General features: G+C 45.2%; 1 protein-coding gene across 4 annotated transcripts; it reads left to right on the forward strand.

The window, feature by feature from the left end:
* Nucleotides 1-8,042: 8,042 nt before the first annotated feature.
* LOC119972811 (solute carrier family 66 member 2) lies at nucleotides 8,043-50,995 on the forward strand. 4 transcript variants are annotated; one of them, XM_038810239.1, is made up of 6 exons: nucleotides 8,043-8,131; nucleotides 16,642-17,063; nucleotides 22,682-22,815; nucleotides 27,109-27,153; nucleotides 39,559-39,775; nucleotides 47,513-50,995. In XM_038810239.1, exons 2-6 carry the CDS (start codon nucleotides 16,855-16,857, stop codon nucleotides 47,718-47,720), a joined length of 813 nt encoding a protein of 270 aa, XP_038666167.1. In that variant the 5' UTR covers nucleotides 8,043-8,131; nucleotides 16,642-16,854; the 3' UTR covers nucleotides 47,721-50,995. The 4 variants fall into 4 exon arrangements, with proteins under 4 accessions (XP_038666167.1, XP_038666170.1, XP_038666169.1 ...); XM_038810241.1 differs by lacking the exon at nucleotides 8,043-8,131 and adding an exon at nucleotides 16,063-16,082; XM_038810240.1 differs by lacking the exon at nucleotides 8,043-8,131 and adding an exon at nucleotides 16,418-16,515.
* Nucleotides 50,996-72,089: the final 21,094 nt, after the last annotated feature.

Consider the following 72,089-nt stretch of genomic DNA (forward strand, 5'->3'; position numbering starts at 1 on the left):
GGTGGCAACCATTCATCAACTTCTTTGCGGGGGACTAATCGTCGGGGGGGGGGTAGAATAGTGTAGAGTAGGAGGGAAGAATAGGCGGGTCTATTTGCGAGAGTGGTACTGTTATTTGCACTATGTTTTTTGTAATTGGTATCTGCACACTAATGCATATTATTACTGTTTACAATGCCAAAAGTAACTCAATAAAATTGTCTGTTTAAAAAAAAAGGTTGGTGGAACTCCAGATAGCAATGAGGACTGTCGGAGGATACAGCAGGATTTAGATTGTTTGGAGACTTGGGCGGAGGGATGGCAGATGGAGTTTAATCCGGACAAATGTGAGGTAATGCATTTTGAAAGGTCTAATGCAGGTAGGGAATATACAGTGAATGGTAGAACCCTCAAGAGTATTGAAAGTCAGAGAGATCTAGGTGTACAGGTCCACAGGTCACTGAAAGGGGCAACACAGGTGGAGAAGGTAGTCAAGAAGGCATATGGCATGCTTGCCTTCATTGACCAGGGCATTTGAGTATAAGAATTGGCAAGTCATGTTGCAGCTGTATAGAACCTTAGTTAGGCCACACGTGGAGTATAGTGTTCAATTCTGGTCGCCACACTACCAGAAAGATGTGGAGGCTTTAGAGAGTGTGCAGAAGAGATTTACCAGGATGTTGCCTGGTATGGAGGGCATTAGCTATGAGAAGCGGTTGAATAAACTCGGTTTGTTCTCCCTGGAACGGCGGAGGTTGAGGGGCGATCTGATAAGAGGTCTACAAAATTATGAGGGGTATAGACAGAGTGGATAGTCAGAGGCTTTTCCCCAGGGTAGAGGGGCCAATTACTAGGGGCATAGGTTTAAGGTGCAAGGGGCAAGGTTTAGAGTAGATGTACGAGGCACGTTTTTTTACACAGAGGGTAGTGGGTGCCTGGAACTCGCTGCCGGAGGAGGTGGTGGAAGCAGGGACGATAGTGACATTTAAGGGGCATCTTGACAAATACATGAATATGATGGGAATAGAGGGATACGGACCCAGGAAGTGTAGAAGACTGTAGTTTAGTCGGGCAGCATGGTCGGCACGGGCTTGGAGGGCCGAAGGGCCTGTTCCTGTGCTGTACTTTTCTTTGTTCTTTAAAACTGACATTCTTAAAATGAAAGATGGGAGTTTAATTTTTTTGTTTGTTATAAATTTAGAGTACCCAATTCTTTTTTTTTCCAATTAAGGAACAATTTAGCGTCGCCAATCCACCCAGCCTGCTCTTCTTTGGGTTGTGGGTGTGAGACCCACGCAGCCACGCGGAGAATGTGCAAACTCCACATGGACAGTGACCCGGGGCTGGGATCAAACCCTGGTCCTCGGCGCCATGAAGCAGCAGTGCTAACCACTGCGCAACCGTGTCTTAAGAGAGTTTAATTTCGAAAAGATATAATTTTATTTTAGAACCTTTTAATTTTACAGATTTTCCTTGCGCTTTGCGTCAATCCATGTGCAAGTTCAAAAAGAATGTTTTGATGTCTGTCATCCCGTTTAAAAAGAAACTGCGCAAGATTTCTTGTTGAAGTGGTGAATCAATGCACCGCTTCATGTGGGCGGCACAGTGGCGCACTGGTTAGCACTGCTGCCTCACGGCGCTGAGGTCCCAGGTTCGATCCTGGCCCCGGATCACTGTCCTTGTGGAGTTTCCACATTTTCCCTGTGTCTGCGTGGGTTGCACCCCCGCATCCCAAAGATGTGCAGGTTAGGTGGATTGGCCATGCTAAATTGCCCCTAAATTGGAAAGAAAAATAATTGGGTACTTTCTAAAAAATAAAAAAAATATAAAAATACAATAGTGCAATTCATGCAATAGTGAATCGTATGGACCAGAAGGTGGAAGGAATTCTTGTCCACTCTGGGTCTGATGATCTCTGCCAGAAGGTTGTTGGCGTCCAGCATTTGGTCGTTGTAATCTGGCACTGGGAAGGGTTCAGATTGTAAATGCGGATTTCAGTGTTCGCAGGATAAGGCGTGAACAGCCTACCTGGATTTACTGGGCTCACAGGTGAGAAATTACACTTCGAGAATTATCTGGGACAGATATTTTCATTTTTGTGTCAGGGCCCCTCCAAGCGTTGGGATAGCTTCTGGATCCCGACTCACATGGAATCAACGTGACATGTTTGCGATGATTTTTGAATTAAATGATGGTAGCCGAGCTCCCGAAGCAGCAGGCCAGGAGGAGATATTTCAGCACTGAAGGAGCTGCATCCTGCTAACCCAAGTATGGGAGAGAGTAAGGCAGCACGGTGGCACAGTGGTTAGCACTGCTGCCTCACGGCGCCGAGGTCCCAGGTTCAATCCAGTGTGCGTGGCCGACATTGGTACCATCACATTTGTAGAAAGAGGGATGGTGCCCTGAGAGCAGGTTTTAAGGCGTTAGGAAATATTTTTAAAAGCAAGGCTTACTCAGTGCGACACGGCATTGAGTACAGAAATAGGAAGATAGAGCAAATGAACACATGGCTGGTGAGATGGTGATGGATTTCTGAGGCATTGGGACTCGTCCTGGGGAAGGTGGGACTTGAAATGAAATGAAATGAACTTGCTCATTGTCACAAGTAGGCTTCAAAATGAAGTTACTGTGAAAAGCCCCTAGTCGCGGAGGCTGGTATGGGAATTCAACCGTGCTGCTGGCTGCCTTGGCCTGCTTTAAAAGCCAGCTATTTAGCCCTGTGCTAAACCAGCCCCATATATTCACCTGAGGACCTGGACTAATATCCTTGCAGGGATATTTTCTCGTGCTGTTGGGGGAGGGATTAAACTATCTTTTTTTAAATAAATTTAGTGTACCCTATCATTTTTCCAATTAAGGGGCAATTTAGCGTGGCCAATCCACCTAGCTTGCACGTTTTTGGGTTGTGGGGGCGAAACCCACGTAGACACGGGGAGAATGTGCAAACTCCACACAGACAGTGACCCAGAGCCGGGATCGAACCTGGGACCTCAGCGCCGTGAGGTGGTTGTGCTAACCACTAGGCCACCGTGCTGCTCTGGATTAAACTATCTTGACAGGTGGATGGGGAGCTGAGGAAATCTGATATACATTCATCAAAACCCTACCATGCAGAAGGAGGCCATTCAGCCCATCGAGTCAGCACCAACCTTCCGAACAAGCCCTATAACTAGACCCGCTCCCTGTGACTCCAGTTAACCTGCACACCTTTGGACATTATCATGGCCAATCCGCCCAACCTGCATATTTTTGGACTGTGGGAGGAAACCGGAGCACCCGGAGGAAACCCACATAGTATCGAACCCGGGTCCCTGGCATTGTGAGGCAGCAGTGCTGACCACTGTGCCGCTGAATAAATGGAAGAAAAGTAATAATTGAAATTTGGAAGGCAGCAGAAACAACGGCTATTATCAAATAGCATCAATGTACGGAAAATCACTTGTTTGGCAGTACAGAACTTGGGCTATCGCTGAAAAAAGGATGCATGCTATCAAAGGTTTTTCTCTTGCACTCAGGGTAGCTCATAAAAAATTATCACCAAGAACAGAGGAACAACAATTTGTACTGTTTGAGAAGTCAACAAAAATGTTGAAAGGAAATTTTAAAGGAAAGAACAATCCTCTTTAATGCCGCTATGATCTCACTGTAGGATTGCTCACAGCAGATTTGCGGGAGCTGGACACTGTCTGGATGGTCGAAAACTGTCATCCCCCACCCCGGCATTCCTGTTTTCTCAACTCTCAGATGGCCAATGTTCCAGGAGAGGATACAAAAAACGCTTTAAAGGCTCACACAAATGTCAGTTAGTTCCCTTCAGGGGGAAGTTAATCACAAAGCACACATTTCTGTTGAAATGTTTAAACTGTGTTTCGTTAAAAGTGAACAATTGGAGGTTGATAGCCGGTCAATCAGACATTGTAATATTCAAGGTACAAGCCTTGATACATCCAGTACAAATTATTTGGAATGGGAGGGAAGGAGCTGAGGCGATATACTATATCCCTTTGTTTCGATCTTAATTGGTTAATATAATAATCTTCTTTGTCACAAGTAGGCTTACATTAACACTGCAATGAAGTTACTGTGAAAATCCCCGAATCGGCACATTCCAGCGCCTGTTCAGGTACACAGAGGGAGAACTCAGAATGTCCAAATTACCTAACAGCACGCCTTTCGGGACTTGTGGGAGGAAGCCGGAGCACCCGGAGGAAACCCACGCAGACACGGGGAGAACGTGCAGTCTCTGTACAGACAGTGACCCAAGCCGGGAATCAAACCTGGGACCCTGGCGCTGTGAAGACATCATAGTGCCGACCACTGTGCTACATGATTTAAGTTTCAGCTGCTAAGTGGATTTGTTGCACTGAAAGTCAGCTTTTTGCGTAAAAATGAATTCTGGTTAAGGCACTGCTATGTATCCGGGGATATCCTTCCTACATTAAAGGTAGTATCTTCATGTGAGGTGCAGTGGAGATATTTGATTACTGTTAATTTTGCTTTGAGCCAGGTAATTGATATGTGGGAAATGGATATCTAAATTGCTTCGAAGAATAAATGGCAAATGTTTTGAAAGTGTGATTGTAAACTTACGGGGACCAGAAGATTAGAAAGTTGGCAGATGGGCAGAACGGTGGTGCAGTGGTTAGCTCTGCTGTCTCACGGCTAAATTGCCCCTTAATTGGAAAGAAATGAATTGGGTACTCTAAAAAAAATTTTAACAAAAGAAAGTTGTCAGAAAACACTAGACAATCTCAGCAGGTCTGACAGCTTCTGTGGAGAGAGGAATGGAGCGAACTTTTCGATTCTGGATGACTCTTTGTCAGATCGTCCAGCTGTTTCTGTCCTTGTTTCCGATCCCAGCAGCCGCAGTAATTTGCATTTATGTTAGAAAGCTATCAGACTCTTTGCTTCACAATTAGACGATTCTTGTCTTGTTACCCTGGCTGTCAGCTCGGCGTTCAGTCGGTGACACTCTTGCCTTTGAGTCAGAAGGTTCAAGTTCCACTCCAGGGCCTGGGTGCAAAATCAAGACTGACATTCGAGTGCAATGTTGAGGGAGTGCTGTACTGCTGGAGGTGCCGTCTTTCAGGTGAAAACTAAGGCCCCGTCTCCCTATTCAGGTGGATGTAAAAGGTCCGCCGAGCACTATTTCAAACAAGGGTGGGGGTTTGATCTCTGATGTCCTAGCCAATATTTCCCTTACTTCTATGGTGGTGTCTCTACTTCCTACTAGTCTAGTAAACCAGAGAATGCTCTGGGGATCCGAGTTCAAAACCCACCACCGCAGATGGTGAAATTTGAATTCAATTTTAAAAATATCTTGAATTGAAAGGCCTAATGATTGTTGTAAAAACCCATCTGGTTCGCTAATGGTAGCTGGCGGCATTAAATCAAAATAAGACTAGGGCTATTTTAGACTGAGATGAGAAGGATTTTTTTTAAATGTAATTTAGGGAGGGAAATCGGCCATCCTCACCCCGCCTGGCCTTCATGAGATTATTAAGCTCTTTTGCTGGTAGGGACAGCTGGTTTTCAAACAGTCGTGCCAGATTGGCTTCAGCAGTCGCAGGATGTGGAATTTTACACTCGTTGAAGAAACCGGAGAGGTCACTCTCAATCTTGCTTTTCGATTTAAACATTTTTTCATTGAAGAGCCACAGCAATGTGGTTGACTCTTAAATGCCGCCAGAAATGGTCTCGCAAGCCACTCAGTTCAAGGACAATCAAGGATGGGCAATAAATGCTGGCCCCCAGCCAGCGATGCCCAAATACCACGAACGATTATCCAAATGCTAAAGATGTGCAGGTTAAGTGGATTGACCATGTGAATTTCCCCTCGGTGTCCAAAAGGTTAGGTAGGGTTACCTGATTTGGGGGGAGAGCTGTGGGTGTGGGCCTAGGTAGGGTGCTCTTTCCAAGGGTCGGTGCAGACTCGATGGGCCGAATCGTCTCCTTCTGCACTGTGGGGATTCTACAATTGAACAACAATCAACATCACAAAATCAGGTTATCTGGCCATTATCGCATGGCTGCCTAGGGGAGTTTGCTGTGTCCAAACTGAGCATTGTGTTTCTGACACTACACTTCAATAAGTATTTCAGTGGCTGTAAAACACTTTGCGACAACCGATGGTAGTGAAAAGTGCTATATAAATGCAAATCTTAGGGCGGGGTTCTTCGGTTGCGTCTGACCGGCGCCCGGAAATTCCTGCCTGAGGTCATTGGACCTTTACATGGTCTGCGTTCCATCCGTGGTAATCTTGCAGGGGGCGTGGCTGAAGAATCCAGCCCTTAATGTTCAGTTTGCAGTATTTTTTATAAACCAGAAGTGAAAATCCCCAAAGAAACTGAGAATAATCTCACTCAATCTCTTCTTCATGGTCCCTATGATTTGCTCCTCAGTTGGCTGTTAACAGTGTCGTAGAGAACATTCTTTAATTCCCTGAATAAAGGAGAGTTCTGGGGTAGGCAATCTTATTTCATTAAAAAAATTTGAAGTACCCAATTATTTTTTTTTGCAATTAAGCGGCAGTATATCGTGGCCAATTCACCTACTCTGCACATCTTTGGGTTGTGGGGGTGAGACCCACGCAGACACGGGGAGAATGTGCAAACTCCACACGGACAGTGACCCGGGGCCGGGTTCAAACCTGGGTCTGCAGCGCCATTCACCAATAGACATGGCACTGAAATCACTTTGGTACTTGCCCACTAATTCATAGAATCATAGAATTCCTACAGTGCACAAGGAGGTCATTCGGCCCAGCAAATCTGCACCGACCAATTTAGCCAATTTAGCGTGGCCAAAAAAGCACCCTATCTAGTCCCATTTTCCCATCCAATCCCTGCAACCCATAACTTCACCTAACCATTCAACATAACCTCCATATCTATCAACTGTGGAAGGAAACCAGAGCACCCAGAGGAAACTCATGCAGACATGGGGAGAAAGTGTAAACTCCACACAGGCAATCACCCATGGTCGTGTCCCGGAACCTGTGAGGCAGCCAAGCTAACCACTGTGCTATGCTGCCATCCACTGTGGCACCTAACCGCCATTCCCCACTGAAGACTCAAAAAAACGATAGGGCTGGTGTATTCAGGGAGAAGTGATTTAAAAAAAATAATAATTTTGTGTATCCAATTAATTTTTTTTCCATAAGGGGCAATTTAGCATGGCCAATCCACCTACCCTTGCACATCTTTGGGTTGTGGGGGCAAAACCCACGTAAACACGGGGAGAATGTGCAAACTGCACACGGACAGTGACCCAGAGCCGGGATCAAACCTGGGACCTCGGCGCCGTGAAGCAACTGTGCTCACCACTTGTGCCACCGTGCTATGCCCTGCGAAGTGATTTTATTTTTAACGGTGTGATAACTGATATTTACTGCTGCACAACTTCTCTGGACCTGAAATTTTAATTTTGAAAATATGGAGTCTCACTCCTGCAAAAGTGAATGAGGTTGGAGATTTAACAAAAAAAAAGACTTATTTACTTTGATGCGTTAGTCTATTTTTCTACCCAGTCTTTATTTCACTTCCTGTAGTAGATTTAAATTTAACCTACACTTCCTGCTTGATACTTCCTCCTGTGTGTCTCAGAGAGCATTCACCAGTCTGATTCCTTGAGGAGCCTTGCTCTTTCTTGCCCTGGTGACAGATATCGCAGACCCCTGTAGAGAGCATCACACAGGATTAAATACCATAATAGAGCAAACATCTGGTCAAAATCCAGAAATTGATTTTGGCTGCTATCAACAAAGTAAGCAACATTGAGTATTTTTGGCTCACCACTGATGTTATAGACTACTGCAGCTTATTCCAAAAAAGGAGCTGCTGTTCTCTGGTTTCTGATTGTCAAACGTTTTGTAGAAGAATTATATCAGCCTAAATTAATTGAGTAAGGAGGGGGGGATATGTTTTCAAATGTTTTCGTTTGTTTTAGGCTGGTTTTATACAGATGTCGGCTGCAGTACCAGAGAGAGATACAGGTGGAGCTGATGTACAGATCTGCCCCCTCCATCTCTGTCCAGTGGGTTCATCACAAAACTGCTGAGGGCGCTAAGACCCAGGGGCATCGGTGCCGGGTCAGAGCCGCATGCGCAGTAGGAGGGCCGGCCTGGTATCCATTGGAGCGGAAATGGGAAAGGGTGAGTGTGTGAGAGAAATAGAGGGAGAGAGAGAGAGTGTGAGTGAGAGAGAGAGAGAGGGAGAGGGAGGGAGGGAGGGGGAAAGGGTGAGTGTGAGAAATAGAGAGAGAGGGGAAAGGGTGAGTGTGAGAGAGAGAAATAGAGAGGGAGAGGGAAAGGATGAGTGTGAGAGATAAATATATAGAGGGGGGGAAGGGTGAGTGTGAGAAATAGAGAGGGAAAGGATGAGTGTGAGAGAAAAATAGAGAGGGGGAAAGGTTGAGCGAGCGAGAGAAATAGACAGAGGGGGAAAGAGTGAGTGTGAGAGAAAGAAATAGAGAGAGGGGGTAAGGGTGAGTGTGAGAGAAATAGAGAGAGAGAGGGGGAAAGGGTGAATGTGAGAGAGAGAGAGGGAGGGTGAGAGTGTGTGTGTATGTGAGTGAGTGAGGAAAGAGTGAGTGTGAGAGAGAAATATGGAGAGGGGAAAGGGTGAGTGTGTGAGAGAGAGGAAAGAGTGAGTGTGATGGGGAGTGTGAGAGAGGGAAGAAGAAAAGGTGGGAGAGAAATAGAGAGAGGGGGAAGGGTGAGTGAGAGACAAATAAAGAAGGGGTAAGGGTTGTCTGAGAGAAACACAGAAGGGAAAAGGGTGAGTGTGAGAGAGATGGGGAAAGGGTGAGAGAGAAATAGAGAGGGGGGAAAGGTGAGAAAGGGATAATAATCTTTATTATTGTCACAAGTAGACTTACATTAACACTGCAATGAAGTTACTGTGAAAAGCTCCTGTTCGGGTACACTGAGGGAGAATACAGAATGTCCAATTCACCTAACAGCACGTCTTTCGGGACTTGTTGGAGGAAACCGGAGCACCCGGAGGAAACCCACGCAGACACGGGGAGAACGTGCAGACTCCGCACGGACAGTGACCCAATCCGGGAATCGAACCTGGGACCCTGGTGCTGTTCAGCAACAGTGCTAACCACTGTGCTACCATGCTGCTCTAAGAGAGGGGAAAGGTTGAGTGTGAGAAAGAGAAATAGAGAGAAGGGAAAGGGTGAGTGCGAGTGAGCAAAACAGAGAGAGAAATGAAAGGGTGAGTGTGAGAGAGAAATAGAGAGTGTGGGTGGAGGGTGAGTGTGAGAAATAGAGAGAGAGAAGGGAAAGTGCGAGAGAGAGGGGGAATGGGTGAGTGTGAGAAAGAAATAGAGAGAAAGGAGAAAGCGTGAGTGAGAAGGGAAGGGTGAGCATGAGAGGGGGAAAGGGGTGAGATTGTGAGAAATAGAGAGAGGGGATGAAAGGGTGAGTTTGAGAGAGAAATAGAGAGGGGAAAGGATGAGTGTGAGAGAGTGGGGAAAGGGCGAGGGGAGAGTGGGTGAGCGGGTGAGGGGGGAAGAGGGTGCCTGTGAGCGCGAGGGAGGCGAGGGTGACATGAGAAGGGGGTGAAGGGTGGGGAGAAAGTGGGGGTGGGGGTGTGAAGGCGGGCATAGTGAGGTGGGGAGGGAAGGGTGATGGGGTAGAAAGGGTGAGAGAGAGGGGAAACGGGGCAGAGAGGGTAGTGAAGGGGAGAGAGTAGGTGTCTGAGGGCGATGGGGACAGGTTGAGTGAGCGTGACGGAGGAGAGAGTGAGTGGGGTCTGTGAGGGGGACTGAGCGTGAGGGGGAGAGGGGAAGCGTGAGCACAAGGGGGCGAGGATGAGTGAAGTGAAAGGTAGAGAGTTGAGGTGAGGGTGGAGTGGGGGAGATGGGGTTGCGAGAGAGGTGAGGGAAGGGGTGGGGGTAAGGGAGCGGGAAGGGGTGGGGGTAAGGGAGCGGGAAGGGGTGGGGGTAAGGGAGCGGGAAGGGGTGGGGGTAAGGGAGAGGGAAGGGGTGGGGGTAAGGGAGAGGGAAGGTGGGGGTAAGGGAGAGGGAAGGTGGGGGTAAGGGAGAGGGAAGGGGTGGGGTAAGGGAGAGGGAAAGTGAAGGTGGTGCAGGATTGGGGTAAGAGATGGGGTGAGGGGAGAGGGAGAGTGAAGGGGCGGAGGGAAGCTGGGAGAGGGGGGTGGAAGGGCAGTGAGAGAGGTGAAACGCGGCAGAGTGAGAGGGGGGGGGGAAGGGAGAGAGGGTGGTGAGAGGCGGAAGAGGTGAAGGAGGGCAGAGAGAGAGTGTGAACAGGGTTGAAGTGAGGGGAAGAGACGCAAAGGTGGGGAAAGAGGGAGAGGGAAAGGAGGCAGAAGGTGGGAAGGGTGAGGGAAGGGGGCAAGGGAGGGGAAGGGGCGAGGGAGGGGAAAGGGGCGGGGAGGGGGAAGGGGCGAGGGGGGGAGGGGGGCGGGGAAGGGGGAACAGGGGAGAGAGGGATGGGGGAAACGGGAGAGAGGGATGGGGAAAGGGGAGAAGGAAGGGAAGAAGGAGGGTAGAGAGAGAGGGGGAAGGCAGGGAGAGAGGGGGAAGAAGGAGGGTAGAGAGAGAGGGAGGGAGGGGAAAGGAGAGGGGGAAGTTGAAGAGATGGGGGAAGGGGAGAGAGAGAGGGAAGGGGGAGAGAGGGAAGGAGAAGTGGTGGTTAAGGGGGAGAGAGGGAGAAGGGGGGAAGGCGGAGAGAGAGGCGGGAGAGAGCGATGGGGGAGGAGACGGCCGGGAAAGGGGGATGGCGAAGGGGGGAACGGGGGTGAGGGGGAAGGGGGCAGTGGGAGAGACAGGGTAGGGGAGGGGGAAGATGTTGGGGTAAGGGAAGGGGAAGGGTTTGTGGAGGGGGAAGGGGTGGGGGGAGGGGGAAGGGTAAGGGTTGGGGGGAGGGGAAAGAGAAGAGGGGTAAAGAGGAAAGGGGGAAGGGAGAGAGAGGAAGGGAGGAATCGAGGGGAAAAGAGTGAATCAGGAAGAGGCAGAGGGAAGAATACACAGGAGAGAGGGGAAAGGGTGTGAGGGAGAGGGAGGGAGAAATTGGTGGGGAGGGGAGGCTGGAGGAACAGAGGAGGGGGATGGGGGAGACTGGTTTGCTGCATTTTCATTCTGGAGTCCCAAACATGCCCCCAGAATGAAATGTGGGTTGTGGTCCCACACATTGCAGCAGCAGAGGGTGACTCTGAAATAAATGGTGAAGTTAATGGCTGGCTGCTGACGGCGGGTTGTCTCCTGATTTCAGAGAATCTGGCACTGACAAATTGGTACTCCCCCACTGGCAGAGAGCTCCTCCATCCCCAGTCACTGGTCACTAATCAGGGAAATAGGAGAACCGAGGGATTTAAGACCCTCAGAGGTAAAGCCCCTCCTCCACGCTAACTGGCACTGTCACATTTGCAGCCGGTTTCCGCAGTGGCAGCCCCATCACTCGTGACGTCTGCCCGCCCAGGCGTTGGGAGGCCGCCGCGGTTTTGTGGGCAACCTGACACAACGGGCGTCCCGTGCACCTGATGGGAAACCGAGTCAGTGTCAGGAAGCCGCCGACAATGAAGGCCCTGGATCCGAGCAGGGTAAACGTTCCTGCTGCAAATCCGTCTCTTCCATAATGCCTGGAGGGGATTTTCCACTCTCCTGCGGTCTCCTCACCTCCAAAGCCGCCAGGCCATTGAAAAGTAAACCCGGGGTACTGGGAGGGTGGAGGGGGATCCTGTGAGGTGTTGGCAGGACAACCAGTGACGGGGGACGTTCTGTGTTGAACAGGTGTAGAGGAGGGAAGAGGCGAGGGCATCAGTAGCAAGTGAAAGAGTTGGAGCGCGAGGGGAAAGACCTAATTGGTTTCAGGAATGGTTTAAAAGTATTCGATACTTGTCTAATCATTAACTGACTTGCACTCCTGTCTGAGAGCAATCAGCCTTTGACTGACCCCGGGAGGCACAGCAGTTGGATCCTCATGGCCTTGAATTAATAGGCTAAGAAGCTTGATATAAAAAGCAGAACGCGCCCAGAATAGCATCATAAACCTCATAAAACACCTGAAGGGCTTTTGGGAGTGATTATCGAACAACATGTTGAGTTTTCATAGTTCTATGCAGTTTAGTAGTTTTGTTTATATGCAATGTTAATACTCCTCTCTGTTAAAGTAAAAACACTTTTTTCCCCCACTAACCTCATTGCAAATAAGGAAAATACAAGCCCACTGACATCAACAGCTTGCATTTATATCTTTTATTCCTTTAGGGGATCTGGGCATTGCTTGGGAGGGCCAGCATTTATTGCCCATCCTGAATTGTCATGAGCTGCTGCCTTGAACCGCCGCATTCTGTGTCGTGTAGATACACCAGTGTCTTTATTCATTGGCAGGGTGTGGGCACATCACAAGGCCTGCGTTTGTTTCCCATCCCTGATTTCACTTGAGGACAGTTGAGAGCCAGCCCACATGTAGGCCAGACCTGGTAAGGGTGGCAGATTTCCTTCCCTACAGGGGCATGCTGGGTGTTTACGACAATCTGTGATAGTTCCACGTTCACCATTACTGCAATACATTTCAGATTTTTTTTGTTGTTAAATTTAGAGTAACCAATTAATTTTTTCCAATTCAGGGGCAATTTAGCGTGGCCAATCGACGTACCCTGCACATCTTTGGGTTGTGGGGGTGAAACCCACGCAAACAGGGGGAGAATGTGCAAACTCCACACGGACAGTGACCCAGAGCCGGGCACGAATCTGGGACCTCGGCGCTGTGAGGCAGCAGGGCTAACCCACTGCGCCACCGTGCTGCCCACATTTCAGATCTATGAATTAAATTCAAGTCATAGAACTCCCACCGTGCAGAAGGAGGCCATTCAGCCCATCGAGTCTGCACCGATTCTCTGAAATAGCACCCACCCTCGGCTCCGTCTCCCTTCCTATTCCCCTAATCTAACCTGTACATTCCTGAGCAATTTAGCACGGCCAATTCACCTAACCTGCACATCTTTGGACTGCCATGGTGGGATTTGAACCCATGTTGCAAGAGCATTAGCCTTGTTAATCTGAATTACTAGCCCAGTGATATTACTACTGTGTCCCCATCCCCCTCTACTAGAACAAAGAAAAGTACAATGCAGGAACAGACCCCCCAGCCCCCAGCCGTCCCTCCAAGCCTGCGCTGACCATGCTGCCCGTCTAGCCTAAAACCTTTTACACTTCCGGGGTCCATACCCCTCTATTCCCATCCAATTCATGTATTTGTCAAGGCACCCCTTAAACGTCACTGTTGTACCTGCTTCCACCATCTCCCCGGCTGTAAGTTCTAGGCACCCACTATCCTCTATTTCTTCGCACATCTCCTCTAAACCTTCCTCCTCTCACCGTAAACCTATGTCCCTAGTAATTGACTTTTCCATCCTGGGAAAAAGCTTCTGACTATCCACTCTGTCCATGCCACTCATAATTTTGTAGACTTCTATCAGGTCACTCCCCGCAACCTCCATCGTTCCAGTGAGTACAGTGTCCCACAGAACTTAACAGGAGCATTATCAAACAAAATTTGACTGTGAGCCACGTGAGACATTGGGGCAGGTGGGCAAAGGCTGTTAGAGCTAATTCTTAGGAGCAGCTTGAAGGAGGAGAGAGAATTAGAGGTTCAGGGAGGGAATTGCAGAGCTTAGGACCCTGGACCCAGGCAGCGTTGGAAGAGTTGCAGGGCTGGAGATTAGAAAGAGGGGAGGGGCTAATCCTTGGAGTGACTTGAACACAGGGACAAGAATTTTAAATTAGCGGCCTTGCCAGACACGGAGCCAATATGGGCCAACGAGCACAAGGACGAGGGGGGAACAGGACTTGGTGAGAGTTTGGAGAAGGGTTGCAGAATTTTGGGTGGGCTGAAGGACCCTGTGGATTGGACAAACCTCCTCCGAGCTGCTGTTTGCTGTGTGTGGGACATTAGCTAGTATTTGTAAAAAATGGTTTAAAAAAAAATAAATTTAGAGTACCCTATTGTTTTTTTCCAATTAAGGGGCAATTTAGTGTGGCCAATCCACCTATGCTGCACATCTTTGGGTTGTGGGGGTGAAACCCACGCAGACATGGGGAGAATGTGCAAACTCCACACAGACAGTGACCCGGGGCTGGGATCGAACCCGGGTCCTCAGCGTCATATGCAGCAGTGCTAACCACTGCGCAACCATGCCGCCCTATAAAACACGGTTGATGTGCAACATTCAGTGGCAAAGTATGGCAGTTCACAGAAGAAAGTATGCACAAGGAACAGGAAGCCCTTTGCTAAAGGTGTAAGATTTGAGATGTGAGTGGGATTGATCGCGGGAAGGCAACTGCTCATGTCTGAACTTTCACGATTCTGGCAATGTGCACAATTTGGAGTTTTGGATTAACTATTATTAAAAGTGACTCAACCATTCTGCCGCTGGCACAAGAGAGCTGTATTTAATAATGCAAACTTAGGTATTCGACACGTCGTGCCTGGCTTCAAGAAAACAAATGGAACAAGTACTCGTATACGAATTGATGAACAATGCTAAACTCATTTGATGCTTTAACTAGTTTACCTTGGTGCCCTGCTTCTCATACTTGGCACACTCCTGGACAGCGTTTGTGCAGCTCTTTGGCCCTCCCCGTCCCTTTTACAGAATGCTCTTAAGTAAGAAAATAAGGATCAGAGATTAGTCATCAATTCATTCAAACCAATGATGAGCACGGTTTTGATTGTGTGGGGAATTTTTCATTAAATTTTTCCCTGCGCAAACCGGTACAATGATCTGTCTTTATGTCTGTCCTGGAAGTCAATGACTTTGAAAACTCATTGTTTACCTTGGAGCAGGTTTTGTTTTCATTTCTTTTCATGGAATGTGAGCTTCGCTAGCAAGGCCAACATTTGTGCCCCTGACACAGGAGAAAATATGTACACAGCACCGAAGTAACAAATATTTTTAATATAAAACTGCACAAGCAGGACACTGTATTGGAAATGAGTAAACCTACAGTCGTCTTTGTTCTGTCCCTCCCAAAATTTGTTTCAAGCGTTGTTATGTTTTTCTCTCTTTGCATCTCCCTCTTCTCCTGACATCAGTTCCTTTGCCGGAATACAGATCCGGTGAACAGCAGCGGGTTTATCCCTATTGCTGCCCGTTTGAGATGGGTTCAGCTACTGGGGTTTGAATCAGCAGCTTCCCTGCTTGCTGTACTCAGTGGTGCCACCTTTGAGTGGTGTGGGTGGTTGGCACGGTAATAAAAAAATTTGGAATTAGAAGTCTAATGATGACCATGAAACGATTGTCATAAAACCTCATCTGGTTCACTAATGTCGTTCAGGGAAAGGAACCTGCCGTCCTTACCTGGTCTGGCCTACATGTGATTGCAGACCCACAGCAATGTGGTTGATTCTTAAAAATGCCACTCAGTTCGAGGGCAATTAGGGAGGGGTAACAAATACTGGCCTTGCCTGCGATGTCCACATTCCAAGAGTGAATTTAAAAAATGACAACACGTTTGTTTGGAATCACTAGCTTTCGAAGAGCAGCTCCTTCATCAGGTGACTCGCCTGATGGAGGGGCTATGCTCCGAAAGCTAGTGATTCCAAACAAACCTGTTGGACTTTAACCTGGTGTTTTAAGATTTCTTACTGTGCTCACCCCAGTCCAACGCCGGCAACTCCATACCATAAAAAAAATTACACATAAGAATCTTGCAGCCACCTCACCAACACTGTCAATCTTGTGGGGTTGGGAGGGAGAGTTGGGGGGGGGGGGGGAGAAAGGGAGGACTTCCTGTAAATTAAAATGTGCCATTTATATGTAAGAATCGTGTAAAGAGCAGCACGGTAGCACAGTGGTTAGCACTGTTGCTTCACAGCTCCAGGATCCCGGGTTCGATTCCCGGCTCGGGTCACTGCCTGTGCACGGTCTCCCCATGTCTGCATGGATTTCCTCCAGGCGCTCCGATTTCCTCCCACAGTCCAAAGGTGTGCAGGTTAGATGCATTGGCCATGCTAAATTGCCCCTTAAGAGTCCAAGAAGGTTAGATAGGGTGGAGGTGCAGGCTTAAGCAGGGTGCTCTTTCCAAGTGCCGGTGCAGAGTCGATGGGCCAAATGGGTTCCTTCTGCACGGTAAACTCTATGATCTAATCTCCCAGCCAACTTCCTGAATCAGTGTTGGCTGGGAAGAGACAGTGGTTTGGTGTATCAGTGAAAGATAAGGGCAGGGGGGTCCATTGCACAGCAGGGAGGGAGATAAAAGTACTGCAAACAGTATCAGAACTTTATGATTTCCTGTGAGGCTCCTATCTTGCAGGCTATAAACTTTAATGGCACACACTGGTCTTTTACGACACCTCAAAGGGTGGGTGGGGGGTGGCGATGATAAGCTAACTTCTTGTCGAGCAATAATTGTGGCTCAGATGTCGCAATACAATTTAAGGCTCATTTGGAAACTGCCTCCTGCAGCTTGCTGTAACTTTTGGTGGATTCGCACATTCCAGTGACAGACCAGTTTTGGGATAACAGGGCAAAGTTTCTATTTAACTTCGCCCTTTCCCTGGCGGTGGGGTTTGCGATTTAAAAAAATACATATTTTTCGTTTTTTTAAAATGAAAGCACAGTGCATTTCTTTGTCTGATTTATTCATTCGCCATTAACTCCCGGCGATCGCTTTGTGTTTCCATTTCAGCTGTCGGCGTGGCACCGAAGAAATCCGGATGTTTCAGTGATCAGTGGAGCAGCTTGTCCAAGCCGGCAGTCCCACAGCAGCAGCCGCCTCCAGGAGCCTCTCTGCACAAGGATGCACCAGGCGGCTGAAGAGTGCGACTTGGGGTGACCGAGGAGAGGGGCTTGCTGTCTTTTCTTTTTCGTGTTTTTTGGGTGGGAGGGTGAGGGGACCAACATGGAAGAGGGTCTGAGCTCCCTGAAGCAGTACGCCCTCCCCGTCAGCAAGCTGGCCTCTTGGGTAGCGGCGGGGGCGATGGTGTTTGGGGGGGTAGTGCCCTACATTCCTCAGTACAGGGACATCAAACGCACACAGAACGCTGAGGGCTTCTCCATCTACGTCTGTCTGGTGCTGCTTGTGGCCAACATACTGAGAATACTATTTTGGTGAGTCCTCTTTCATTCCCCAACTTGGGCAAACTTCATTCTCCCTTTTTTAAACCCAAGTACTTTTCACACTGTCAGCTTGACCACTGTAGCAGTATTTACGTGTCAGTAACAAAAAAAAAAATGCTCTGGATTGCACTGGGGTTTCACCTACCCCAATAGTGTTACCAATTGAAAAATAATTGTGTTTTTTTATTATTCAAAAAAAAAAGCAAAGCTGACCGATCTGGAAGTGAAATGATCTGTATTTGACAAGGCCTTGTGCAGGTGACCAGATTGTGACTGGCCCTGACTCGCATTCGTACAAGTGGGTTTTGGAGAAAACCCTTCCCGAGCACAGCCTTTGGTGCTGGCATATAGTCCCCTAGGTGTGGGCACGTTGCTGTACTTGAAGCTGCCACACTTGGCAGAAAAATCAGACTGCTGCTCGCCCAGACTTCAGATTGTTTTGTAGTTTCTGAAATTCAGGAAGTACAGCCAAGTTGCTGCCTGCATGACAAAGCAATATATTTTACAGCAATTTAAAACACGTGTTACTTGTGGAATTAGTATAGCGGGTTGTTGGTTGCAAGTCAGTGGGTCTGCAACCTTTGGGGGGGGGGGGGGGGGGGGCATGAGGAAGGATGGTGAAAAGCTGAAATATTGAAACAAATTTAGTGTTGACTTCACTCCCAGCCAAAATCCTCAATGAATCAATTTAGTTAGTTTACACTGTTTGGTGTGCTATATGTGCCATGTGCAGAACAATTAATGAATTGCTAGATAGTGAGAGTACATTGGAAATACACAGCCCCTTGAACAGGGTCCTTAGGGCATTAAATGCCAGCCCTAACTTTCAGCAGCAAGTTTAGTTGGTTTTAATGACACACATGCGCCAATTTCTCCATGGTCACAAGGAGGTTGATGGCGAACTAGCATTTTTGCAAGGTGAGCACAATGGTTAGCACTGTGGCTTCACAGCTGCAGGGTCCCAGGTTCGATTCCCCGCTGGGTCACTGTCTGTGTAGAGTCTGCACGTTCTCCCCGTGTCTCCGCGTGGGTTCGGTTTCCTCCCACAGTCCAAAGGTTAGGTGGATTGGCCATGCTAAATTGCCCTTCGTGTCCAAAAAGGATAGGTGGGGTTATTGGGTTACGGGGATAGGGTGGAAGTGAGGGCTTAAGTGGGTCGGTGCAGAGTCGATGGGCTGAATGTCCTCCTTCTGCACTGTATGTTCTATGAGTGGCATGTCATCTAGCGATGTTCCATCGATCCCTTACCACATTTTCCTTTTTGTTTTGTAATAATGGTATGTGCCTTTAACTCGCCATCATTTTACCAATAGATTCTGGGCCAAGTAGAATTACTGTATGCTGTAGGTAGTACAGTGCCAGATTATGAGGAGTGCACGTAATTTTGGATACATCACGGTGCCGGGACCTAACCATAGAACAGGATATATTTAATATTGGAGCAATTACTGTAAATTGCAATCATTTTTTTGATAAATTTAGATTAGCCACGCAGACACGGGGAGAATGTGCAAACTCCACACGGACAGTGACCCAGAGCCGGGATCGAACCTGGGACCTCAGCGCCGTGAGGCGGTTGTGCTAACCACTAGGCCACCGTGCTGCCCTAAATTGCAATCATATACTGTGGGAATGAACCATGGTATGGAAAGGCAGAATGATACTGAAACAGTATAAATGTATAAATAGGCGCTAAGGTACCCACATTATAGCGTGCAGTTTTATTTAAGCATATTTAATCACTGCCTGTGATCCACACTTAGCATACAAGCTTGATAAATCGTAATAGTAACAAAAATCAGACTATGCCTGTCTGTAAAAACATACATTTAAAAAAAAATTTAGAATACCCAATTCATTTTCTCCAATTAAGGGGCAATTTAATGTGGCCAATTGACCTATCCTGCACATCTTTGGGTTGTGGGGGCGAAACCCACGCAGACACGGGGAGAATGTGCAAACTCCTGTAAAAACATTCATTACGGTACTTGCGATATCAATAGCCTGCGTTGATGAGGCCCTATTGTAGCACTTTCATTGATGTCCTGCCTAAAGTAAAACAGATCAATAATCAACCAGGAATCTTCCTGTATGCCTGAACTGAGCATTACTTCACATCGGGGGAACCTTGTAACAATGCTTTTTATGAGCAAAAATTTAAGATTCCGCAAAAGTTTAACAGGATAGAAGTAGAGAAGATGTATTTAACAGAATTTACAGTGCAGAAGGAGGCCATTCGGCCCATCAAGTCTGCACTGGCTCTTGGAAAGAGCAACCTACCCAAGGTCAACACCTCCAACCTGTCCCCATAACCCAGTAAACCCCACCCAACACTAAGGGCAATTTTGGATACAAAGGGCAATTTATCATGGCCAGTCCACCTAACCACATCTTTGGACTGTTTCCAATTGTGGGTTAATACAGGGTGATAAATGTAAGATGGGCACTAATAATCCAATTGTGAATTCAATATTGACCTGGAGAGTGGTTAGAATATGGCTCTCGTTATCACAAGGGAGTAGGTGATTTTTTTCTTTATTGCTTAATGGGATGTGGGCGTCCATGATGGTTGCCCTTCCTTAATTACCCTTCGACTGAGTGACTTGCGAGGTCATTTCAGTGACACAAGGGCAGTTGGGAGTCTACCCCATTGCTGTAGGGTTACACGTAGGCCAGACCATATAAGGACGGCAGATTTCCTTCCCTAAAGAACATTAGTGAACCAGGTGTGTTTTTTACAAAAATGGTTTCATGGTCATCATTAGTCCATAGCTTATTTTTTTATAAATTTAGAGTATCCACTTCATTTTGTTTTCCAATCTAGCATGGCCAACCCACCTACCCTGCACATCTTTGGATTGTGGGGGTGAGACCCATGCAGTCATGGGGAGAATGTGCAAACTCCACACGGACAGTGACCCCATGGACTTGCTTTTTTAAATTGAATTCAATTTCACGATCTGGTGGGATTTGAACCCAGGTCCCCAGCGCATTATCCTGGGTCTCTGGATTACTAGCTCAGTGACAATACCACTACACTTTCCCCTGCGTTGGGACACATTTGAGAGAAGTTTGATAAACACAAGGGCAAACATGGGGCTATATGCAGAAGGAAAGGAGGAGGTTCATGTGGAGCATCATCACTATTATGGACTCGTTTCAGCCCATAATATTATACCATAATATCTACTTTTTTCGTGTTGTTGTGGTTAAAAATTGAATTTCCGACTCTTGCCTCTTTCATGTTCTTTTAACTTGCAATGTCATCTTTTAGCGTATTTGAATATATTCTTAAATAAAGTTAAAATGCTGCAAATATTTTCCAGAGGAAGTAGGACTGAACCCTCTACCCAAAGGTAGAGAGTTTATGCTTCAGGTATACAGGCCATTGGGGCAGCACGGTGGCACAGTGATTATAATTGCTGCCTATGGCGCTGAGGACCCGAGTTCGAAACCCGGCCCGGGGTCACTGTCCGTGTGGAGTTTGCACATTCTCCCCGTTTCTGCGTGGGTTTCACCCCCACAACCAAAAGATGTGCAGGATTGGTGGATTGGCCACGTCACAAATTGCCCCTTAATTGGAAAGAATAATTGGATACTCTAAAAAAAATTTTTTTTAAGGTATACAGGCTATTGGCGTGGGCACAACTGGAATACTGTGTACATTATTGGTCGTCTTATTTACAGAAGGATGTAAATGCATTGGAAGCAGATCACAGAGGGTTTAGTCGATTAATACCTGGAATGGTTGGGCTGTCTTATGAGGGAAGGCTGGACAGGCTAGACTTGTATTCACTGGAGTTCAGAAGACTGCAAATAATGGGTCGCCCATTTAAGACAGAAATGCGGATTTTCTTTTGCGCTCAAAGGGTTGAGAGTCTTTGGAATTCTCTTCATCATAAGGCAGTGGGAGCAGAGTCTTTGAATATTTTTGAGACAGAGCTAGATAGATTCTTGAGAAGTAAAGGGGTTGAAGATTATTGGGTAGGTGGGAATGTAGAGTAATCGGATCAGCCATGATCTTACTAAATGGCGAAGCAGGCTGTACGATCTGAGTGGCCTACTCCTAATTTGTATGTTTGTATGTATGTTTATATGTTAATATCCTATAAACTTTCCGCTTTCAAGTAGTTATCCAATTCACATTTGATGGTTATTATGAAATATGCTTCTGCCAATCTTTGGGGCACTGAATTCCGATCCTCAAAACTTGCCGCAGAAATCTTTTCCCCTCATCTTCATTCTGGTACCAATTACTTTACATCTACATCCTGGATCCCGGTCCTTCTGCCATGAGAAATGGTTCTTCCTTCTTTATCAAAACCCTTCAAGATTTCAAAATCCTCCACCAAATCTCCCTTTAATCATGTCTATTCCGAGAAGTCATGATGTTGAAACAAACCTGTTGGACTTTAACCTGGTGTTGTAAGACTTCTTACTGTATTCCGAGAAGAACAACACCAGCTTCTCTAGTTCCTCAAATGAGACTATCAGCAAACACTGAGGCTGAAATTCTCCGGCTGTGCATGCCGGCGGGCTTCCCGGGTCCTTGGGGTGGCTTTAGTGGGAATTCTCATTTACAGCGGCAGGACCAGACTATTCCTCCACCAGCGAATGCGCACAACATCCTACCGTCCAGAAACACGCGGCTGGGAGGTCGGATAATCCTGCCCAGAGTGCTTGAGGTCTCTCTTCTCTGTTAACAAGAGGATTTATTGGGGATCTGATAGAAGTCTTTAGAATCACGAAGGCGTTTGACAGCGTGGATGTTGAGAAAATGTTACCACTAAATATAAGGGACGGGTTTCTCCTGTCCCCCAGCCTCTTGTTTCTCGGCGACGCACCACTCACCGGCTGCGGGATTTTCTACTCCTGCCGCTTGTCAATGGGATTCCCCGGCGGCGGAGTTGTGCCGCAGGTGGGAACAGAGAATACCAACGGCCGGAGAGTTCGGGCTAAGATAACTACTAAAAGACCAAGCAAAAAATTTAGGAGGCATTTAAAACAAAATACTGGTGAATGTGGGACTTGAAGTGGCTGAAGCAGGTAGCAATGATTAAGCACATGCAAGAGGGAGAAGGGATCTGGGGTGTGTGAACATAGAACATACAGTGCAGAAGGAGGCCATTCGGCCAATCGGGTCTGCGCTGACCCACTTAAACCCTCACTTCCACCCTATCCCGTAATCCAGTAACCCCTCCTGACCTTTTTGGTCACTAAGGGCAATTTGTCATGGCCAATCCACCTAACCTGCACGTCTTTGGACTGTGGGAGCACCAGGAGGAAACCTACGCAGACACGGGGAGAAAGTGCAGACTCCGCAATGACAGTGACCCAGCGGGGAATCAAACCTGGGACCCTGGTGCTGTGAAGCCACAGTGCTATCCACTTGTGCTACCGTGCTGTGGGAAGAGTGGAAGAAGTAAATATGCTAATATGGGCTAGTAGCGCCAAATGACCTGTTTCTTTGCATAGAATCTATCTAATCCTGTATGTATTTCTAGTTTAGTGAGTAATATTCTTAATTCTTTTAATAAAGTTATTATGACTGTTCTGTAGAACCTGTGTAGCTTGAAGTGTGAATCTAATATGTTCTCTCTTTTCTGAAGGTTTGGAAGGTACTTTGAGCCACCCCTATTGTTACAAAGCATAATCATGATCATGACCATGCTCGTGATGTTGAAGTTATGTACTGCTGTCCGCGTGGCCAATGAACTCACGACACGACGGCGTGCCTTTACAGGTTAGTGGCAATGCCATAAAGGTCGCCATAGCATCAGCAGGTAGTTTTATCATGAAAAAGATCCAGCATTGCCATTGTATAAACAATCTGGTAAACCATTTTCCACAGATATAAAGAAGCATTATTGTCAGAAAGTATTCTGTATTTTTTTATTTTATGCTTTTAGAAATTAGAGTAACTTTGGAAATATTTTCCTCAGCTGCCAGTTCTATGATTCAGTCGCACTTTGGTACTGTCATATATTCATGATTGCAGCGAGTGTGCTGAATATTATACTCCCGATAGTCCATTGGTGGAGGGGAAAAAAAGAGAGCCATAGTCATAGCCATAGTAACATTGCAGATATATATCTCCTGACTCCACTCCACTCCGTTGTCAGTGAGTGCCTCTTTATATGTGCTCAAGTAACCAGTCCATGCCCTCAACCAGTATATAGTTAAGCTCAGTTGATACAATTAACATAGTGGAGAGGGTGGTAGGGAGGAAATGCTTTTGAAGGGAATGGTTATAAGTTAAAGGGACTGCAACAATCTAACCGCATGCAAAATACACTCCTAAATATTAATTCTAAACCTGAAAACACTTGCTCTGTTAGTGCTGCCTTTTCATCTCGTGAAGCTATCTTTACTTGACTCTCAAGGGTCAGGATGTGAAAATAAGATGCTCTGTCTTTTACTCTGTCTTGTCTCCCACTGCTCATTGAAACTATTCTTTCCCCTTCCGCTATACCCTATTTCCATTCCTTATCCTTCCCAACCATGTGTAATTGAGCACGTGCAATGTATTTTTTTTTTCAAAGCAATCATAGGAAAAACTTCAGTCCGACCTTGGCTCCTGCTAAATATTTTGTCAGCTTTTCAGCATTTCTAAAGCTCAGTATTCCAGTGAGATATTGGCAGTGGAGTTGGGGAGGAGAAGGAGGGAAATGGCGACACTTGACGCTAAACAGTGGAGAGGCAGTGAACCAGTAACCCGGAGACCTGGATTCGAATCCCACCACGGTAAATGGGGAAATTTGAATCCAATAGAAATCCGCAATTTAATGTCCATGAAGCCATTGTCGTTTGTCATTTAAAAAAAATCTGGTTCATTGAAGTCCTTTAGGGAAGGAACTCTGACTCCAGATCGACACCAAACATAGTTGACTCTTAACTGGCCTCTGAAATGGCTCAGCAAACCATTCAATTAGGAAATATGGACACCCACATGAATGAATATTTAAAAAACTACAAAAGACAAGTTTGTGTGTTGCTTTAAGTACTGCGAAGCTGGCAGCCCTGACAGGAGGGTGTCACGTTCTGGAAAGTTTTAAATTAAAACAAAACATGTAGTACCATAAATTAATAAAAAGAACAAAGAAAAGTACCGCACAGGAACAGGCCCGCCGGCCCTCCAAGCCTGTGCCGACCATGCTGCCCATCTAAACTAAAATCTTCCACACTTCCGGGGTCCATATCTCTCTATTCCCATCCTATGCATGTATTTGTCAAGATGCCCCTTCAACGTCACTATCGTCCCTGCTTCCACCATCTCCTCCGGCAACAGGTTCCAGCCACCCACTACCCTCTGTGTAAAAAAAAAAACTTGCCTTATCCACCTCTAAACCTTGATCCTCACACCTTAAACCTATGCCCCCTAGTAATTGACCCCTCTACCCTGGGAAAAAGCCTCTGACTGTCCACTCTGTCTATGCCCCTCATAATTTTGTAGACCTCCATCAGGTCCACCTCAACATCTGTTGTTCCAGTGAGAACAAACCGAGTTTATTCAACCTCTCCTCATAGCTAATGCCCTCCATACCAGGCAACATCCTGGTAAATCTCCTGCCACCCTCTCTAAAGCCTCCACATCCTTCTGGTAGTGTGGCGACCAGAATTGAACACTATATTCCCAAGTGTGGCCTAACTATGGTTCTATACAGCTGCAACATGACTTGCCAATTTTTAATACTCAAAATGCCAGAGAGCATTGCACAAAATATACATCCTACAATTAAAAAAGATTATGTCGAGCATTGCTATAAGGTGTCACTCGTCTTGGTTTGTGTCCTGCATCCTTGTCCTTGTCTTTCCCTATTTGAGGAGTGCAGCATGAAATGGCGGGCAGCAGTAAAATCTGACCTGTAATAGTGATTCTGGATAAAAGGTAAATCATGCTGCCCTTCAGACCAGTTGTCCATTGTGCTGTGCCTAACTGAATAGCAATGGTTTCCCAGGGCGTGATTTGCCCCAAGACTCGAGCACATTTTGGTTCAAGATGTGAAGGACAGTAATAATTCTTTTATAAATTTCTTTTATAAATTAAGGGGCAATTTGGCAATCCGCCAGCCCTCGGCGCCGTGAGGCAGCAGTACTAACCACTGCGCCTCATATACCACCCTACAGTTCTGCAGCATCAGATCTAGTTCCTCGAATTTAATTTTATCCAGTGCACATAAACATCTGGAAAATTCAGTACCTGGCTTATAAAAACAGCACAAATTAACGAACTGTTGGGACCGGGGAGCTGAGTGTTGAGCATTGCAGTCACATCAATCTCAGTTCAGAGACAACAGGCAGGTAAGTTTTCCTATAAAATTAGACTTGCGTTGAATTAGTTTTTAAAAAATAAATTTAAGAGTACCCAATTAAATTTTTCCAATTAAGAGGCAATTTAGCGTGGCCAATCCACCTCCCCTGCACATCTTTGGGTTGTAGGGGGCGACACCCACGCAAACACAGGGAGAATGTGCAAACTCCACACGGACAGTGACCCAGAGCCGGGATCGAACCTGGGACCTCGGCGGCGTGAGACTGCAGTGCTGCCACTGCACCACCGTGCTGCCCGACGTTGAATTAGTTTTGATTTAGAACATGATATATTTATTGGGTACGTTTGATCTCGACAAGTGTTTTGCCTATTACAGAAAATGGTGTAAAACCAAAAGAGAGTAAAGAGATCTAAATTAAATAATAACGTTTTACCCACAATATTTTGACTTTGGACGGTGTAGTATGCTTTCCTGTTATAATGGGTGTGCTCTGGTACTTCACCTAAGAGTATCTCATTTGCATCTAGGTGATGAGCCTCTTTAGGTTTTCATAGAACCCCTACAGTGCAGAAGGAGGCCATTCTGCCCTTCAGGTCTGTACCGACCCTCTGAAAAAGCACCCCACCTAAGCCCAAACCCCACCCTATCCACATCACCCCACCTAGGGGCAGTTTAACATTACCAACCTACCTAGCCTGCAAATCTTTGGACTGTGGGAGGAAACCGGAGCACCCGGTGCAAACTCCACACAGATAGGCGCCTAAAGTCGGAATCGAACCCTGTTCCCTGGTGCTGTGAGGCAGCTGTGCTAACCACTGTGCCGTCCTCACTATTGGGAATATCAACACCTCGTCTGATCTTGTTCTTACCAGATGCCAATATGTACACTTGCACACGGGTATGGTCAAATGGTAATCAGGATCAAAAGGCCCCTTCTGTGAATGCTGTTCTGTCCACCTTCCCAACTAGAGAGTGCTTAGCCTGTTTGTGGCATCCCAGAGCTCAGCTGCATGTGATCAGTTAGCTCAATCCAGGCTGCCATGTTCTGTATGGCTCAGTATCACTTTATGGCCAATTACCAGTTGAATCAGCCAGGTAGATCTTGGGGCGAGAGTCTTTAATGTCTCAGGGTACATTCCGCAGTCACCACTGGCCGTTAAAGGCTGGATGTCATGTACCCGCTGAATTCGGCGAGTGAATCCCGTTGGACGTTTTCCCTGAAATGAGAAAATACGGTATGTTCTTCACCCCAGCTAGACCATAGATCTTAAAAAAATAAAACACGCACATCTAAATCTGGTCAACCTGGAAGTGGTCTGAATTTAGGCTGCTGCTATCACAGATCTTTGAGCTTAATGTCCCATGTACAGTGCTATTTCATGCTCTTGCTAAAATATTTGTTAAGAAAATAAATTGAAGTATAATTTAATGTATTTGCTTCATGCTGGTCCTACACCCGTTGTGTACTTATCTTTAAATTGCTGTATCTTCAATTTTCAGATAATGAGATCATTTAAGATCCATAATTTGAAGGGTTGGGCAACGAAAGGCAATTACAGATTTAAAGGAGGAAATAATTAACTCTGGTCTTGGGTGTGAATGGATTAAAGCATGGGTTAAACATTATTAACTTGCTTGAATTCTTTATTAACCTCTCTGCTGCCCCAGTAAATGTACCAGTGCGCAATGGTTGCTGAAAATTACTGGGTTGAATCAAAATCAACTTGCTTTTCTTCTTTCTGGCTTTTGGTCTGTGTTAATAGACAGTAAAGATGAAGAAATCAAAACACCTAGGAAGTTCTTTCTGGGTATGTATACACCCATGTAGCATGTACATATCCCGAGCTTTACCCCACAACGTTTACCTGAGCCTACGCTTTTTCCCCCCAATTTTGTTTGCTGTCGAATGCATGAATTTTTTTGGTGTAGAAAGACTTGGTGTGCGCAGCCCCCTTTCATTAGAAGGGCTGGGGGGGGGGGGGGGGGGGGGGGGGGAACGGCGTGTGCAGAAATTTAAATGAAATGGGTGCGGTTCGTTTGTTCTGAATGTTCAAGGCCTTGAATATGCTGAGAGGGGAATATTGAGAATGAAGTTGCACAACATAATTCCTCTTCCTCTGTTCTATGTGAAAGGTTTGCGCATTCCAAGGACTTGATTCATAGAGACATTTGTTTTTTTTTTATTCTGATTTTAAAATATATATATATATATTATATATACCCCCAAACAGTCTCAGCTGAAACTGATGAGTGTTGAAGAGGTAGTGCTAAACTTAATTGCATCAATCTGAGTGTTAATATCAATTTAGAACACTTCACAGGCCAAGTGTATAGTGTACGATATGCAGACTTAATCGTCCAGTTATGATTATTTATTTGAGAGCTCTTTTTAATTAAACATTTACAGGTCCGGCTGCAAAGAACGGCAACTTTTAACATTGTTCAGCGAGCAATCTCTGTCGTAAACAGGTGAAGGAGCTTTCGGTTTAAGAAGCGCTTGAGCGACTTTTGTTTCTTCCCTGCGGGCAGCATATGGCCTCTGTCAGTGCCAATCCACGTTGGCCTGGCTAAGCGTGGGAATTCATCAGCGGGCACAAGTTACCAACCCTTCTAAATAAATCGACTCCCTGAAAAGGTCTGCAAATTGTTGGAGAATAACACATTAATTGGCGGAAAAATGACCAAAGTCTCGAAATGAGTGTTTGAATGCTTAATATGGCAGAATTAAATCGCCATGTTATTTTCTTGGAGCTGTTAACCGGTTTGCAGTATGTTGATTGAGGCAGCAAATTAACTGCATATGCATGCTCAATATTGATAGCAGCAGCATAATTTGTAGTCTTTTCTTAAAAGAAAAACTTAAAACCACAACTTTGAAGACTGCATAAATTTCCAATATTGTAACCATTATGAAAGACCTTAGGAATTATTGAAGAGTTCACCAAACTCAGTAGATAAGAGATGCAAGCCAGTGTACACCATAGGTCTGTTCTTGGTGTTTCAGATTGTCCTCCAAAGGCCAATATTTGGATAAGATGTTTTGGAAAAACCTGCTGACATTTGTTTGTCTTGGCTGATGCTGTGACCACGCCACCTCCTACTGATCCTTATTAATTCAATAATTCTTGGAGCTTTACTTGTTACATCTTGGGACATCTTACCCCTGTCCTTCAACTAAAATCTGTGTTGCGTCATTTTCGCTTGTTACCTACAGGAGCTCATTTACTACTGAGAATGTGACAAATTGGGAGAAAGCCAGTAGCAAGACTCTTTTTGTGATGTTCCAATCCGTTAACCATTCCGAGTGTTTTGATACAGTAGAGTTGCATTGACCCTGCTACGTTGGTGGTGCTGCAATCCTTGCATAAGGTTTACATCTGTGCTTTTTCTTTGTTTTTGAAATCGATCATGTGTTGCAGTGGGAAAACCCAATTCATTCCAATGAATCTAGTTCGGATGAAGTGAGTCAATGGAAGTCTTTACATGAACTTATTCAAGATTTTCAGGTTGAATGCAGAGTTGGGTAGTGTAGTGTGAAAGGCTGCTTGTTGAAACCATGCACCAAGTATATAATCCTGGCCGTATTCAATAAAGGGTATGGGGAGCGCTGCACTGATGGTTTTTTAAATTGCTTAACATCGAGCCTTTTAACATCGAACCTGCCTTCTCCGAACGAGTTATTGAAACCAACTACGCTGAAACCTTGCAAGTGCTGACCCAATTTCATGGACCCTCTTGACGTTCTGAAGCAAAACAATGATACTGTTGCACAATGTTTCTCATTGGTGTACAGCAACAGAAACAGCACGTTAGTAAGCCAACAAGTGGGGAAATTCACTGATGTGAGAGCCCCTGTGGCTCTGTGATGATGCTGATAGAATTGGGGACTCCAATTTGAAAATGTGCACTTTAAACGAACAGGTACGCAATAATTGTCCTGCGATATTCCAGGTAATAAAACATCTGACTCTTTTTACAGTTTGTGTGCAGAACCCTTTTTTTGCAGCCAGGATAAATTTGCTGTTGGTAATACCACCAGGAGTTCTGTGAAAGCTTATTTCGTATTGTTCGATCCTAATTTGTTGCTTCTTGCAGTGTTCTGTTCTGCGGTAATTGTAAAATAATTACATTTTTTTTTGTTTGAAACCCCTGTTTACTGCTAGAATTTAGAAGTGGGAGGTTCGGCGCCTATGGACCCATAAAAGCAAATTACTGCGGATGCTGGAATCTGAAACCAAAGAGAAAATGCTGAAAAATCTCAGCAGGTCCAGCAGCATCTGTAAGGAGAGAAAAGAGCTAACGGTTCGAGTCCAGATGACCCTTTGTCAAAGCTTTGACAAAGGGTCATCTGTAAGGAGAGAAAAGAGCTAACGGTTCGAGTCCAGATGACCCTTTGTCAAAGGGTCATCTGGACTCGTAACATTAGCTCTCTTCTCTCCTTACAGATGCTGCCAGACCTGCTGAGATTTTCCAGTATTTTCTCTTTAGACTATGGATCTATACTTAGATTCAGCAGGAATTTCTTAGTGTAGCGCTTGTAATTAGTTGGAAAATGCATTTTGAAAATTGATCATCTTCTCGACAAGCAGTGTTTCCCAGGATAAGATTTCCACCTTGCGGCCTATTGGCAAACATTGAGACCCTCAAAAAAAAAACTTGTCTGCTTTAGGATTGTGAGGAATGGATCAAATGTGCTTTGTATGTTGGTGGAATGATTTTGATTGTATGTACTCAACCCGTTTAATTTTCTGAGGAAAGGAGAGTGAGTCATAGTAATTGTAATGTAGGGCTAGAGGCAACCAGTTAGCGCAAAGCAAGCTCTCACAAACGGCACTGCGATAATGATAAGTTAATTTAGTAATGTTTTTTGAAGGATACATATGGGCCCTACTCTTTGATATGGTGTCATGGGATCTTTTGTGTCTACCTAAGAGTAGACAGGGCCACCATTGAATGTCTCCTCTGAAGGATGACACCTCTGACAGTGCAGTACTCCCTCAGCCCTGCAGTGGCGTGTCAGCCCAGGTTCTTATTTACTGGGATTAAACGAGGGGTTAAATTCTTTTTCTTCGGCCATCACCCGCTATCGAGTATGATTCTCCTCCTAAGAAACTCCGTGTTAGTGGTGACAGGTTCTGTGGGTCCTTGTGTGGCTGATGAGCCTGATCCAAGAGCCCCATCTTCGACTGCACATTGGCAGGTGTCTCCGGGAGGTGGGATCGGTCCTTGGACTCTAGATCGCTGGTATTCCTTTCTCAGGCTCCTTTTCCTGGCCTCCTCTTGCCGTCAGGTGTTCTCAAACTATTTGTTGTGTCCCTTCAGTCAGGAGGTTACTCCACGTTGATTTTATCTGACCAAGGGTCTCCTAGGTGTTGACGTTTATGTTGCATTTCTTGAAGTAAGCCTCCAGGGTGTCTTTGAAGCACTTCCTTTGTCTTCCTCTAGTTCTGAAGCCTTCCTTGAGCTGGTCCTCGAGCTGGGCAAGAAGGTTTGCTTTGGTTTAAATGATCCCTTGTTAAACAAGGCTTCTTTTGTAGAGGTTACAAAACATTGAAACTCAAAGACAATTCAAGAGGTCAACATAACAAACATATTTAACTTAAATTGTACTTTCCATAGGTATGCGTAGTTACATGATGCCTTCATCCTGTGTCTGATTCATACCATCAAACAGCACAAGATTACTTTCTCAAATAATGGCAGATTATGCAGCACAATATATAAAAACATATATTTAAAACATGATCACGGTAGTCGTAACTTATAAAATGATTTAATATTGGGCTACAAAATCAAAGGCTTTCAAACACGTGGGTGTTTCTTGGCACAAAAAATATTTTGCAGAAATACACCTCTCTCTTATCTAGATCAATGAAAAATTATAATAATGAATGGGAATCCCTGAACCATCATTCTGCTGTAAATAATGGAATATTTAGTAAAAAGAATGTAATACAGCCCTGGCCCTGTAGGGGTCAGCATTTGATAGTGATTGCTATAAATCTAAATAGTTACTTTTATTTAAGCAGGATGTGTAATAAAGACCTGATTTGTCGCGATTTTGGCTAATTTTTCAAAACATATGTGCAATATTGTTTGGAACAATGCTTTAACCATTTTAGGTCTTTTTCAAGTTTTGACTTAAAACTGCCCAAAGCCTGAAGTGCCAATGCTTACCAAACGTACATAGACTCTTGGTAAGACTGTTCAGTCATGGGCCTTTTGCAGTTCTGTGTATTCGCCTTCCTTGCACCTCAACCATATTGCAGCATGGATAGCATCCAACTGCAGAGCCTAGGGAGGAAATTGAGCTAGGGAAACTTTCAAATGCTCTAATAACTTTTTAATATAAAATCTATCGAGAAATTAGTGTTGTTACCAGCTACTGGAGATTTGCCATGTAACTACACAGGCAGAACCGAGTCATTGCCAGACTGGTGAATAGACTTCACTGGAAGTTCAATTAGCGCCCTCCCTAATTCTAGCAAAACTGTTAAGATGGTTTTAAAAGAAGCCACAGGCTGGATTATGAGTACAGACCACGATGGTTAAATTGAGCCTGTGCAGCATCCGCTTTTCAAGCACTAGGTGGCCTCTGAAGGTCCCAAAAATGGCAGACGGGAAGCACTGCAGGACCGAGAGTCACCCAGTCCCCATGCCGGAAACAGGAGTTGGTTCCTGTGCATGAACAAGCGAGGCGGCTTGAGGACCCGCCGCAACATTGGTTAGTCACGAAGCGAGCCAGCATTGGGGAAAAACCAACCCTAAATGTTGCATAAAAAGCTAAGTAACTCGGCATAGTTGTATAGCCATTTTGTATCTGTTAATTTAGCCGTCAGGTTTTTTTCCCCCTCCACTTTTGATGATAACTGCTGCATCTTATAAACAGACTTGAAGCTGAATCAGCAATCGGGGTTTGTGCATTTCAATATAGTGGATTAATAAAGAATTCAGACATGTCGAAGCATACACACCAAACATGCATAATACATTTTAATAGCCTTCACAGATTCAGGAGCAGCTGCATCTTTTTCTACCTCTAGCAATAAAAGAAGCCGATAAAGCAGCAACATCAAACTTAATGATATGTTCACTGTACATTACAAATGTATTTTCTTTCCTAAATTATCATTCGTGCCAGCAACTCAACCGTCGGTAGCCTGTTTGACCAAGCGTATCGGACTCTTCCTTGCTGTCCGACATTTATACATGCAGAATAATGAATAGTAATATGGAGCCCGAATCCCAGTTTAACGTCCTAGTCTCCAGCTGGAAGACATTGGGCAGCTTAATTGCGACTTAGGTTCACTAACTCAGCACAGAGCAGGGTCAAATCTGGGAGTTCCTTGGCTCTATTTCACTCCATTTTGAGATATTGGGGGTTGTATTTGATTGGAAGCAATAAACTGTACAGAGCTTGAACTGCAAAAGAATGAATTATTTAGAAGAGGAATGAACAGTAATGTAGTGAAGTTTCCATTTGATTTTTTAAATATAAATTTAGAGTACCCAATTATTTTCTTTTCCCAATTAAGGGTCAATCCACCTACCCTGCATACTTTTTTGTGGTTGTGGGGGTGGGACCCACGCAGGCACGGGGAGAATGTACTAACCCCCACACGGACAGGGAGCCGGGGTCGAACATTGGGTCCTCGGTGGTGCGAGGCATCAGTGCTAACCACTGCGTCGCTGTGCCACCCTGAAGTTTCCATTTGTTACAGTTGATTTTTTTTCTTTTCGGACCAGCAGACCACCAGCATCAAACAGGGTGTTTTGTCGCTTCACCTGGATCCCAGTTGAAAATGACAATGTGGTAATTCTTCTTGGCTCGTGCATCTGCACAATTCCCTCACTCTTGTTTTTTATTGAAAGCCTAATTAAACATAGTGTGGCAAGGAGAGCGCAGTTGCTTTGGTGTTCTGGCTGCTGTTTGAACATAAATCCCACTAAACGGAAATTCCGCTGACAAACGCCAGGAGTTGGAGGAAAGCTGTTTAAATCTCACCCCATTTAATAGACGGGAGGAAACATTTTATTTTGCTAATGCTTCATGCAGTTTTCTACCTTGCAACATTTAATGTATCTTTAAATTTATTTGGCAGCTGTTGAGTATGAGTGTAATTTTTTTCATCAAATCCCGAATGGTATTTTATGAATTGGACCACAATGGATCTTTTTCCATTGTCAGGAGAAGCGGCAGAATAATTGTTAGTATCACAGAAACAGAGTGCAGAAATTCTTTCCATGAGTTCTGCATTGTGGTGAGGTTCTTAAAAGACTTTAGAAGTTGCGTGGGTTTCGCCCCCACAATCCCAAAGATGTGCAGGGTAGGTGGATTGGCCACGCTACATCATAGATTATCATAGAATTTACAGTGCAGAAGGAGGCCATTCGGCCCATCGAGTCTGCACCGGCTCTTGGAAAGAGCACCCTACCCAAGGTGAACACGTCCAACCTATCCCCATAACCCAGTAACCCCACCCAACACTAAGGGCAATTTTGGACACTAAGGGCAATTTATCATGGCCAATCCACCTAACCTGCACATCTTTGGACTGTGGGAGGAAACCGGGGCACCCGGAGGAAACCCACGTACACACGGGGAGGATGTGCAGACTCCGCATGGACAGTGACCCAAGCCGGAATCGAACCTGGGACCCTGGAGCTGTGAAGCATTTGTGCTATCCATAATGCTACCATGCTGCCCTTAATTGGAAAAAAAGTAATTGGGTATTCTAAGTTGATAAAAAGAAAAACTTTCGAAGCACGCCACCACATTTAGATTCTTTTTGTGATGCAAGATGCCAGAATTCATGATGAGAAGATCAGAAGCCTCCAAACTGCTACCTGCTTTGATGCCACCAATAAAACCTTCAGACTGTGGATCACTCGTTAGGCCACAGCTAGAGTACTGCCTGCAGTTCTCGTCACCACATTATAGGAAGCATGCGGGTGCACTAGAGAGGGTGCAGAGGAGATTCACCAGGATGTTGCCTGGGCTGAAGCGTTTCAGCTATGAAGGGAGGCTGGTTAGGCAGAGGTTGTTTTCTTTAGAGCAGAAAAGGCTGAGGGGGGAACTGATCAAGGTGTACAAAATTATGGGGGCACAGAGAAGAATAAACGTTTCCCCTTAGTGGAGGGGTCAATAACCGCAGGGTGTAAATTTACGGTAAGGATTAGGAAGTTTCGAGGGGATTTGAGGAAATACCTTTTCACCCAGAGGGTGGTGGGAATCTGGAACTCACTGCTTGAAAAGACAGTAGAGGCGGGAGCCCTCACATCTTTTAAGAAGCATTTAGTTCAGCACCTGAAACACCATAGCATACAAGGCTATGGACTAAGTGCTGGAAAATGGGATTAAAATAGATTGGTGCTTGATGGCTGGCGATGACATGATGGGCCGAAGGGCCTCTTTTTGTGCTGTAAAACCTGTCACAATGACCTACCTGGTGATCAGCATAAGTAATAGACTCAAACTATAGGTTAGCAGGGTGACCATTGTAAAGCTGTGCCATCTAGTGCAAGGATATCTGCTATGATGCTGCTCCATAGATTTGGCACAATTGGGTGCAATCCAGTTCGCTTACGGATTTGATATTTGTGCTGCTTCATTTTTTGAGGCTCGCACCTGTAGACCCGACCAAATCACCTATCGCCCGCATCACATGAATCACTGATATCACAATCATCGTAGACGTCTCCGATAACTCACTGACTGCATCCTCCAATGCATGTTTTGCTGTGTGGGTGCTTGAAAAGATTAACGAGAGGGATGTTAAGCATACCAGAGCAGGAATGTGCATCAAATAGCAGTTCCTACGATTACAGAAAAGTGATTTATGAGATGCAGCTGATTTCCTCAACAATATCTTCCAGTAGAGCTCATGTTATAAGGTACTAACTGTATGGGCTGGTTGTGTGAATGTGAGTACGTAATAATGAAAACTGAATACCGGTGATCATATCTTGGAGCTGTGCCTCTTCACCTACTCTCATTGCCTGAGAGCTTTTAATGATCTTTCAGCGTGGACTCCTCCAAGTGAGTCATATGTTTGCCAGTTTAAAACGTTGCACCAGTTTTGCCTGTTTCCTTGTCTTGCTTGGTTCTATGATGGATGCATTGGTTGTAATCTTCCAAAATTCCCTAGATTCTGGAAAAGTCCCAGAAGATTGGGAATTCACAAATGTAACACCACTATTCAAGAAAGAATAGAGACAGAAAGCAAGAAACTGTCGGTCCATTAATCTAACATATGTCACTAGAGAAGTTCTACAATCCACTATTAAGGAGGCACAGGTACAGTGTCTCAAAACTGGCAGCCTCGGCTCGGAGGCCGTGCTGGATTTCAGGCTTGGCCATGGGCAGGACAAGTCAGGTCGGGTGGGGTCAGGGGTCAATCAGTGTTCGGCGATAGACCGCAGCGAAAACAGCAAAGGGGATGTTTAGTCCGGTGCCACACTGCGCCAATGCAGCACCTAGCCAAATTGTTCAGGTAAAGTTTTTTATTTTCCCAAATTAAAATTGATATGGCACATTCCAAAAATGCCTAGTTTTCAGACATCTTCGTTTTTTGGACAGCTGGATTTGAGATACTGCACCACATCTCAGTCAATCAGGTAGTCACCAGGGTGTTGTGAAAGGGAAATTGTGTTTATTAGAGTTCTTTGTGGATGTAACAAGCAGAGTGGATAAAGGGGAACCTGTAGATGTTGTGCATTTGGATTTCTAAAAGGCATTTGATACATTAGATTAGATTGAAGATTGGCTAAGCGGCAAGAACCAGAGTCGGGATAATTGGGCATTTTCAAGTTGGCAGACTAACTGGTGGAGTGCCACTGGGATCAGTGCTGCAGCCTTAACTATTGACAATCTATTGATGACTTGATGAAGGGACAGACTCTATTGTAGCCTAGTTTGCTGATTGGTAGCAAGTTGTGAGGAGTATCTAAAGAGTCTGTGAAGAGGTTTAGATAGGTTAAGTGAACAACAAAAAAAATTGGTAGATGGGGTATGATGTGGGAAAGTATGAGGTAGTCCACTTGGCAAGAAGAGTAGTAAAGCAGAAGTCCATTTAAGCAGAAGGCGACATCAGAATGCTGCAGGACAGAGGGACCTGAGTGTTCTTGTACATGAATCACAAAATGTCAGCATGCAGGTACAGCAAGCAATCGGGAAGGCAAATGAGTGGTCAGCACGGTGGCGAGGTGGTTAGCACTGCTGCCTCACTGAGCCGATCACCTGGGTTCGATCCCGGCCTCGGGTCACTGTCCGTGTGGAGTTTGCACATTCTCCCCGTGTCTGCGTGGGTCTCATTTCCACAACCCAAAGATGTGCAGGGTAGGTGAATTGGCCACACTAAATTGCCCCTTAAGTGGAAAAAAGAAAGAATTGGGTACTCTAAAATCATTTTTTAAAAAGGGACATTGGCCTTTATTGCAAGGGGAATAGAATATAAAATTAGGGATGTCTTCCTACAGTTTTATGGCCATGGCGATACAGAACCTGCACACAGTTTGGTTCTGCTTACTTAAGGAGGGATTTACTTGCAATGGGAGTAGTTTAGAGAAGGTTCACACGATTGAATCCTGGGATAAAGAGGTTATTTTATGAGGAAAGCTTAAGCAGGTTATACTCATTGAAGTTCAGAAGAATGAGAGTTGATCTTATGGAAACGCATTAGATTCTGAGGAGGATTGACAGGTGGATGCTGAGAGGACGGTTCCCCTCGTGGGGGCGCAGTTTCATATAAGGGGGGGTCTCCCATTTAAGTCACAGATGACAAGGGATTACCTTGCATAGTTGTTAGGTTTTGGATTTCTCTTCCATAGAGGGCAGTAGAGGCCAGGTCACTGTATAGATTCAAGGCCAAATAAGAGACAGACGTTTGACTGGCAAGTTGGTTAAATGTACGGGCCAACCCGTAGTTAAGGCCACAATCAGATCGGCCAACAAAGCTAATGTGCTGAATGACCAACAATGCTCCCAGTTCTCCCCATCTTCTCATGAATTTCTGCATGTGGAGAAGTGATCTTGCTGTATAAAGTGACAGTGCAGTGTCACACATAGTTACATTCTACCCTTTGTAATCTCAGTTTCTTTGTTGTCAGGGTACAGCGGGGGGGGGGGGGGGGGGGGGGGGGGGGTTTCCTGGGCCTGCAAGAGTGAAAGATGTGATGTGTGGGAGATGAAGTTTCGCTTTCCCGACCGTGATTTCAAATTGGAAATTAAGTCAGAGGCATGATTGTGCCGCATGGGCCACATGCCAACCCATGGTTGTTTCCTAAACCTGAAACAAGAAGAGAAAATGCTGGATAAGCGCAGCAGCTCTGGCAGCATCTGTGGAGAGAGAAGCAGAGTTAACGTTTCGGGTCCAAATGACCCTTCTACAGTTCCAATCATTCGGGGGAAAATTCAAACAGTCAACCATCTCAAATTGTGTCTATTCTCTTTTTGTAGGAATGGTTTGATGCCTAAGACTATAATGATACAGAAAGCAAGCATTAAGCGTCAAGCTAAAAGATAAGAGACAAATGAAAGGACAAGGAGAATTCCAGTCAATTAATAAGTAAGGGAACAGGGATCTAAAGAAACTAATGAGATGCCGAGAACATTCCGGGAGCAGGGTTGGGGGGTGTGGTGGGGGGGTGGAGATTGCAGGGGAAGTCAAAGTTAAGAGAAAAAGCATTTATAAATATATTGTGAGCGCGGTAAATGGAACGTGAGCCCGTTGAACCAGATGTGTGTGAGAATGTAATTGACAAAAGGAATGGCAGACTGGAGAAATAAGTACTTTGTATCCACCTTCACAGTAGGTAAAGAGGACAAAATACGAGTGGTACAAGAAGATTAAATGTGGAATGGTGGAACTTTGATTTAATAGAAGTAAAATATGCTGGTGGGGAAAGTAATGACACTTAATAACTGCTGGTCTTCACTCCTAGGTATTAAAAGTAAGGAAATAGCAAATGTATGAGTCAGAATTATCCCCTCCCGGTTCAGGAATTGTGCTTCTGGATTAGAAAATTGCAAATGGCACTATTATTTAAGAAAGGAGGAAAGAAGAAACCAAGTAACTACAGACCTGTCAGTTTAATGCTGGTCGTGGGTAGCTATGAGAGTCAATCATCCGAGAAAGATTGAGCGAGCACTTGGACAGATATGAGATGATAAGTATGGGTCAGATTGTGTCTGACTAATCCAGTCGAATCCTTTGGGGGAATTGGTGAATAGAGAAGGGCCTGTGGATGATAGATTTGCAGAAGCTATTTGATGAGATTTCACACCAGAGTATGAGAAATAATGAAAGAAAACATGATGGGAGGTAATCAGTTACCAATACATCACACATCTGGGAGGTAAGAAGCAGAACCAAGCTAAAAGATAAGAGACAAATTAAAGGACAATGACCTTGGATTGGCAGGATGTGAGAAGTGTTCTTCAGGGAACTCTACTTAGTCGTCAGCCTTTCACCAGATACATTCATGACTTGGACGAAGAATTGGAAAGGTATATATCCAAGTTTGCAGGTAGAACTTAGTTCGGAGATATCAGTTCTGAAGATGGAAACAGGAGGTTACAATACTTTTTCCATTCTTCTAAATTTGGCTTCTTGTACATCAGCCATCTCTATTGGTGGCTTTCCGTCAGCCATTTATTCTCTGAATTTCCCTCCCCAACAACCCCTTCTTCTTTTAAGAGCTTTGCTTTCTGTCAACCATTTTAACATCTCTTCCTTTGACTCGGCATGAATTATTGCCAGTTTGCGCTTATGTGATGCAGTTTAGGTCGTCGTTTCAAGGTAAAAAAAAATGCCGTTTACTGCAAGATGTTGTGGAGAGGTGCAAATTCCGTTTGACGAGAAGACTTCCTATTTCAATGTCGTCGAATAGTACCCAGATTTGCGACTGATTTCCCTTTAGAGAAGCTGACAAATTGATACCGCTTTTAGCCACCTGCATACTAATTTGTAGGAGGAGGAAAAATAAGGAGCAGGGAAATACTTGACTTAGTCGCAGAGACATTGGTAATTGAGTAAGTAGGAAAAATAAAGTGTGGTGCCTATTTGAAATCCTGGTGCATTTAACTGTCTTGTTAATAATGGGCCTGTGATAAATGTGTTGTATGATCATAAATTAAAAATGATAATTTATCACTCATAAAATTCAAATAATTTGTCTGGATACTTTTCTTAATATTTTGTTTCTGTTTTTAGACTTCGATCTGCAGTACTTCTGGCTATGGAGCAGATTTATTGATTACATACAGTGTGTATTGGCTTTCACTATTGTTGCTGCATATATAACCTACCTCCTTATTGATTCTTCACTCTTTGTGGAAACACTTGGCTTCTTTGCTGTCTTCACCGAGGCAATGCTTGGCACACCGCAACTATATCGCAATTACGAGAACAAATCAACAGATGGCATGAGGTAAGAGGGCCCATGTAGTGCTGTATTAAGATCTTGTGGAGGAAAATGTGTACTTATGACCTCATCTGGTTCGTTGCTCTTTTTAGTGCAGTTACTATAAGCTAATGCCAGTTTCCTCATGGCAACTCGACAAACAGCTACGAATGACCATTTCTGCTTTTAACGGTGCTTGTTGGGTGGTCAGTATTGGGGACAGGACACCAAAATAATTCCCACTTCCCCTTTTGCATCCACCTCACCAGCAGACAGGACCTCAATTTACTGTCTCATGTGGAAGATGGCATCTCTAACAATGCAGCACTCCCTCAGTACTGCATACAAGTGTTAACCTAGATTATATAATTCAAGTGGGGTTTGAAGGCACAATATTCACAAGTCTCAATGATGTGAATACTACCGACAGAACAAAGCGGCTTTAAAGTTTTAGCTAATAACAGTATTATCAGGATAAAGGACCAGACGGCAACATTTGTTAGGAAACTGGACGAAAATCTCAAACATTTTTTTTTTTAATTTGTAAAATTTAGGAAAGGATACTTCACCACAAGAGTAATGACTCTGACCAATAGGTATTTTTTATGTTAAAACAAGCTTTAATTTAAACACAGAATTAGCTACATTAACATCCAAGAAATAACTTTACAATTATCAGTTAAACAAAAGGAAAAACTTGAATTTACTATCTACATCTGCTATTAAATCCAATAAAGCAACCCCATACAGTTCAAATGCCACTTCTAAATAAAGTTAACAGAACAGCTTACTTGATTATCTGTAAGAAGTCTTACAACACCAAGTTAAAGTCCAACAGGTTTGATTCAAATCACTGGCTTTCGGAGCACTGCTCCTTCCTCAGGTGAATGAAGAGGTATGTTCCAGAAACATATATATATATATATAGACAAAGTCAAAGATACATCTTGATTATCTGTAGGGAGGCTTTTGGAGCGATACCCTTTCAGGAGCCAGGGTTGGCAGCGTGGGTGGTGGGGGGGGGGGGGGGGGGGCTGCTATGGTGCATTCGGGCTTGGGGGAGGTCGGGGATTGTTTGGGGGCCTCGGAGATCGGTATGCCATTTAAGGCCCCTTATTCAACACAAATCGCGTTGAATAGCCACTGCAAGCGCCAGGAAACACGAGGCTAAACACGCTCGCTAGGAACTTTGTTCCCTTGGGAGAATTGCGCCCCATATGTTTAGAAACATAAAATGAATACAGCGAGTATTTTTCACAATGCATCCATGGAACAAGTTAACACTTGTTTCAGGTCTCGGCAGTGATGAACTTTGGAGTGAAATTGGGTGTTAAGGTCTGAATTGACTCCAAAGTGAATCAAGACTATGTTTATCTTTTGGGATTTTTCATCAGATGTTACTTGGATTCAGTGTCAATGAAGACTTCATGATCAGACCTCCACTGCTTATGAATCACAGTATGTTTTAATCTATACAAAGTAAATCAGTAAGACCTTGAGATGAAACCATGAATTTTAGCAGCTGCATTTTGACTTATTAGGGTATGGATTGCCACACCATATCTCTTTGTCTTTGTGCGTTTATCCGTTGAGTTGCAGCCTGCCAGATGATAATCCATCCATCTACCAGACAGATTTATTTAAATTAATCTAGTAAATGAACAATGCTCAATATAAGTTGCATATTTATGGCAATTTATCCATTTAACTACCCTCGAAATGTCAAACTGAAACACTTCTCCTAAGTTACCTGTCAGCATAGGATTGTTGCTTGAACATGGTGACCTCTGACTGCTAACTGGTATTGAGTCAGACATTAATGTGTCATTCAGAATCCTTTTGCAGACATGCTGAAACAAGAGAACAATTTTCTTTTAGACCTGTATTCCTCCTAACTACATTCGATCAACTACCATTTGCAGCATTCAAATACAGGCGACACTTGTAGACCCAGCCTACGATTTCTGATCTCACACTCTCTCTTTGTCTCTGTTTTTCGTAGTGTTTCGGCCTGGCGCTTGCTTTTGCCAGTGTTCTCGCTCTTTCAACCACTCACATACTCTTCCGCTTGCTTGCTTGCCCACCCCTCGCCTCCAGTAAGTTATTAAACTGTGATAAATATGAAATTACTGAAGTTTAAAGTTCCTGTTGCGACTGTGTCAACCGCTGTGATAAAATGCAACAGTTTTTTTTTGTTGGGTACCAATTATAAATGGAAGACACCAAATGATAGTTACAAATAGTATCTTCTTTAAATATCCCCTATTCCTTCGCCAGAGGAAATAATTCCTCTGTATCCACCCTATCAAGTCCCTTTATCATTTTCAGCATTTCAGTTCGACTATTCATTAGCTTTCGAAATTGAAGGGAATACAAACCAAGTTTATGTAACCTGTCCCTGTGATTTAACGATTTAAGATCGGGTGTTCTGATGAATGTGAGCTGTACCCACTCCGGGGCCAATACACCTTTCCTCAGGTTCTGTACCCAAAACTGAAAATCGTTCTCTAGGTGGGGTCTAATCAAAGTTCGGTACCGCTGAAGCATCGCTTCCTCATTTTTGCATTGTCGTACATTCCTTCGGCCTGTTTGATTGCCTTTTGTGGCTTTGCTTTAGCTATTCAACTTCCCTTGCTCCTTCACACCCCAGAGTATTCACGGTACGGTGACACAGCGGTTAGCACTGTTGCTTCGCAGCTCCAGGGTCCCAGGTTCGATTCCCGGATTGGATCACTGCCTGTGTGGAGTTTGCACATTCTCCCCGTGTCTGCGTGGGTTTCCTCCAGTTGCTCCGGTTTCCTCCCGTAAGTCCCGAGAAACATGCTGTTAGGTAATTTGGGCATTCTGAATTCTCCCTCAGTGTACCCAAACAGGCGCCGGAATGTGGCGACTAGGGGATTTTCACAGTAACTTCATTGCAGTGTTAATGTAAGCCCTACTTGTGGCAGTAAAGATTATTATTATTATTCTGTTGCCTTTCAGTATTCTAATCAGTGAATAATGAAGTAGGCCAAAAGGGGCAAGGGGTGACTGTCAGCAAGTGCTGAACCTCCCTCATTGGGAGAATTACAGCAGTGAATTCACTGGGTTTAATTTGTATGTGAATACCCTGGAATTCACAAGTGACACAAGGAAGGGATGAGTGAATTATGAGAGAAGTCATAAGTAGGAATAACTCAAGCTGGGCAAATTCTAGTTCTGGCATACTCACTAACTAGTCAGGACAGACATGGGAGTCCTAACAGGTTCGTCAGCTGTCATGTCCAGAGTTGTTTACATGAGGTAAGGACGAGATATGCCAACGAAAAGAATGAGGCAGATTGCAAACATATAAATGTATGGAGAAGTCTTAATTTTTTTCACAGTGAGAGACGTTGAAATAGGTTGTGTTTTAACATCCGAGTGGTTGAGAATTGACGGGTCTCACTGACGAGACCATCAAACTACTCCCAACTGTCAAGTGAATTAACTCTTCCAGTTATAATTATTGCCAAAAGAAATCGGCATTTTATTTAAAAATAAACACAATCCCAGACTTATTCATTTTAATTGATTAACAATGTCAGTCTATTAAGCAACACGGTGGTGCGGTGGTTAGCACTGCTGCCTCACGGCGTTAACGATCCCGGCCCCGGGTCACTATTCGTGTGGAGTTTGCACATTCTCCCCATGTCTGCGTGGGTCTCACCCCCACAACCCAAAGATGTGCAGGGTAGGTAAATTGGCCACGTTAAATTGCTCCTTAATTGGAAAAAAAAAAGAATTGGGTACCCTAAATTTATTTTAAATTTATATATTTTTTTTAAATGTCAGTCTGTTAAATCCCTGTTTGTTTTTCTTTTCACTTAAAGTCACTGCCATTACTTGATTTTGGGTATGTGGCCATTAAATCTGGTTATCTTCTGTAATGTGAGGTCTTTGCAGTCAAGGCCCGCATCACATGTAGATTTGCATATAGCTGCCCCTGATTTTGGTGCCTGCAGTTAAAAGTTTTAAAGAGAGTGGCACACCTTGCAGAGCAAAGAACTAAGCTAAGACAGGAGCAAAATATTTTTTCTTTCCGATGCATTGAGGGAATTCTTTACCAGCAAGTCTCACAACTTGGCAAGGAGCACAGAAATTTAGAGACCTCCCCAGCAGCCGTTTTAAAGCTGCACACAATGCTTTCAAGAAATAGAAACTTAAACCCCAATGTCAGTGGTAAATGTGTAGATTGTACGTTGTGAAAACCTTACAATGATTTTTTTTGCAAATGTTTTTTATTGGGTTTTTGAACAAAGTATATTTACCGTTATGTATACAGGATTTTAAAAAATAAAATAATTATATATATATATATATATATATATACATATAGAAGAGAAGAGCACACACAAAAAAATAAAATAACTGGTAGGGTATTATGCACTAGCTCAACAACAGCAACTCTGTACAATTGGCAATATTATTTTTAACACAGAAGTAGGCATCTGTTTGTGGGGGGGTGACTGGTGAGGTACATATACATTTGGGTGCCGGAGAAACAACTGGAGAGGGCAATACGTGAATGGATCTGGTGTTGCTGTTGTCGCTTGCTTCACCCGGACGGATTTCGCTGTCATTGTCGTCTCGCGTTCACCTCCATTTCAGCCATTCCTCCCGTCTTTCGCCTGTATTTTCCTTGCTCCCTGTTCCTGTAGATGCCAAGTTTGCAATCGGAACTTTACAATGATACCTGGATCAGCGTGGATTGAGAGGAGACTTGCCTGTCTAACCAGCCTTTCTCGTCACTTTGCAGAATTGTCTCATCGATTGAGGCTGTGAAAAGCCCTGAAATGTGACGTACCAAATCATAAACCCAAACTGCCCCTCGAGCCTGTCCCGTCACCCAGTTCAGATCATGGCATTCAAAAAAGAGTTTGGCAACATTTCACGAAAAAGGCTATCTGTTGAAATCAAAGTTGTGTAAATTCAGGATAATCTCTGGGGATGGTTAGGAAATGACTGAAGGATTAAAAAACAAACAAAGAGGACTTGTTACAGAGGATATGTCTGAGTGGACAAAGAGTGGAGGCTGATTTACTGACTCTAATACACCATCATAAATCCACACCTTTAATGAGATGTGCAAAGGAAAGTAACTCATTTCGATGTGTACAATTGTTCACCAAAAAAACAATAAATTTACTGCTTTAGATGATTGTATGAATTTGCAATCTTTTCATTTAGCAGGCCAAGCCTGAATGAACATAGAGCATACAGTGCAGAAGGAGGCCATTCGGCCCATTGAGTCTGCACCGACCCAGTTAAGCCCTCACTACCACCCTATCCCCGTAACTCAATAACCCCTCCTAACTTTTTTTTTGGTCACTAAGGGCAATTTATCATGGCCAATCCACCTAACCTGCACGTCTTTGGACTGTGGGAGGAAACCGGAGCACCCGGAGGAAACCTACGCAGACACGGAGAGAACGTGCAGACTCCACACAGACAGTGACCCAGCGGGGAATCGAACCTGGGATCCTGGTGCTGTGAAGCCACAGTGCTATCCACTTGTGCTACCGTGCCGCCCATTGCTACGGTGCCACCCATAAATCATCTTTTCGGACTAAAAGTTTTAACCTCCTTAGTTCTTTGTTGATCTGCCCATTGCACCCACCTTCCCCACCCCTATTCTCTTTGTGGGAGGAACCTCTGCTCTGTGCATTTAGGGTGGGGGGTAGGGAAGTGGGGGTCCACTGTATCCGCCTTAACCGTCATCTCGGTGAAAGTTCGCCATTCATCTGCAAAATTCCAGTCATTGTTTCTTTAAATAGGGAGTCAGTGGTTCCTCAGGAATCCAGTCGACCGTAGAGTGCTCTCTCTCCTTTCCGAGCAAATCCTTGCTGTATTTTACCCTGAGCTGACCTGACTTTCCAACCTGGTATCCTGTCACCATGACCACCGACGTCCTAGCGTGACTCCAGTTCCTTTGAGTGACGGCCCAACTGATCAAAGGCACAAGGCCCACCGTCTATCTGTTGAAAAGAAAAACTCCTTTGCAGCCTGCCTTATAGTTTCTTAAACTTGAGGTAGAGCCAACTGCCCTTTGAGTTGTCCACAACCGTTTGATACTGATCAGAGTAAGGATGGCAATGTACATGTATTTGAACCCACAGTTGGACACTGTAGCCGCAGTGCAAACGGTAAGAAGAGACCAATGGCAACAATAGTTTTTCAGGATTTAACCCACAAATGTGGGAGTTACTTGACGTAAGTGCTATGTATTTATTACAGTAATGCTATATATAGAGCTGTAACTACTGAGCCCTCCCCTCCCAGTGTCGGACTAGACTATACCCCAAAGATGTGCTGAGGAAGCCTCACGGAACTGCACAGGTAAGGGTTTCCATGGCAGTTGCTCAGAAGTGCAAACTTCCTCTGGGCAATTTCCCTGCGCTGGGAACCATCCACAAATGCAGATTAAATCGCAAACTTTGGACGGTTCCACCAGGTTTGCACCAATAGTCATCCGAAAGGAGTTCGAAGAATTAAAACCACTTCTAGCTTCTGGCTAACGATTGTAAAGACCCAGGCATAAGAACTAGGAGCAGGATGAGGCAATTCGGCCCCTTGAGCCTGCTCCGCCATTCAATACAATCATGGCTGATCTCTTCCTGGTCTCAACTCCACTTTCCTGCCCGTTCTCCATTACCCGTCATCCCATTACTAATTAAAAAAAATAAATTTAGAGTACCCAATTCATTTTTCCAATTAAGGGGCAATTTAGTGTGGCCAATACACCGACTCTGCACATCTTTGGGATATGGGAGCGAAACCAAAGCAAACACGGGGAGAATGTGCAAACTCCATACGGACAGTGACCCAGAGCTGGGATCGAACGTGGGACCTCGGCGCCATGAGGCAGCAGTGGTAATCACTGCGCCACCGTGCTGCCCTATCATCCCATTGCTAATTTAAAATCTGTCTATCATCTCCTTAAATTTACACAATGTCCTGCTATCCACTGCCCTCTGGGGTAGCGAATTCCACAGATTCACGATCCTTGAAAGAAGTAATTTTTCCTCATCTCTGTTTTAAATCTGCTAATCCTTATCCTAAAACTATGACCTCTCGTTCTAGATTGTCCCACAAGAGGAAGCACACTCTCTACGTCTACTTTGTCAATACCTTTTGCCTTTTAATAAAGACCAGCAACCCCTTTCCCCAAGGACACTCGCCCCTCCCCCTCTGACCACCCCCCAACTGTATTCCCCACCCTCCAGAGGAACCACCCTCCCCACCCCAAGCATGGACCCATGTCCCCCCCATACCCTTCTGAGACCTGTTCTGACCCCCCCCCCCCCCTCATTCTGGGGTCAGCCCACCGCTTTCTTCTTCTACCACACCCCCCCAAAAAATCCCCAGAACTGATTTTCCCTTCCCCAAGACCCCCAAATTCCATCTACTGACCTATTCCCTGGCCTGCCAATGTCAACGGGACCTTTAACATACCTGGCAGCTGGTTATATAAAAAAGGGGGCATATTCATCTTTAATTCAATGGAGTTGAACTATGACCCTGGGCCTTGTGAACAGCAGCGTCACCTGGATCTCGCCTGGCCTAAGTTGTAAGGTCTGGCGAGGCAGGCACGGAAGAAATCTGGTGCAATTAATTGGGGGAGGGAGTAGCAGTCTGTGCTGATTACCACTACCAAGGAAGTTATGGCCTCGCTCTGCATTGGACACCTATTGGTTTACTGCAAAAGCTGTTGATTAATTTTGCAATCTTTCCTCCCCCAAAAAGTATTACGATGGTGTTGATGTGGGCAAGCGGTGACACTTTCAAGACGGCTTATTTCATCCTGAACCAGGCTCCTTCCCAATTCTGGATATGTGGATTGCTACAGGTGTGCGTGGATATTACTATTCTCTTTCAAGCTTACTACTACGAACGCTACCCTCAAAAACCGTCTTCCCACACTGTTCCTTCCACAAGTACCAAGGCACTTTAACTCCGGCCCTGTCCAGCAAGTGATCAACCACTGGAAAGAACTTCGAAAGCCATGTTGTTGAACCAAAGCCGGTAACTTTTATAATGGTTCTCGGTACACTGGAAGGATTTCAGCGTCACTTCCGGTGAAAAGGATTTAAACATTTGAACTATTGGTTGAATGTTTGATTATTTATATATTTTTCTATTTTGCATAACTCAAACCAATATTTTTGGACCAGTTTACATAAATGCCTTACATGTTAATGTTTCTAGAACCTTTCCTTTATCTCCCTAACGTCGATTACTTTGTTTTTTTAATCACTTGCCGTATCACTCTCTCTGATACAGCTTTGTTTCATGGCAGTATTGAGAGCTTGTGGTGTAAATCCTTGGAGTATATCCAAAGAGAGTCTCGCCTTTGTGTTAACGTTAAACAGCATTTCTGTTTTAATGTGATGAAAGTTTGACCAAGCTATATTTTGTACTGGGATAGGGGACGATTTAAGATTCATCCGTGAGCATTCAAGTTCGCCAAGTTGCTAACGCCATCAGCGTGTGTTTCAAATTGAATCTATAGAATTCGCAGCAACTGGGTGAAGAAGGATAGGGAGGCAGCAAGTGCCTGTTTAAGTTTGATTATAACTGGATTGTGTGGCGATGACATACATTGGAATTAGGAGCAGAGTGGAGGGATGTAAATTTGTGCTTGGAGTCCTCCACGTGCAACTGTGCTGAAAACCAGGTGCCCCCACGTGGAGGGCGGGGGGCGAATTGGAAGCGGGGAGAATTGCCACAATCCTCTCAGAACAAACAGCTTCAGAGTAACATTTGTGCAGGTTTTTACTGATAAAAAGGAGATGCCAAAAAGAGAATACCATTTGTAAAGGTACAGGTAGGCTATCCTTAACAACAAATAAAAAGTTGATTTTGACTACTTTTGGCTTAAGTAAAGTGAGAATTGGCATTTAGTAAAACAGAAATAGTGCGTCATAAAAATATACGTAATTATATAGACTCTACCTTCTTCCTTGACTGCATTTATGTTATTGAAGTGTTCTGATCACTCACTAAGTTTGCACAGTGGTGTGGGGATCATTCTTAATCACAGGTGACCCAGTTCACATCTCGCTGGCCCGACATTGCCAGTTTGAATCAGTATGATTGAAACATGTCACATTTAAAGAAGAGTTGGCATGGTTAAATAAATGCCACTGTTTCAACAAAGCATTTGTATATTTGGGAGGAAGCTAAAAGCTACAAGTCTGGTTTAACACTTGCTCTGTCTTACTAGCTCCAAGTGGCCGGGGACAGTGTTTTGCTTCCTCCCTTTTCTCACGTCCCTCCTGCTGCTCTTCCATTTGGAAGCCTCTTGCTACTTCCGGGTGTTACCTCCACACCCCGTGTGTTCTTGTTCTCAGCCAGGTCACACGGGAGCTAGAAGTGGAAACCTGTTGCTCAGCACCCTGTGGTACAACATGTGTCAACCTGAATTCAGTTCAATAATCTGATCCTTTTCTGTCGTAAAATTCAGTGTGATCACTCCAGATCACTGAATTGAGTTGATATTCTCTCTTGCTGCCTTTGAAGGAGAACTTGTTATCTTTGAATAGTAAATCCACCCCTAAACATGCTTATGCTGTCAAATCCAAGTAAAAGAATGCGATGTTGATCAATTACTTGTGATCAAACTGTGTTTTTTAACGAACATTTAACCAATCTCCTTTAATTCGCCATATTTATGTAGGAATTGTTGATGTGGACTCTGATCATTGTAAAATTGTATTTATCTGAATCTTTTGTTTTGCTTTTATGCTTTTCTGTTGAATTGGTTATTTATTTGGCATTCACAGGCTGCCACCCAACCTGTGAAATTGTCTTCATCACTCTGAAGTTAATGGGGCAATCTTGTGCTAATTTACAATGGCTGGGGGGAATTCAACTGAAACCTGTAAATAATAAGTTTAGTACAGCTGAAATGGAATGTTAAGCCAGCAATTGGTTTCGGAGGCAAGCCCTTGGGCTTTGTACACCTATGAATGAGAACGGTACCTGGAGGAGTGAATAGGGCCTTTCAAATTTTCAACTAGCATTCTCCCTATTCATTCAAGAACTATTTACTCAATTGTTACTAAAAATCACACAATGTCACTGAGTGGCAATTGTTCGATAGCAGGTTTGGTCTGTCTGATAGCTGGTTGCCATATTTTGCTTTGGGCCTAAGTGACCTTATAATTAAGTGTATGCCATTTAAACGTGAGCGTTTAAAGCCAAGTTATCTGTCTGTCTCTGTCTTTGTGTTGAGACAGCAAAATATATGTATTCAGAACCAAGGGGGCTGCTAATTACTGACCTTTCTACTTTGTTGATTATCGAACAATCTCAACTTTCTTAAATATTTTCTAAGAATATACTTTTCAAAATCAAGAATTAAGAACGATGGCACAGTCGTTGACAGCTATGTAGAGCTGGTAGTAAAATGGCTATCACTTCCATTCTGCTGCACCAGTCCACCACTTGTTTTGTGATTAGGATAAACCTCGGTGTCTTGCTGGCCCAGGCTCTGCAGTCAGTATTCGTGAAAGGCATAGTCGCCATTTCAAAACTAAAATTAGCCTATTCTGGTCTGTCTTCCGCAGGCTGTGGACCATGTATTTGTGGCCCTGGTAGGCAGCAGGATGTCACGCTGCCCTCAAATAGCGGGGGGGGGCTACCTTTCTTTTGGCTTAACCAGTCCACGGGCGTAATGATCTTTGACTCCAGAATGTTTGCACAGTTTTCTTGTGCCCATTTGGTGTCCATTCTGTTGACTTCATATACTATGGGAATATAGTTAAAAGGGTATATTGGAATTCCACACTTCACAACTTGTCTTGGAAGTCTTTTATTTTAAGGATTCACTTGGGATGTGTAGGACACGCTTGTTTACACTATTTTTGATTAGGATTTACATTTTTGACCATTTATTTATAAGTGTTGAAAATTGCCACTGTTTGTATTCTTCTGTCAACTGTACCAAAAAATAAATTAAAAGACTCTTCATTGCCAAAAGACAGCAGGTAAACATACCGAACCAGCGAAGGAATGTTGCACAATACTATAACCGGTCTTCCCTGAGTCTTTTCAATATGTGCTGCCATTCAACGTTATGTTTGGTTGCAACATAAAAGAGTGTCAAAAGAGGTCGGCACAAGGCGACATGTGTTCAAAAAGTGTAAATACATACACAGTCTGTCATGCGTATCTGTGTGTTAAACTAAAATGTAAAGAAGAATAAACATTTGGAACTGTGTGAAATGGACTCTTTGAAATGTATTTAATATTAATGCTTTCTTCCCTTTTTAATTCGTAAACTGGAATAATATCCTTCTGGCATTAGTGTTGGCGTGTAAAGAGTAAGGAATGGTCCAGACATTGCAGTCTGCGGAAATGTTGTCTACAAAAGATCTAGCATTTAGGTCAACAGCAGGGATGTACTTCTGAGGCTCTATAAGGCTCTGGTCAGATCCCATTTGGAGTATTGTGAGCAGTTTTGGGCCCCGTATCTAAGGAAGGATGTGCTGGTCTTGGAAAAGGCCCAGAGGAAGTTCACAAAAATGATCCGTAGATTAATGGAAGGGCTTGTCACATGAGGAGCGGCTGAGGACTCTGGGTCTTTACTCGCCGGAGTTTCAAAGGTGTTTAGAAGGATGAGGGGGGATCTCATTGAAACTTACAGGATACTGAGAGACCTGGATAGAGTGGACGTGGAAAGAATGTTTCCACTAGTACGAAAAATTAGACCCGAGGCCACAGCGCCAGACTGAAGGGACGATCCTTTAACACTGAGATGAGAAATCTCTTCAGCCAGAGGGTGGAACTCTTTATCGCAGAAGGTTGTGGAGGCCAAGTCACTGAGTGTCTTCAAGACAGAGATAGATTGGTTCTTGATTAATAAGAGGATTGGGGGTTCTGGCGAGAAGGCAGCAGAATGGGGGATGAAAAACATATTGGCCATGATTGAATGGCAGAGCAGAACCGACGGGCCGAATGGTCTAATTCTGCTCCTATGCCTTATGGTGTAGTTTTCCCCTTTCCACCTAACCTGCACATCTTTGGACTGTGGAAGGAAACCGGAGCACCCAGAGGAAACCCACAGGCAGACACGGAGAAAGCGTAAACTCAACACAGCCAGTCACCCAAGGCCAGAATCAAATCCAGGTCCCTGGTGCTGTGCGGCAGCAGTGCTAACCACCGTGCAGTTAAACAGGTACGCAGCCAATCACACTGAAATATCCACATGCAGTAACTTAAAAGCCTTTACTTTTAGCTGAAATTTTTAGATGGCGGAATAAATAATTCTGATTGTATTAAGATGGAAGCTAAAATAAAACATGCTTTTTAAAAATATGCATTTTTCTTCTCATGTTGAAATTCACCTTCCACAAACATAAAATAAGTCTTCAGGTCCAGTGAGTGTTTTTTAAAAAATAAATTTAGAGTAGGCAATTATTTTTTTTTCCCCAATTAAGGGGCAATTTAGCGTGGCCAATCCACTTAACCTGCACATCTTTGGGTTGTGGGGGTGAAACCCACGCAGACACGGGGAGAATGTGCAAACTCCACACGGACAGTGACCCGGGGCCGGGATTCAAAACCAGGTCCTCAGCGCCGCAGTTCCAGTGCTAACCACGTGCAGCCCTCCAGTGAGAGTGTTTAATAGTAATAATGAGTACACCATTGAGAAAATCCAGTTACACGTAACCACAAGGTGCACAACCTTTCGAGACTCAAGTGTGAGGTGTTTGTCAATTTAATTGATTTGCTGTCGATCGCAGCCTGGAGCACCTCAACAGCATACCCACCGAAGACATGTGGAATCACCGCCAACAGCCTCTGGATTTCCCTGTTATCCTGCACATGTGCAGACTCCGGAAGTTGCTGTGTTCAGTGAGTGGAGTAATGACCGAGAACGCTGACAGTTTTGCCGTCGTCATCACAAAATCGTTGCATTTGGTACCGATGGCAACATTGGGAAACGGGAAAGGCGTTTCTATGCACTGGGTTTAATAAAATTGTAGATTTGGTCTTTATGTTTCTGACTTTGCTCCAACAATGGGAATCATATGTCACTGTCACAGCGTTGTATTTTCTCTGGGGCACTCAACAATTACTTCTTGGATATTCCTGGCGCCTTTAACAGGGAGCAATGACACAAGGCATGCCGCAGTGTTATCAGACAGTTTTGACACTGAACCACATTGTGGAGCAAATAACCGAAATCTTGTCATAGCTAGGATTGAAGGAATATATTATAGGGGGCTAGGAAAGCAGAGAAGTGAGGAAATTTAGGGAGGAAATACCAGTGTTTAGGTCCTACACAGCTGAAGACACCACTGCCAGTGATGAAGTGGTTAAAATAGGGATGAACTCTGCAGCTGGAATTGGAGGAAGACCAAGTCCTCGAAGGGTTGTTGAGAAAGAGGAGATCATGTAGCTAGGGAAGGTCAAGGCCACGGAAGGATTTGAAAACCAGGATGAAAATTTTATTGGGGTGCTCCTGGATCAGGAGCCTTTCTTGGTGAACACTAGGTGATTGGGTGAATGAGACTTGATGCAATTTAGGATTTGGATCAGCTCAAGTTCACGGAAGGTAGAAGATCGCCAGGCAGTCGTTTATTGGAAATGGGTCTGGCAGGGCAGCACGGTGGTGCAGTGGTTAGCACTGCTGCCTCACGGAGCCGAGGACTCGGGTTCGATCCCGGCCCCGGCTCACTGTCCGTAGTCTAAATTTTTTTTAAAAAAAGAAATTGGGTCTGGCAATAACAACGGTATGAATGAGAGTTACAGGGCAGCACGGTGGTGCAGCGGTTAACACAGCTGCCTCATGGCGCCGAGGTCCCAGTTTCGACCCCAGCTCTGGGTCACAGTCCGTGTGGAGTTTGCACATTCTCTCCATGTTTGTGTGGGTTTCACCCCCACAACCCAAAAATGTGCAGGGTAGGTGGATTGGCCACGCTAAATTGCCCCTTAAATGGCAAAAATGAATTGGGTACTCTAAATTTATTTTTTAAATGAATGAGGGTTTCAGCAGTAAATGAGCTGAAGCAGGATCAAGCGATCTTGCCTTCCAAGCAAGCCCAAGTGAAACTCCCTAACGGGGACTGCAACATCTACCCGTGAGCCTTGAAGGAAGAGCCTGGAAAGTCAATAACAACAGTGAATTTAAATTTGGTACGATGAAGACGAGCACAGGTAAAACAAATTGATCAAGTGTTAAATTTGCTGGTTTTGATAGATATAACTGGCCAAAGTAATGCTGAACATGGACTTTAATATGAATGAGCATTCTGGAATAGATAATCTATTCTCAAGCAAATTCCCTGCAAGCATAGCGTATTTCATTGAAAAATGTCACAGTCATTTTGGCCCAACCGTTGTCTAGCTTGTAATGCTGGTTATGCCTCCAGGTGGCAATGCAAAGGGAGTTTTCAGAGTCAGTAGCGACAGCCAGCAACTTTAATTGCATCAAATAATTTTAAATGCATTACACATGCACTGATGATTAAAGCATATCTAAGTCAGTGAAATCATTTTATCAAATTAAAGAAAATCTCCAAAGTGCTAGTGCGGGGAGGGGGGGGGGGGGGGGTTCCTGAAAGGGGCTATATTAATGCAAGTCTTTCTTTAATTCTTTGTAGCCTTGAAACCTAGTTTTTCTGCACTCCGTGAATGACCTGAACTGGTTATATTGGAACTCATGAACGATAAGATTATCCAAGATCTGGCTTCTAGTTTCACAATTTGTTCCTCGCTAACCACATATTTGAATGGCAAATGCAAGCTTGCATTTGCACCAGCTTGCCCCCCCCCCCCCCCCCCCACCACCCCCTTCACGGAATGGATTTTGTGATGGAGGACATCGTCTTGTCTGACTAGTTTGGAGTCTGGGAAATACATAAGTTAAGCCACTCCATTTGCCTCTTCTTCCTCTGACCCCTTTTCCCTCCTGCCTTCGCCTCTCCACCATCTCCCCCCCCCCCCCCCCCCCCCCCCCCCCTTCTCAAGTTCCCAAACTCCCACATTCCCTGAATGGATTTGACTCTAATTGTGTCAAATACTCAAAACTTGCTTGAAAAGAATATTGCACTAGATTCTGTATAAAGACCAAAGCAGGTCAACTAGTATATATTCAATTTGGCACAATAGAGCATACATTTGATTGAAGTCTTAGGAATTGCTACTCCAGCAAGTAGTGCTATGGCAGATAAATTTCAGTATTGCACACTGTAATGTGCAGTAATTGCTATTCAGAAAGTGTATCACTGTGCATTGTTTAATCTGACCACCAGAGTTCCACATTGCTCAAAATGCTCTCTGAGCATAATTTTCAGTCAACATTTTTCTCCACAATTAAAACTAAATTAAATGGTAAGCTTAAAAGGAAAAGTTATACATTTTGCAATAACATGGTTATGATTGTTTGTTGAGTTGTCTCTTTTCATTTTAATGCTTTAATTGAAGTTTTTACATGAAGGCTTTAAAAGGTTTGTCTTGCATTTGGTCATTTTGCCCAGACCATCTCCCCCATTAACCCACAGGAGGAGGGAGAGAGCTGGGGGGCAGACTAAAACCCGGCTACCTGGGGATCCAAATAGCCCACGTCTAGATATGGATCTACAAATGGAATCTGACGAGCGTGGTGGAGGAAGTCAAAAAGGACCTGCAGAGGTGGGGCTCGCTCACACTCTTCCCTCACATGGAGAATACAAATGATCAAAATTAACATACCGCCCAGGTTCCTCTTCCTGTTCAGATCCCTCCTGATCTAGATCCCCAACCTGAGGATCCAAAAGAAGGTCCTACAGAGGAGGAGAAATGTGGGTGGCCTGGTCCTCCTAAACCTACAATTCTACCACTGGGTGGCCACCGAAGAAAGAGTGAGGGGATGGGTCAAGGAGCCGGGGGCAGAGAGGGTGAGGATGGAGGAGAGTTCCTGCACAGGGACATCCCTCCGAACTCTGGCCATAACCACACTCCCACCCCCGCCGGTCAGATACTCGAATAGTCCAGTGGTAGTAGCCACGCTTTGAACGTAGCACTAAATGAGGCAGCACTTCCGTTTAACCGAAATGTCCACCACAGCTCCCATCTGCAACAACCGCACGTTCGTTAGACCAAAAGACATAGGAGCAGAATTAAGCCACTCGGCCCATCGAGTCTGCTCCGCCATTCAATCATGGCTGATATTTTCTCATCCCCATTCTCCTGCCTTCTCCCCACAACCCCTGATCCCCTTATTAATCTTGAACCTATCTATGTCCATCTTAAAGACACTCAGTGATTTGGCCTCCACAGCCTCATGTGGCAAAGAGTTCCACAGATTCACCAGCCTCTGGCTGAAGAAATTCCTCCTCATCTCTGTTTTAAAGGATCGTCCCTTTAGTCTGAGATTGTGCCCTCTGCTTCTAGTTTTTCCTACAAGTGGAAACATCCTCTCCACGTCCACTCTATCTAGGCCACGCAGTATCCTGTAAGTTTCAATAAGATCCCCTCTCATCTTCTAAACTCCAACGAGTACAGACCCAGAGTCCTCAAGCATTCACTCCCGCAACAATGGATGCCACCTTCAAAAGGTGGAGACAGGGGACGTTGACAGTTAGGGACATGTTTACAGATGGTAGGGTAGCAATGGCAGCACGGTAGCATGGTGGTTAGCATAAATGCTTCACAGCTCCAGGGTCCCAGGTTCGATTCCTGGCTGGGTCACTGTCTGTGTGGAGTCTGCACGTCCTCCCCGTGTGTGCGTGGGTTTCCTCCGGGTGCTCCGGTTTCCTCCCACAGTCCAAAGATGTGCGGGGTTAGGTGGATTGGCCATGCTAAAAATTGCCCGTAGTGTCCTAAAAAGTAAAGTTGGGGGGGGGGGGGGGGTTGTTGGGTTACGGGTATAGGGTGGGTTTGAGTAGGGTAATCAATGCTCGGCACAACAGCGAGGGCCGAAGGGCCTGTTCTGTGCTGTACTGTTCTATATCTATATCTATAACCCTAGGGGAACTTGGAGAAATTCCAGCTCCAGGATTGGAAATGACTTAATATATATTCAGGTCAAAAACTCTCTCCACAAGCAAGCAAGATACTAGAACACTCACTAGTAGAAAGACTGTTGATATTGGACAACCTGGGTGGGGGATCAATGCGGACATGTATGTGAGACTGTCGGAGGAGGTATGCTCACCCCTGGATGAGACAAGGGATAAATGGGAGGAGGAACGAGGCATGGAGCTAGGGGGAGGACTCTGGATCGAAACGCTGAACCGGGCAAACTTCACCTCCATGTGCGCAGGGTTGCGCCTAAGGCAGCTAAAGATGGCGCACCTTACCAGAACACGAATGCACAGGTTCTACCGGGAGGTGGAGGACATGTGTGAATGGTGCCAAGGAGAGCTGTGCACATGAAAGTGCGTGGGGGAAACAAATATTTGCATCGATTACCCACCTGTTGGAATTTGTATATTTTCGGAGTGCTTTTTTAATTTAAAATTGTAAATTTAAAATGAAAGTTGTATTTCGATGATCTGCTAATCATGTCCACCTGTGAGAAGGGCGGCAAAATGAAAGTACAGAGAAAGGCAGTCCGATTGCTCTCTTTGCAAAGTAAATCAGACTACAAAGGGGAAAAACTAGGTTGAACGAAGCCTCTTTTCATGGACGTCGACACAAAGGGCCTGAAAACTGGGGGGCGAGGGCCGATGATGAGGGGAGCAGGTGGGAGATTTTGTGTGCGGAGTTTACAGGTGCGGGAGGGAGTGACAGTGGAACAAGACGTGGAGGGTGCAAGCGTCAAGCAGGCCCTTTAAAGAGGTAGAGACCGTGATTGGAGCGGTAAATAATGGGATGGTTAAGGATTCAGAATGGGAGCTGGAGGAAATTGAGGGACCCACTGTGAGGCGTATATATTCCGAATAACACCCTCCCCCCCCCCACCCCTCCAATTCCAACTACATCCCTCCCTTAGCTTGCCATGTATCCCACCCAATGCTGAAAGAAGAAAAAGCTTATGCTCACTCTCCTACCTGCCTCTGCAGTTTTCATATTACTGATTCACTGTCTCTTCTGCTTGTTGCTTTCTTTACTCTTGGATTTCTCACTCAAAAAATGAAATGAAATGAAATGAAAAAAATGAAAATCGCTTATGTGAAAAGTCCCTAGTTGCCACGTTTCGACGCCTGTTCCCGTACCAGCCTTCCCGAACAGGCGCCGGAATGTGGCGACTAGGGGCTTTTCACAGTAACTTCATTTGAAGCCGACTTGTGACAAGAAGCGATTTTCATTTTTTTCATTTCATTTTCATTTCATTTTTTGAGTGAGAAATCCAAGAGTAAAGAAAGCAACAAGCAGAAGGGACAGAGAATCAGTAATATGAAAACTGCAGAGGTAGGTAGGAGAGTGAGCATAAGGTTTGCCTTATCCTATGTGAGGCCACTGAATGCCAACAGGTAAGAGTTTTTTTCCTTCTGTTTTTTTTGCATATCCCACCATATATAACGGTGCTTTTTCAGAATTAGTGCCATTTGGGTAGAGATTTTTTTTTAAAGTTTCCAATTACTTTTTTCCAGTTAAGGGGCAGTTTAGCGTGGCCAATCCACCTACCCTGCACATCTTTGCACTGTGGGAGGAAACCGGAGCACCCGGAGGAAACTCACGCAGACACGGAGAGAACCTGCAAACTCCACCCAGAGATACCCGAGGTCAGGATTGAATCCAGATCCCTGGCGCTGTGAGGCAGCAGTGCTAACCAGTGAGCCACCGTGCCGTCCTCTGCTGTAGGTAAATTTGATTTCTGGAAGCAGTCGTGCAGTAAAGTTGGCAGAATTGGTACTTACAAAAAATTTGGTGCCCCAATTAATCTACACCTTCAAGTAGACTTTCACTGATTTTTCACAAAACAGTTGATTGGATGTGAAATATGCCTTGTATGAAGTCAGATGTCTTGTAAAAGACTTTGATTCTGGATTATCCTTTAAACTTTGCTCATTGATCCATTGAAATTATCATCCCACTGCTATTTTAATGGAATACTTTTGCAAATAGATGTAAGTAATTTATGTAAAAATAACACTGATGAACTTAAAACTTAGAAAAGTGATTATTAGGAGTGAAATAAAATTCAGAGACGGTTTAAATGCCATTTTATTTTTCTTGAAACTCATGGATGCACAAAATGTGACCTCAGCCATGCCATCAAAAACAGATAGTGAGCAGAAGTCAAGTCTCCAAATTGGGAGAAATCCATTGACTGAGTTGCTCTGGGTTGGTTTCCTACTAGGCTTGTATGAAATGGCAGAGGCCTGGGAGCAAGTCAGCAGCCTGCCTTCTCAACTGTTGTTAAATCATGAGATCGTCTTGGTAGGAGCATTGTGGACAACTCTAGTGATATCATTGTTGTGTTGTAATTCACCGACTGACCACCGAGAGTCTCATTAGTATACAAGTGAATGATAGAGTCAGGTGACCTCAGACTGATGAGAGAACTGGGACAGAAATAGTGGTTTGTGTATGTTCATACTGTCATTCATCTTTTGTTTTGTATATATTTGACCCACAGTTAATGTTAAGAAATCATTTACAGCTTTAGCTACAAGTGTTCTTGTAATATGTATCAGGGCATCTGACAACAACATTACATGGTACCAGGATTGGATGGTATTAAACACTGAGAAAACACAGGCCTGCCACGAGGTCCACAGAGATTTGAAGATTTTTGCAGACTGCACGAATGAACTACATAGAGTCGTTGAAGCCACCAATGGGTCTCCAATTTCATGACAATGTAGACGGCAACTGGTGTGTGTTTAAACAACAATGTAATCTGTTTCTTACTGCAGTAAATTTAGGAGATCAATCAGAATCCCGTAAGGTAGTGGTGCTCTTAACAGCGACAGGGCCCAAAGCAATTGTTTTTAATACATTCAAATTTGCAATGAAGATAAGAAATATTTTAACCAAGTAATTCAAAGATTTGATGAACATTGCACCGCCAGAAAGAACAAAATTTATGAACGCTATGTGTTTAGATCTTGTTTATGGGCAGCACGGTGGCCCAGTGGTTAGCACTGCTGCCTCCCAGTGCCGAGGACCCGGATTCAATGGCCCCGGGTCACTGTCCTTGTAGAGTTTGCACATCCCTCGTGGCCGTTCCCCTTCAAAACAAGTATACCGTTTTGGATGCTGTTGGGGGGGATGACCTACCGGGGGAAGGCCCTAGCGGCCAGGTCTCTGGCACTGAGTCTGACTCTGGGGCTCAGAAGGGAAGGGGGGAGAATAGAAAAGCAATAGTAATTGGAGATTCAATGGTTAGGGGAATAGATAGGAGATTCTGTGGTCGCGAGCGAGACTCTGGTTTGTTGCCGGTGCCACGTGATAGCGGGGCTAGGAATAGGGAGAAAGTGCAGTTGAACACGTGGCTGCAGGAATGGTGTAGGAGGGAGGGCTTCAGGTATTTGGATAATTGGAGTGCATTCTGGGGAAGGTGGGACCTGTACAAGCAGGACGGGTTGCATCTGAACCAGAGGGGCACCAATATCCTGGGAGGGAAGTTTTCTAGTACTCTTCGGGAGGGTTTAAACTAAATTGGCAGGGGAATGGGAACCGGATTTGTAGTCCAGCAACTAAGGAAGCTGATATTCAGGACGCCAAAGCGTGTAGTGACGCAGTGTGGAAGGTAACACTGACAAAGGAGAGTACTTGCAGGCAAGGAGATGGGTTTAAGTGTGCATACTTCAACGCAAGAAGCATCAGGAATAAGGTGGGTGAACTTAAGGCATGGATCAGTACTTGGGACTACGATGTGGTGGCCATCACGGAAACTTGGATAGAAGAAGGGCAGAAATGGTTGTTGGAGGTCCATGGTTATAGATGTTTCAACAAGATTAGGGAGGATGGTAAGAGAGGTGGGGGGGGGGGGGGGGGGTGGCATTGTTAATTAGAGATAGTATAACAGCTGCAGAAAGGCAGTTCGAGGGGGATCTGCCTACTGAGGTAGTATGGGTTGAAGTCAGAAATAGGAAAGGAGCAGTTACCTTGTTGGGAGTTTTCAATAGGCCCCCCAGTTGCAGCAGAGATGTGGAGGAACAGATTGGGAAACAGATTTGGAAAGGTTCAGAAGTCACAGGCTAGTAGTCATGGGTGACTTCAACTTCCCAAACGTTGAGTGGAAACTCTTGAGATCAAATAGTTTGGATGGGGTGGTGTTTGTGCAGTGTGTCCAGGAAGCTTTTCTAACACAGTATGTAGATTGTCCGACCAGAGGGGAGGCCATATTGGATTTGGTACTTGGTAGCGAACCAGGGCAAGTGATAGATTTGTTAGTGGGGGAGCATTTTGGAGGGAGATAGTGACCACAACTCTGTGACTTTCACTTTAGTAATGGAGAGGGATAGGTGCGTGCAACAGGGCAAGGTTTACAATTGGGGGAAGGGTAAATACGATACTGTCAGACAAGAACTGAAGTGCATAAGTTGGGAACATAGGCTGTCAGGGAAGGATAAAATTGATTGTGGAACTTGTTCAAGGAACAGATACTACGTGTCCTTGATATGTATGTCCCTGTCAGACAGGGAAGAAATGGTCGAGTGAGGGAACCATGGTTGACAAGAGAGGTTGAATGTCTTGTTAAGAGGAAGAAGGATACTTATGTAAAGCTGAGGAAACAAGGTTCAGATAGGGCGCTTGAGGGATACAAGATAGCCAGGAGGGAACTGAAGAAAGGGATTAGGAGAGCTAAGAGAGGGCATGAAAAATCTTTGTCGGGTCGAATCAAGGAAAACCCCAAGGTCTTTTACACATAGGTGAGAAATATGAGAATGACTAGAGCGAGGGTGGGTCCGATCAAGGACAGTAGCGGGAGATTGTGTATTGAGCCGGAAGAGATAGGAGAGGCCTTGAACGAGTACTTTTCTTCAGTATTTACAAATGAGAGGGGCCATATTGTTGGAGAGGACAGTGTGAAACAGACTGGTGAGCTCGAGGAGATACTTGTTAGGAAGGAAGATGTATTGGCCGTTTTGAAAAACTTGAGGATAGACAAGTCCCCCGGGCCTGACGGGATATATCCAAGGATTCTATGGGAAGCAAGAAATGAAATTGCAGAGCCGTTGGCAATGATCTTTTCGTCCTCACTGTCAACAGGGGTGGTACCAGGGGATTGGAGAGTGGTGAATGTCGTGCCCTGTTCAAAAAAGGGAATAGGGATAACCCTGGGAATTACAGGCCAGTTAGTCTCATTTCGGTGGTAGGCAAAGTAATGGAAAGGGTACTGAGGGATAGGATTTCTGAGCATCTGGAAAGACACTGCTTGATTAGGGATAGTCAGCACAGATTTGTGAGGGGTAGGTCTTGCCTTACAAGTCTTATTGACTTCTTTGAGGAGGTGACCAAGCATGCGGATGAAGGTAAAGCAGTGGATGTAGTGTACATGGATTTTAGTAAGGCATTTGATAAGGTTTCCCATGGTAGGCTTATGCAGAAAGTAAGGAGGCATGGGATAGTGGGAAATTTGGCCAGTTGGATAACGAACTGGCTAACCGATAGAAGTCAGAGAGTGGTGGTGGATGGCAAATATTCAGCCTGGAGCCCAGTTACCAGTGGTGTACCGCAGGGATCAGTTCTGGGTCCTCTGCTGTTTGTGATTTTCATTAATGACTTGGATGAGGGAGTTGAAGGGTGGGTCAGTAAATTTGCAGATGATACAAAGATTGGCGGAGTTGTGGATAGTGAGGAGGGCTGTTGTCGGCTGCAAAGAGACATAGATAGGATGCAGAGCCAGGCTGAGAAGTAGCAGATGGAGTTTAACCCTGACAAGTGTGAGGTTGTCCATTTTGGAAGGACAAATATGAATGTGAAATACAGGGTTAACGGTAGGGTTTTTGGCAATGTAGAGGAGCAGAGAGATCTTGGGGTCTATGTTCAAAGATCTTTGAAAGTTGCCACTCAAGTGGATAGAGGGGTGAAGAAGGCCTATGGTGTGCTAGCGTTCATTAACAGAGGGATTGAATTTAAGAGCCATGAGGTGATGATTCAGCTGTACACAACCTTGGTCAGGCCACATTTGGAGTACTGTGTGCAGTTCTGGTCACCACATTTTAGGAAGGATGTGGAAGCTTTGGAAAAAATGCAAAGTGGATTTACCAGGATGTTGCCTGGAATGGAGAGTAGGTCTTACGAGGAAAGGTTGAGGGTGCTAGGCCTTTTCTCATTAGAACGGAGAAGAATGAGGGGCGACTTGATAGAGGTTTATAAGATGATCAGGGGAATAGATAGAGTAGACAGTCAGAGACTTTTTCCCCGGGTGGAACAAACCATTACAAGGGGACATAAATTTAAGGTGAATGGTGGAAGATGTAGGGGGTATGTCAGAGGTAGGTTCTTTACCCAGAGAATAGTGGGGGCATGGAATGCACTACCTGTGGAAGTAGTTGAGTCGGAAACATTAGGGGCCTTCAAGCGGCTATTGGATAGGTACATGGATTATGGTAGAACAATGGTGTGTAGATTAATTTGTTCTTAAGGGCAGCACGGTAGCATTGTGGATAGCACAATTGCTTCACAGCTCCAGGGTCCCAGGTTCGATTCCGGCTTGGGTCACTGTCTGTGTGGAGTCTACACATCCTCCCCGTGTGTGCGTGGGTTTCCTCCGGGTGCTCCGGTTTCCTCCCACAGTCCAAAGATGTGCAGGTTGGGTGGATTGGCCATGATAAATTGCCCTTAGATTATCATAGAATTTTGGACATTATGATTAAACTAGGACAAAAGTTCGGCACAACATCGTGGGCCGAAGGGCCTGTTCTGTGCTGTATTTCTTTATGTTCTATGTTCTGTCTGCTGCCTTTGTCATTCTAGATGGTAGTGGTCATGGGTTTGGAAGGTGCTGCCCAAGGATCCTTGGTGAGCTGCTGCAGTTCATCTTGTAGATGGTACACACGGCTGCCACTGTGCATCGGTGATGGAGGGAGTGAATGATTGTGGAAGGGATACCAATCAAGCCGGTTACTTTGTCACGGATGGTGTTGAGCTTCTTGAGTGTTGTTGGAGCTGCACCCATCCAGGCAAATGCGAAGAATATTCCATTCCACTCCTGACTTGTGCTTTGTAAGTAGTGTACGGGTTTTGGGAGTCAGGGGGTGAGTTACTCGCTGCTGGATTCCTAGCCTCTCACCTACTGTAGCCACAGTATTTCATAGAAGTAAAAAATTCCTACAGAGCAGAAGGAGGCCATTCGGCCCCTTGAGTCTGCGCCGACCCTCTGAAAGAACACCCTGCCTAGGCCCACTCCCCCACCCTAGCCCCGTAAGCCACCTCATCTGCACATCACTGGACAGCAAAGTGCAATTTAGCATGGCCAATCCACCTAACCTGCACATTTTTGGACTGTGGGAGGAAACTGGAGCACCCGGAGGAATCCCACATAGACACAGGCAAAAAGGACAATCTCCACTTCGACAGTCACCCAAGGCTGGAATTGAACCCAGGCCACTGGAGCTGTGAGGCAGCAGTGCTAACCACTGTATATGGCTGGTCAGTTCAGTTTGTGATCAATGGTAACCCCCAGGGTGTTGGTAGTGGGGGATTCAATGATGGTAATGCCATGGAACGTCAAGGGGCGATTGTTTGATTCTCTCTTACTGGAGAATGTTGCAGATCCAGTATACCACTTTGCCGTCACCTCTGCCTGTGGGACGGCACATACCCAGGGACAGTGATAGTGGCGTCTGGAACGTTATCAGTAAGGTATGATTCCGTGAGTATGACAATGGCAGGCTGTTGCTTGACCAGACTGTAAGACAACTCTTCCAACTTTGACGCAAGCAGCCCCCAGATGTTAATAAGGAGGACTTTGCAGGATCGGCAGGGCTGGGTTTGCTGTTGTCATTTCCAGTGCCTGGTTCGATGCTGGATGGCGCCTCTGGTTCTTTTCCTTTTTATTGACTTTGTAGCAGTCTGAATGGCTTGCTAGGCCATTTCTGAGGGCATTTAAGAGTCAACCACTTTGCTGTGGATCTTGAGTCACATGTAGGCCAGACCGGGTAAAGACTGCAGATTTCCTTCCCTAAAGGACATTAGTGAACCAGCTGGACGTTTTACGACAATTTTAATTCCAGATATATGTTGGAATAAATTTTCACCATCTGCCATATCTGGATTTGAACCTGGGTCCACGGAGTATTACTAAGGGACTCTGGATCACCAGGCAATACCACTGCACCACTGCCTCCCCCGCTTCCCTCCGTATCTTTGAATGTTTATCATCCGGTCCCGGCATTTCTTCCTTATCAGTTTTAAATCCTTCCAGAATTACCTTCTTGTTCACCGTCACCTTGGTAAAGGTTCCCTGAGTGTGGTGGTACTGTCACTGGACAGGTGATGCAGAGATCGTCAGGGCAGATGGTGAAATTTGAATTCAATAATAATCTGGAATTAAATGCCCGGTGATGACCTTGAAGCCATTGTCGATTGTCATGAAAACCCATCTGGTTCACTAATGCCCTTTAGGGAAGGAAACGTGCTTTCCTTACCTGGTCTGGCCCACATGTGACTGCAGGTCCACAGAAGTGCAGTTGACTCTTAAAAATGCCTCTGAAATTGCCTGCCAATCAGGGGTGGGCAACAGATGCTGGCCCAGCCAGCGATGCCCACCTCCCATGACGAGTTTTCGTTAGAGGGCGACAGCGGAAAAACAATTATTCCTGCCGAGTGGGTCAGCGACCAGGGATCGTAGATTAAAATCATTGGGGAGCGGTCTAGAGGGGAGGTGAGGAGAAATAGTTTGACTCAGAGTCCTCAAGACCTGGGTCTCTTTCCCTCAGAAGTGGAAGGTGATTCCAAAATAAATTGAAAGTTGACTGGAACTTGACTCACTGGGTTGCAGCCCTGGATATGGGACACAGAACCATCTTTGAAAGAGCGAGGCAGTCATGATGGGCCAAGTGGCCTCCTTCTCCACTGTGTCATTCTATGATGTTGATGGATTGGATTGGATTTGTTTATTGTCACGTGTACCGTGGTGCAGTGAAAAGTATTTTTTCTGTAAGCAGCTCAACAGATCATTCAGTACATGGGAAGAAAAGGGAATTAAACAAAATTCAAGAAAATACAAGAAAATACATAATAGGGCAACACAAGATATACAATGTAACTACATAAGCATTGGCATCGGATGAAGCAGACAGGGTGTAGTGTTAATGAGATCAGTCAATAAGAGGGTCATTTAGGAGTCTGGTGACAGTGGGGAAGAAGCTGTTTTTGAGTCTGTTCGTCCGTGTTCTCAGACTTCTGTATCTCCTGCCCGATGGAAGAAGTTGGAAAAGTGAGTAAGCCGGGTGGGAGGGATCCTTGATTATACTGCCCGCTTTCCCCAGGCAGCGGGAGGTGAAGATGGAGTCCATGGATGGGAGGCAGGTTTGTGTGATGGACTGGGTGGTATTCACGACTCTCTGAAGTTCCTTGCGGTCCTGGGCCGAGCAGTTGCCATACCAGGCTGTGATGCAGCCCGATAGGATGCTTTCTATAGTGCATCTGTAAAAGTTGGTAAGGGTTAATGTGGACATGCCGAATTTCCTTAGTTTCCTGAGGAAGTATAGACGCTGTTGTGCTTTCTTGGTGATAGCGTCAACGTGAGTGGACCAGGACAGATTTTTGGTGATGTGCACCCCTAGGAATTTGAAACTGCTAACCATCTCCACCTTGGCCCCGTTGATGCTGACAGGGGTGTGCACAGTACTTTGCTTCCTGAAGTCGATGACCAGCTATTCTCTCTCTGCATCTTATGTTACATGGACTTGTTACCAATTTGCTGCTTTGAACCACAACCCGAATCTACTCTTCTTTATGTATTCCACATCTGGTCACATTTTACGTTGCTTGAGTTATTCTAGAATGAATGAGATTACTGAAATGTCATCCCATAATCTCTGGTCCCATACACAGCAGAGAAGCTTTCTTTATCACCAGGATCATGCATTGTAGTCTAAATTAGTAACAGCTGTGTTTTAACTGCAGGCTTCCATTTTGGGTTTGGGCCTTGTATCTGTTGCAATACACTCCTTTGGTTAATAGAAGGGTCATATAATAAACCAAGCTATCATGCGTTGCAGAATGTTCAAATTCCATGAAGAAATGCTCGATGATCAAAGAGGGATTTAATGAACTACCAGTCCTCTATTCTAGTAAATGTTTCCGCACTGTATCCATCAGTAGTTAGACAGTGACCATCATCCTGAGAGGTTAGAGGCATGTTGTCACAATTAAAATTTAATTAACTTTCGAAAGAATGTAGATTTCAAAAAAAAAAATTGAGACCAGTTCAGCAGCAAATCAGAACAGAATTGGAGTGCTTTATCCATTAACTTTGATTAAAAAAAGACAGTTATGTAATATTCCCTCGAGAGCTGGTAATTACCAGCTTGTATTTGATAAAACTTGTGGCGAAAAAAATGCATTAAATTGTAACAATGGCATTTTGGATTTTAAAGATAAGTGACTTTGATATTCCTTTTGGTAAAATCATACTGGATTCCAGCATTTCTTTTTAATCCCACAGGTATAGGATGCTCATCTCATTCAACTATGACTTTTGTCCGCCCATATTTGAAAAATATTTTTGCACTGGCCTGAAGCTACAGGTCACAATTCAAAGGGAGGAAATTTAAAAAGCAGTTCAAAAGCATGTGGGGGCTGGACAGGATAGATGGGAAGAAACTGTTCTCGCTCATAAAAAGGATCAAGAATGAGAGGGCACAGATTTTGAATAGAAACAATGTGCAGCGTTATCAGGAAAAGGCAGGAAAATGGTACTAAGTCATGATGCTCATTCAGAGAGCCGGTGTGCGCACGATGGGCTGAATGGCCTCCTCCTGAATCATGACAATTCTGTAATTCTGTTAACTATGGTATCATCCATGCCTTTCTTACCTCAATGATTTCAATGCACTCTTGGTTGGATTCCAATCTGTCACCGTCTATTTTCTTTCCCAATTAAGGGGCAGTTTAGCGTGGCCAATCCACCTACCCTGCACATCTTTGGGTTGTGGGGGTGAGTCCCACACAGACACAGGGAGAATGTGAAAACTTCACATGGACAGTGACCCGGGGCCGGGATCGAATCCGGGTCCTCATTGTCGCGATGTAGCAGTGCTAACCACTGTGCAACCGTGTCGCCCTCGCTGTCAGCCTCCATAAACAAAATCTCAGCTGCCCACGTCCCAACTTGCTCATAATTCCTTCCCTTCATCTCTGTTGGTGCTCGGTGATCTATGTTGACTCTGAGTCCAACCATTTAAAAATATTCATTCTTCACCCCCCACCCAATCGCTCCATGCCTTGGCCTGCTCTATCTTTGTAACATTCGCAAGACCAAACATCTTCAAATCTCCGAACTCCTCACACATTTTCTTCACTCTACATTGATGGGCGTGCCCTCAGTTAACTCACCTCTAAGCTCTGAAATTCCCTCGCTAGCCCGCTCCACCTCTCTTTCATCCTTTAAGATATTCATTAAAATGCTCATTAAAAACTCTCCTTAACCAAGCTTTTGGTCATCTACCCTAAGATCCTCTTGTGAGCTTAGTGCCAAGTTCTGTTTCATAATCACTCCTGTGAAGCACCTTGGGATATTTGACTCTGTTGGAGGTACTATATCAATTCAAATTGTTTTTAGTATGAATTTTGCTTGAAATTAAATCAATTTTCTAAATTAATAGCCAGAGCAACTATAAGTGGCAACAATATCTCAGACTGAGAAAGTTTAATTGTTCCAAGTTCTATCAATTATCCATCATGTCGGATTATGCATTTGGCTACCTTAATCGCTGTTCATCTTCGGAGTGACATTTTAAAAGGCTGACTGCTCACTGCAGTTTCACATTACTCATTTTCCATTGTATGCCAACCACAATAGCATTTCTGTCCCTTCCTGAAATGGAAACGTGTTAACAGGAATGTTCCTAAGGATGTGTCTGTTTTGTTGGAAGAGAAGAACAAGGGACTGGATACGACATGTGCAGTGACAAGAAAGGACAAAATCGGATACCAGTACATCAGTGAAGATTGTGGGAGCATCGAAGAAAGTAACTGAGAAGAGATTGAAACGGCCTGGTCCTTTATCGAGGAGAGAGAGAGAGAGAGAGATAAATGAGAGAGAAAGAGAGGGAGAACGAGACCGCCGAGCAGATGGAAAGATGCCATGGGGAGAGATTTAAGCGCAGCATGATTGGAAGCAGAATGAAATGAAAAAATGAAAATCGCTTATTGTCACGAGTAGGCTTCAATGAAGTTACTGTGAAAAGCCCCTAGTCGCCACATTCTGGCGCCGGTCCGGGGAGGCTGGTACGGGAATCGAACCATGCTGCTGGCCTGCTTGGTCTGCTTTAAAAGCCAGTGATTTAGCCTGGTGCGCTAAACCAGCCCCAGAATGGGTGGCTGACAGGAGGAGAAGGGTGATCAATCAGCATTGTGGAGACATCAAGTGAAATGGGAGCAGCCGAAAGTTGTTGGGCGAGATTCTCCGCACTCCCGACGGTGCGGAGAATAGCGTGGCTCGTAAAATTTTACGGCCACGCTGTTCCGACGCCCTCCCGCTATTCTCCCCCCCCCCCCCCCCCCCACGCCCAACTCCCGACACGAATCGCTGCCGCCGTTTTTTTACGGCCGGCAGCGATTCACAGCTGATAGATAGGCCGAGTTCCCAGCCCTTTACGGCTGTTTTTACGAACGGCAAACACACCTGGTCTGGCCGTTCGTAAAAACGGCCGTAAACACTCGCATTTTATAACCATGGCACCGATTGGCACGGCAGTACCACGGCCGTGCCAAGGGTGCCATGGGCCCGCGATCGGTGGGCACCGATCGCGGGCAGCGGGCCCGATGCCCGCGCACTATTTGTCCTTCCGCCGCCCCGCAGTATCCATTCGCGGGGCGGCTGAGGAGCATCCCGGCCCGCGCATGCGCGGGTTTCGCGCAAATACGCGATGACGTCATCCGTGCATGCGCGGGTTGGAGTCTTCCAATCCGCGCATGCGCGGCTGACGTCATATGACGCGACAGCCGGCGCTAACTCGGGCAAGCGGGCTTAACGAAATTCGGTAAACCCGTGATGCTGGAGCTTACGGCGTCGGGCTGCTAGCCCCGACCGGGGACCAGAATCGGTTCCCGGTCGGGAAGGGGGGGGCTGGCGTCAAACCCACCCGGATTTGACGCCAGCCTTACGATTTCTCCCCATATGGGAGAATCTCGCCCGTTGTTCTTCATGAAATAATAATAATAATCGCTTATTGTCACAAGTAGGCTTCAATGAAGTTACTGTGAAAAGCCCCTAGTTGCCACATTCCGGCACCTGTTCGGGGAGGCCAGCACGGGAATTGAACCTGCGCTGCTGGCCTTGTTCTGCATTACAAGCCCACTGTTTATCCCACTGTGCTAAACCAGAAATGTGTGCCCATGCGTGGATTCAATCTTTTTTGCTTTTTAAAAAAAATTAGAGTGCCCAATTTATTTTTTCCCATTAAGGGGCAATTTAGCTTGGCCAATCCACCTACCCTGCACATCTTTGGGCTGTGGGGGGGTGAAACCCACGCAAACACAGGGAGAATGTGGGAACTCCACACGGACAGTGACCCGGATCCGGGATTGAACGTGGGACCTCGGCGCCATGAGGCAGCAGTGCTAACCACTGCGCCACCGTGCTGCCCTGCATGGATTCAATCTGAAGGGCTAACAGGAATGATTTCTCTGCATTGAAAAGCATTCCTTAAATTGGCACTGAAGGGATGTTTATATCGCTTCCCACATAACTAATGTTCCAAAATTGGCTGTGCTGAGGCCCAAGTCCTGTTCAATCCATGACACTGTGACTCAAGTAAGCATGCTGTCAGTGAGCCAAGCTGAAAGTCAGCAGTGGAGCTGTTTACTGGCAATTCTACAGTTTTCTGCTCAATTCACAGCTCCTTCAATAACCAAGCAGCCCTTCGCAACCTTCATCAAGGACCAGGGAACATTCAAACTTGGGCGAATGCCATATTAACAAGCACACCGATCAGTGGTCACCTTCAACAAGAAGCGGCCCAATCTACTCCACTTGGCTGTCAACAACACTTTTCTGAGAAGACAAAGTCAAGTTGTTTTCCAAAGACAACTCCCGAATACAGTGTTGCATTGCCACCATGCTAATGAGTGGGGTGGAGTAAGAATCATAGAATTTACAGTGCAGAAGGAGGCCATTTGGCCCATCAAATCTGCACCGGCTCTTGGAAAGAGCACCCTACTCAAGCCCACACTTGCACCCTATCCCCATAACCCAGCAACCCCACCCAACACTAAGGGCAATTTTGGACACTGAGGGCAATTTAGCATGGCCAATCCGCCTAACCTGCACATCTTTGGATTGTGGGAGGAAACCGGAGCACCCGGAGGAAACCCACGCACACGGGGAGAATGTGCCGACTCCTCACAAACAGTGACCCAAGCCGGGAACCGAACCTGGGACCCTGGAGCTGTGAAGCAATTGTGCTAACCACAATGCTACCGTGCTGCCGAGCAAAGAGAGCAACTTAAAATTGGGGATCGATGACATCGGAATTAAAGTTTCAAGGAGGCCCATCACCATTACGGGGCAACGAGAGATGGGTAATAAATGTGGCCTTCCTCGCATTGCCCACACCCAAAGAACAACATTTTGAATATAATTGAAGATCAAAGTTGGGACCATGATACAAAGGAATTAAATTCTCCATCCTCTCTTTTGGATTTTCCTTTTATGTGGCAGTATGATCTTCACAAATGTAGCAATCTTCAGGGGCTACAGAAAACAATGACTGAAACAAGTGGACAACAAACTTTTGCAGCTGCAGAAATTACTTTGCAGGTCTTCCGGTTATGGCAATGAAGGAGTAAGTCGCACATTTGGTGGCTCCCGCTCGGGTCGGACTTTTGGACCTTTTCCCCCCCCGATTTTCTACCGGGCTTGAACTGTAAAACTGAAACAGAGGCAATTGTGTACTGAATTCCCACATCGGTGCATGGAGAGAAGGACTAGAGGTGCTCGTAAAGGCAGAAACAGAAAGACAGAGAAGGCTTGGGCTGAAGCTGCAGCGGGAGGCAGCATGGCAGAGGACCGGACCTCTGGTTTGTCGACCCAGCGGTCAACGGAGCAGCTGATGCAGGTTATTCAGGAAGGCTTCGCTAAGCAGAAACGGGACTGCATGGACCCGATAAAAGAGTCGATTGAGCGGCTGGAGCTTAGATTGGACGCCCAAGATCGGGCGATCCAGAAGGTGGAGAAGGCGCTGGCTGAGCAGGAGGAACATCAAACTGCGGTGGATTTGGAGGTGGGGATGTTGAGAGACCAGCAGAAGAAGCTCCTGGA

This window comes from Scyliorhinus canicula, chromosome 10 (genome assembly GCF_902713615.1).
Source record: "Scyliorhinus canicula chromosome 10, sScyCan1.1, whole genome shotgun sequence".
Lineage (NCBI taxonomy): Eukaryota > Metazoa > Chordata > Chondrichthyes > Carcharhiniformes > Scyliorhinidae > Scyliorhinus > Scyliorhinus canicula.

What these genes read in the sequence shown, in the direction of transcription:
- LOC119972811 (XM_038810239.1), top strand. Translation starts at nt 16,855, where the DNA reads ATGGAAGAGGGTCTGAGCTCCCTGAAGCAGTACGCCCTCCCCGTCAGC. An exon ending in ATACTGAGAATACTATTTTG is followed by an intron (nt 17,064 to 22,681) that starts GTGAGTCCTCTT and finishes TCTTTTCTGAAG; the next exon opens with GTTTGGAAGGTACTTTGAGC. An exon ending in ACCTAGGAAGTTCTTTCTGG is followed by an intron (nt 27,154 to 39,558) that starts GTATGTATACAC and finishes TTCTGTTTTTAG; the next exon opens with ACTTCGATCTGCAGTACTTC.